The following is a 68,632-nucleotide window of genomic DNA, read 5'->3' as shown; positions in this document are numbered from 1 at the left end:
ATAATGAAGCCATCATTTTTAAAGGCCCTCTAGAAGAAAATGTTGTTGAGGATGGAACCCTCTTCACTTCCCTAGCTGCTCCTAGGCATGCAGCAATAGATAAGGAGGTGATTCACTCAGGATTAAGGTCATCAGTGAAACAGAATCTTAACACAGAGTCAGGCAGCCCAACCCCTAAGCTCTGCTTTCTTGTAGCTAGATGAGGTTGTAGTATTAAGAAACAGAGGAAATCTAAGTAAAAAAAATGCCAATTTGTTCTCTTCTTCATCTAGACTCACTAGCTAACATAAATGAAGTACAGTTAGTGGGCTCTTGTGAAAGAGCTTCTTTTTATAAACACTTACATTTTTTTAAGTAACTATTGATAGTGCTTGGGATTTGAAGTACCTGGTTTCTTAGAGTGTCTGTGGCTAAGGACTTGTCTTAACTTTGGAGTGAGTTTAGATTTTATATCATTTATACCCTAAGTTGATCTGGCTCAAGAGGCACTGGTTCTTGCTAGCCCAAATCACAAGAATCAAGTGTAGAGGTGAGGGTGATAATTTACTATATACGAAACACATTTTTGCTGTATGTACCAAAAAAAGAAAGAAACACGTTTGTGTCATTTCTCTTTGGAGAACCAGCTTCAATTAATCAGAAAAATCACTAGGTAAGATTGAAATAGCAGGTTTTTAAAAAAAAAAAACTTTTATTTTGGAAAGTTTAAGACAAAAGTATAGTGACATAATTAACCTAAAATCATCACAATTGAGGCTCATGGCCTCTGTATGAATGTGCATGTGTGTGTGTGTGCACGTGTTCGTGTGTCTGTCAATGTCCTTTGTACCACTTAATCTGTAAATAATTCCACATGTATCATTAAAAAAACAAAAGATTCCTTAAGTAACAGTTCATTCATATAAAATATGGGATTTTACTCACCATAGCTATTAAGCTGTAGTACTGATCTGGTAGTGTATTTCTTTTGTGGAGGCCCAGGTAGTAGAATAGACAGACTAGACATAGGCATCTTCTAGACATACGCATCTTTTTGTTAAGACACAATTTTTCTTCTAACAGATTAAGGTCCACTTATTTTTCAGTTATATTGGAGACCTTATTCTTGAGCTCATAAGAACTTAGAGGAGTTGTTCGGCTTAGACATCACCTTTTCTCTTTAGAATATTATTCACCTGCAGGCAGTCTCTATCCGGTTTCTTAAAATACAGTTGGTGTCACACAGGAGGACACCAGCCTTATTTGAAAGGTCTGCAAACACTTGTGTCACACATGCATTGAGCTGAGCTATCTCTGATTAAAGACTAGAGACGGAGAAACAGTGTTGTGGTGGAATGCTTAGTTCAACTTTGTTTTTAAAAAATACATTCTAGATAAGCTGTGTGAGTATATTTTAGACACCTATTACATGCATGAAACAAACACTTGAAATTATTGTGTATTCTGTGGGTTGGAACTTCGTTTAAGGTTGGTTTTCAAGTTTTGAGTTTCACTTTCGAAAGGACCCAGGGTGACTATATATTTTTAATTTTGTATTACAATTGTAATGCTTGCTCTTAGTTTAACTACATCAGTATGAATGCACATGGTTTGAAAACAACGGAAGTGTTTAGTGACCTGTGTCTTCCTTCTGTCCTGTCCCTTTGTTCCTTCTCTCTAGGAGCTCCTGCTGTTAACCTATTCTTCTAAGTGGTTCTTTTTTTGGGTGGGATAGGAGGTTGGGGGATATAAGAATATATGTGTAGATGTCTTTATATATGATATTCCCATATGTTCCGAAGCTTGCCTTTTCACTTTCTATATTTTAGAAAAATTTATTTTGAGACATAGGAGACAGCGGTTTTAAGTTGAACATGTGACATTTTTAAGTACATTTCAAGTAAGTCAAAGCAGAGAAATAAATGTATTTTTCATTGATGTGTCAGAATTTTTATTTTTCTGTCTTAAAAAATGCCTTTTAAGAGCAATAATTGATTTATTTTTCCCTTCAGCCATCCCAAATTGTCAACAGACTAATTTAGGAACAATAGCTTTGGAAACAATTTGGCATAACTGGATGTGTGCCATAAATCTAGGCAATGAAAACAAAATGTCATAATGGCATCCTTTGTAACAGGAAGAAAAAATTAAAAAGTGGGAAAAATACAAATGGGGGAAAAGCCTGTGAAGACGCCATTCAACATTATCTTGGATAAATAGTGCAATACATTACTACCATGGATTTCACAGAAAGTGAAACCGGATGGTTCAACAATGTTACATTAAATGCAAGTCACAGTATATTGACTGTGGTTATTTTGTGAAGGTAAACAGCATTAAATACATGGGAAAAAAAGCAAAACAAGGGAACAGTGACAGTTTCAATGTTAGCTGGTGCTGACATTGGGGGCTTGTGGGGGAGATGTGAATTGTGAGGTTGAGGAATGGGTGGTGCTCTACTGAAGCTGGAGGGGCATTTTCTTAAGCTGTATGGTTTTGTGCTTTTGTATGTATGATATTTCCTAATAAAATTTTAAAAATTGGGAAGAGATCTTGGTGTAGGGGAGTGACTCCATCATGGACTTCATGAAATTAGCCTTTGATGAAGTGTAGCAATTTTCAAAGGTACTTAGAAGAGGGTTGGTCTATGTAGCTCAGGTTAGCCTCACACAAAATCCTTATACTGCTTTAGGTGCTGGGATTATAAATATCTGCCACCATGCCTAGCCAAATTTAAGGTGTTTTTTTTTGTTTTTTTTTTTTTTTGTTTTTTTTTTGGCCAGTCCTGGGCCTTGGACTCAGGGCCTGAGCACTGTCCCTGGCTTCTTCCCGCTCAAGGCTAGCACTCTGCCACGTGAGCCACAGCGCCGCTTCTGGCCGTTTTTTCTGTATATGTGGTGCTGGGGAATCGAACCTAGGGCCTCGTGTATCCGAGGCAGGCACTCTTGCCACTAGGATATATCCCCAGCCCCCAAATTTAAGGTTTTTAATCATGGTTTCATTGTCTTCCCCCCCCCCCCCAGTCCTGGGGCTTGAACTAAAGGACTAGGTGCTGTGAGCTGCTGCTGCTCAAGGGTAGCATTCTACCTACCACTTGAGCCACAAGGCCACTTCTTGCTCTTTCTGAGTAGCTTATTGGAGATTAAGAATCTCATGGACTTGGCCTGGAGGTATGGCCTAGTGGCAAAGAGAGCTTGCTTTGTATACATGAACCTGGGTTCGATTCCCCAACACCACTTATGTAGAAAAGGCCAGAAGAGGCTCTGTGGCTCAAGTGGCAGAGTGCTAGTCTTGAGCAAAAAGAAGCCAGGGACAGTGCTCAGGCCCCGAGTCCAAGCTCAGGACGGGCAAAAGGAATGTCATGGACTTTACTGCCCCTGCTGGCTTTGAACCATGATCCTCAGATCTCAGCCTCCTGAGTAGCTAGGATTACAGGCATGAGTCCGTCGCCCAGCTTAATCATGGATTTAAAAGCTACAAAACAAGACTTTAATACATAAGTTCTTTGAGATATCTTGGTTTTATTTTGTCATGGTTTTCATTTAGGAACCACAAAGGGTGAATACCTTAATATAGGCAGCATCCAAGAAGTTTCTCTCCCCCCCACCCCCCACCAAACACACAAAGCACCTGCTGGGTCGAATCCTTCACCTTGCACAAGAGCTTGTTCCTGTTTGAAGTGTTAACCAACGTGAACACTAAAAGGATTGAAACTTGGAAAGCATATGCAGGTACATAAGGGTCACGCCATGGTTCCAGAAGCCCTGGAAACCCACTCCTTCTGGAGGTGAGACTAGGCCTCGGTGAGCCAAGAGCCTGCTTGGTTCTAAGTCGGCAGCATACTTATGAGCACTGCTGCAGGAGCTGTTTCTGATAACCCTAGTTACGCCTCTGGTAACCTTGGGCATATCTGCACAGGTCTAGCACTGAATCAGTGTACCCTCAGGGCTTTGAGCTCTATTATGCCCAGGTCCTGAGTACAAACCCCCAGTTCTTTCTTGCTCACCACACATCTAAATTCTCATTTTTCCACATATGGTTGCTAGTGTTTCCGAGTCCCTGCGTTGTTTCCTCACATTGAACATGGGGAGTGTGGTCTACCAGCTGGCCCCCCACTGGTTATAATCAGTCTCAGGCTCACAGCACTTAGTGGAGTTGGCCAGTCCTGGGCCTGAGCGCTGTCCCTGGCTTCCTTTTGCTCAAGGCTAGCACTCTGCCACTTGAGCCACAGCGCCACTTCTGGCCATTTTTTATATATGTGGTGCTGGGGAATTGAACCCAGGGCTTCATGTATACGAGGCAAGCTCTCGCCACTAGGCCATATTCCCAGCCCTTGGAGTTAGCTTTTCTTGCCCCATTTTGTCTGCTGTGTTTGAAGGGGGAGGGGGAAGTTTTGCTTTATTTTTCCAAATAGGATCTCATTTTTGCCTGGTGGGGCTACTACCCTCAGACTTTGGTCCTCTTTATGCCTCCCAGGTAGCATGCTGTCTTGAAAGCCTTATGTGATGCAGTCGCTAAGCTACATTGCTGCCATGCTCTACATAAGGGGCCCTGAGTACCAAGCAAAAGACAATCATAATCCAGTTGCAGTGGGACACAGTTTTGCTCTTGTCCTGTTGAAACATTAACGGTTTTCTCTCTGAACATTTGGTTAAGAAAGGTTCACAAGCCTCTGTTGCCCTTCCCTTGCTTTAATTCTTGGCTGTTAATAAATGTGAGGGCACAGTGGCCTTTCTTGTAGCTGGGGATACATTATCCATAACGCTTTGAGCTGCTTCTATGGTTTAGGAGCTGTGTGTGTGTGTGTGAAAAGAAATGGCAGTACGTTGGGTAACACCCAGTAAGCAAGCAGCTAATGAGTACTCGCAGCTTTTAACTAGGCGCTGGATCCAGACGTGACAACAGGCAACCTTGAATTACAGCCTTGGTAACCAAATACCAGTCCATTGTCCCATAAGTACTGCACAGCATATGTAAATAGCCAGACACTGCTGTGGACGTTGCTCGGATAAAGTGCGGGTCCTGCAGTGCAACACTACAAAGTGGATTTGGATTTGCCTTGCTAGGCACCAGTGGCTCACACCTGTAACCTCAGCTACTCAAGAGGTGGCAATCTGAGAATTATGGTTCCCTGCCTGGGGCAGGGGAGTTTATGAGACTGTCCTCCAGTTCACCCACTCCCTAAAACAAAGCCAGAGTGGAGCTGTGGCTCAAGGAGTTGAGTGCTAGCTTTGAGCAAAAAAATGGAGGGACACTGCCCAGACCCATCACCAGCACACACGCATACACACAAATTGTGTTGATGTGGATAATGTTGCTATGTTAAATCATAGTGGACTTTTTTTTCTCAGAGAAGTTGGAAATGAGGAAACAAGTCATTTTCCATAGTCTCCACTTGTTTCAATGTAATCCTCGGTTCATGTTACTTTTTAGTAGGTTTTGATAGCTCTTGTCATTGCAGTTTAATTTCAATTAAGTTATTTTCTTTGAAGTTCTGAATTCTTTATTAATCAGCTTTAGATCACCAGTAAGTTCAAATGTTTGTAAAAGAAAAAATATATTTTTGCCAGTCCTGGGCCTTGAACTCAGGACCTGACCACTGTCCTTGGCTTCCTTTTGCTCAAGGCTAGCACTCTGCCTCTTGAGCCACAGCGCCACTTCTGGCCGTTTTCTATATATGTGGTGAAATCGAACCCAGGGCTTCATGTATACAAGGCAAGCTCTCTTGCCAGTAGACCATATTCCCAACCCTGTAAGAGAAAATTTCAAAGATTGTTAACAGTATCGATTTTGAAAGTGGAGATGGTCTTAAAAACTAATAATGAGTGAACATGGATATATATATATATATATAAATATATATATATATGTATATATTATTTTTTTAAGGCATGCAGATTTCATTAGCTGAGATACAGAACAAGGGTCAATTTCAGGGCCTCATCTTCATGAATGCTAGGACAAGTGCTATACCACCGGCCCTCAGCCCAGGATTTAAATGTCTAGTAGGTACCTGCATCATGCCTGGTCACTGTACAGCTCCCCCCTCTTCCTCTCTCCCACCCCCACCTGGTCCTGAGCACTGTCCCTGAGCTGCTTTTGCTCACAGCACTCTACCACTTGAGCCACAGCGCCACTTCTGGCCATTTCTGTTTATGTGGTACTGAGGAACCGAACCCAGGGCTTCCTGCATGTTAAGACAAGCATGCTACCACTAAGCCACATTTCCAGTCCTGTATAGCAATTTTTATACCTTGTCCATTTGGGAAACTGCCACTGGGCGGGTGCAAGTCCTTGTGATTCCTATCACATCCCTGAAGAGAGGAGGACCCTACACTTGAGGGTCACTGATGTCTTCCGAGAAGGAGCAGCATGGGTTAAGCCACTGCAAACTATTTGAGGTTTGCTTTGCAACATGGTCCAGGGGCTCAGCCCTCCCCTAGATGGATGGGTATTGTCAGGTTTGACATTATCACCTGAATCTGTTGACAAGTTTGGATCTATGCTTCTTACATTCATCTGGAGAATTAAGTTTTTGTTGTTTTAATGGTGGTATTGGAGTTTGAACTCTGGGCTTTGTGGTTTTGTTCTTTTTCACTCTAAGCTAGTACTCTACCACTTGAGCCATGTCTCCATTTCTGGACTTTTGCTGGTTAATTGGTGATAAGAAATTTGGAGATTTGCCTGTGTTGGCTTCAAGCCTTGATTCTCAGATCTCAGCCTCCTGAGTAGCCAGAACTACAAGCATGAGCCACTGGCACCTGGCAAGCTTTTTTTTTTTTTTTAAGCTCATGTCCTATATATATTTATCAGATATATGACTTAAATTTTATTTCACTCTAGTGAATCACATGATTTTCTTGATGTACATATATTTGTATGTTGTGTCATTTATTATCAAGTAGTTGTACAAAAAGATTACAATATCATAAGTCAGGTTACGAGTACAATGTATTTTGGTCAATGTCACCTCTTCCATCCCTCTTCCTATCTCTTCCCTCCCATTCCTACTCTCAAGTTAGGTAGTTGTGTCATTTTCTGCACACTTTATCGTCTGGGCTTTTGTCCCCTTTTGAACTATAGAACGAGATCAGTGCTGTCGCATTGCATTGTTTCTGACTTGAATTCAGCTTCAATCTTTGTCATGGCCTCTTTTGTATGTACCTGTATGTTCTTTGCTTATTTTTAACTTTTATACTGTTTTCTTCCACGTTTCTAATAAGGATAGTCGGCAAAGCTCTATTTCCTGCAATGCCTTTCCCCAGACTTGGTTGCCCCCATGGGTAGTAATTGCTGTCATAGGGCTGAGCTCCCAAGTTTCAACTCCACACAACCCCATGCCTGTCTTTGAGTGCTCTTTGTGCCCCCCCTTTGCCCATGTAAGGCAATTGGCAGGAGAGAGAGAAAGAGACAGAGAGACGGGGGGAGGGAGGGAGGGAGGCAGGCGCCACCGAGATGCCATTCTCCTGATGTCCACCAGGGGTCACCCGATGCCATTCTGAGTTCCCTCTGAACCTGCTGTTTAATCAAGCGTGTCCCTCTGGGACCTCCCATCTCTCCCAACAGCACCTTCGGGTTTAAAGCCCCAGAGCAGCATTCCTGGTTGTCCAAGAAGCTCATCTTTGCAGCTGCAGCCTCATGTGATGTGTCCTGACTATTCGATTGGATACACGCATACTGCAGTTTTTCTCATCTATAAAATGGGAATAATAATTGAGTGTGAAGAGGTATTTCATTTTAAGTTTGGTATATGACATGCAGCAGGTGACTAATAAAAGTATATCACTTTACCAAGACATTGCATTCCACAACTTAAAGTGCCTAAAACCATCTCTACCCTATATTTTCTTGGACATTTAGTGGTGGCAGGATTTCTTGGGGATAGAACCCCTTTTGTGGACACCAGCTTTGTTTTTTGTTTTTGTTTTGTTTTTGTTGCCAGTCCTGGGGCCTGAGCACTGTCCCTGGCTTCTATTTTGCTCAAGGCTAGCACTCTGCCTCTTGAGCCACAGCGCCACTTCTGGCTTTTTCTATATATGCGGTGCTGAGGAATCGAACCCAGGGCTTCATGTATACGAGGCGAGGACTTTACCACTAGGCCATATTCCCAGCCCGTGGACACCAGCTTCACGGGCCATGAAGTTAAATATGCGAGCGTTTTCATTTTTTATAACAATTTTAAAAATATTTTTTATTATCAAACAATTACAGAGAGGTTACAGTTTCATACATTAGGCATTGGATACATTTCTTGTACTTTGTTACCTCGTCCCTCATTCCTCCCTCCTCCCTCCCCCTTATAACAGAATTTCATCTTTAGTTCTCTAGGCTGCATGGCAGAAAACATTTTCTTGAGGGTTTTGCTCTCCCCCTACTCCCTGGGGTCCCAGCTGGTAGGGCAAGGGCTGCTGATGTTGGGCTTTCTTCATTTCCTCTGTCAGCACCCATAAAAGTGGTCTCCCACCCCACAGGCATCACTGCCTGGTGTCACCACATCAGATTTATGGCTGCCAATGTCCCCCTCTGCTGGTGCCCACACTTGCCAGCACTCCCCAAGGGAGCCCACAGTCCATGCGGCCCCTCTCACTGTCTCATCCTGAGCTTCTAACCACAGAACCTTCTTTCATCCCCTTCTATGAGAAACTTGGGGGCAGGGGTGTCACAGGCCCTCTCTGTCCAGACCAGCCACACCACCTCATCTACTTCACATGTGCATATTTGCAGAGTATTCGGAAAGGTTTGCATCTCCGTGCCCCTCTCCACTCCAAGTTCTAGGGTACACCCAGAGAATGGGACTGGGGTGGGGGTTGGGCCAGGAAGATGCCTGGGCCTGCTCAGGATTTTTACTGCACCAAGTGGCTTCAGCTTTGATGCTCAATATCTAGGGCCTAGCTTCTTTTGTTTCTTCTAGAACATCCCTGCCCTGGGGACAACCTTGTTGCCATCTGTACCAGGGCAGGGTGGTATGACACACTAGGGAAAGAAGCTAGTAGTTTCAAACATCAGCCTACCACACCTTTTGCCCTGTTTTCTGAGTATAGACTGACTCACCTTGTAGCACTCCAGGGACGTTTTGTGTTCCTGGCTAAGTGTAGGGTGGAGTCAAGGCTGCTGGAAGAAGTTTCCTTCCTTCCTTCCTTCCTTCCTTCCTTCCTTCCTTCCTTCCTTCCTTCCTTCCTTCCTTCCTTCCTCCCTCCCTCCCTCCCTCCCTCCCTCCCTCCCTTCCAACTTCTCTCTTTCTCTTCCTTCTGCCTCCCTCCCTCCCTCTCTATCTCTTTCTTCTTTCTTTTCTTTTCTTTCTTATCAGTTGTGGAGCTTGAACTGGGCCTGGGTACTATCCCTGAACTCTTCAGCTCTATCACTTTGAGTCACAGGGCCACTTCTGCTTTTCTGGTAGAGATAAGAATCTCATGGACTTCCCAGCCCAGGCTGGTTTTGAACCACGATCCTCAGATCTTAGCCTCTTGAGTACCTAGGATTACAGGTGTGAGACACCAGCACCTAGCATGGAAGAAGTTACTGAGGGTTAGTATTCAGCCCCTTCTGGGAGGGTAGAAAGAGCTCCTAGTTGCATACAACAGAAAATAATTCTGATTACCTGCCACCTGAGGAGACTCTTCTGGAAGAATGATTGGGTGGTCCATTGGGCAGGAACCCAGAAGACAGAGGCAGAGACATAGGGAGGGACCAGTGAGGATGGTTGTGCTGTGGTCAGGGTCGCCCGCCCCCACTCCCTACCCCTGTTGATATCAGCTGCTTGGCCCATGACAGAGACACCCCAGAACATCTCAGTGGTCTCAGCTTCTCTGTGACCCTCTAACAGTGTCAGAGTCCTAGGTGAGATGAGCCCAGGAGAAGTGTCCATGTAATCTCTTCAGGGACCGGAGGGAAATGTATGTTGGCCTTTCCTGGGTTCCCATAGGGGACCCAGCCTCCAGCCCATGTTGGATCTGCCCCACTCCTTGCCATGTGTGTTTGGCTGCTAAGCAACCCCAAAGAACAAACAGCATCCATCTCTCTTAATTTCCCTTGAATTTACAGTTGCCAAGAGGCAGTTTCTAACCTGCTCCGTGTGGGCAGTCTGATACCTAGAGTGCTACTTGTTGATGCCGCTCTGCAAGCTGGCCAAGTACTGTGACATCATCTAAACAGACCAAACGCTTCTAGGTAATTCTACCACCATGGATAGCATCATAGCTAACATTTATGGAGTAACATGCCAGGCATTAGGCTGAGTGCTTTAAGTGGATGATTGCATTGTGTCTTACACTTAGTTTTCCATGGGTGGGGTGTGGGGGAATAGGAGAGGGTGATTGTGGCTTTCCCACATTCACACAGATCTAAAAGAGTAGAAGAGGGACTATGAACCTGTCAGGCTCTGCTCTTCCATGATCCAGCAGAGACAGACATTAAAACAATTAGCAGAACCATATATGTTATTTCAATGGGAAAGAACGGTGTGAAAAGAAACAAAAGACAATCCATAGGCAAATGTCTCAGGAAGAATTTTAGTGTTTTGCTTTTATGTGCTATTACTGGGCTTGAACTCAAGGTCTTGTGCTCTTGCTTGGCTTTTTCCACTCAAAGCTGATGCTCTACTACTCGAGCCACACCTCTACTTCTGGCTTTTGGCTGGTTCAGGAGATAAAAGTCAGATTTTTTTTTTCTGCCCTGAGCTGGCTTCAAACTATGATCCTTAGATCTCAGCCTCCTGAGTAGCTAAGATTACAGGCATGAGCCACTAGCACCTGGCTTTCAGAAAGAACTCTGAAAGGGTGACCGAATAGCAGAGATTTAGCCAGGCAAAAAGCAAAGTGGCTAAAGATGACAGCAGGTGGCAGGAAAGACTGGAATATTCCAAGAACAAAGAAAGGCCAAAGCAACGGAACCAAGAAAGCTTGGGGCATCTGGGTTGGCCCCCACAAGAGCTCAGCTCAGAAGTCTTGGCCTGTTTCACTGACTACCCATCCTCTAAGCTCTAACCTTGACAGCACCATCCTAACCCACGTGCTTCCTCTGGCCCTCCACCATGCAAGTCAGACCTCACCATGCCTCGGCTTTCCTTAAGCTCAGGGAAAAAGCTGAGTCTCCCAGTGGTCTATGAGGCCCTTCATGAGCTGGACCTCCCGTGTCTCAGCTCTTATGCATGGACCTCGGCTCCCGGTCACTTAGCTGCAGCCACTCTTGGCTGTTGTCTTTCTGTTGCCCAAGGGGCCTTTGCCCTGGCTCTTCCCCTCATGTCTGCAAGTCTCTCTTCATCCTGCTGGCTTGTGCAGGCATGTTCTCCCATGAAGACAGAAAGGCAGAAGCCCTCTGTTTGTCTCTGTCTGTGCACATCCTCCCAGCCATTGCAGGTGTGTAGCTGAGGCCAGAGTCCACATGGAAGGATGGTTTGGGGGGAGGTGTTGGTGACACCCTTGTGCACTTGACCCATGACCTGAGCGCCATCTTGCCCTCCCTTGCCATCCCTGCATCAAGTGTCAGTCATTCCATTACCGTTCTGTTTTCATCAATGCAACATTCATGGAGTGTTTGCACAGGGTAGTTTGAGTCTCTGCCATTCCTGGGGGCAGGGGAGGGGGGGTTGGAACTTTTTCTCTGCAAAGGATCAGATAGTAGCCAGCTTAGGCTCCTGTAGCCCTGCCATCTCTTCTGCAGCAGGTCCACTCTGCTAATGTAGTGTGTGGCAGCTGTCGGAAGTGTAGTTGAAAGGCTGTGACTCTACAGGGGCCAAGCCTGTCCTCTGCCTGGTTTCTTCCATCAGTGGCCTTGTGGATTTAGATATCTAGATCTCCTCTGGAAGCCACATGTTGACCGTGGTACAGGCCTGGCCTTTCTGGTCGCAGAGCAGCTAAGATGGAGGTCTCCATCTTTCACCCTCCACATTCTCCTTTTACAGAGGGAGAAATGAACTTCTACGGTGTGTAGCAACTGGGACGTATGGGTTTGTCTCCTACCTATGTTTATGTTACCTTGTTGGCACATGGAAGGCAGAAGCAAGTAGTGGCTGTCGATGTCATCATTGAGCGAAGTCTTACAAGAGAAGACAGGCACAGATAAGAATGGATGGATCTGTAAGCAACGCTAACATGAAATAAGTCTCCAAAAAATGGGCAGTCACTGTTGGAAAAGGCAAGTGTTTCTAGCAGCCAAATAGAAATCATATTGCAAAGGCCTTTAGGTTAAGGGAGTTATGGGTGTGGCTCAGCAGTACTGAGCATGTGTGTAGCAGGTATCAATCATTAGCACTGGAAAAGTTGAAAATCAAAACAATAAAAGTATGAGACACTGGTGGCTCACGCCTATAATCCTAGCTACTCAGGAAGCTGAGATCTGAGGAACATGGTTCAAAGCTAGCCTGGGCTGAAAAGTCTAGGTGAGAATCATCTCCAATTAACCACCAGAAAACTGGAAGTGGCACTGTGGCTCAAATGGTAGAGTGCTAGCCTTGAGCTGAAGAACTCAGGGACAGTGCCAAGTCCCAGAGTTCAAGCCCCACAACCGACAAAAACAACAACAAAAAACAATAAAAGTGCCAGGCTTATGCCTGTAATAATAGCTACTCAGGAGTCTAAGATCTGAAAACAATGATTTAAACCAGTTCAGACAGAAAAGTCCATAAGAACTCTTAGCCTTAATTGACCAGCAAAACAAAACAAAACAAAAAAAAAAACAACAGAAGTAGAGGTGTGGTTCAAGTGGTAGAGTGCCAGCCTGGATCAAAGAAAACTAAGCAAGAGGGCCTGAGTTCAAGACTCAGTACTAGCACAAAAAGTAATTTAAGAATTTTTTTTAAGTTGTAAACAACAAAGGTCCATGAAGGCTCAGCCTTGTGCAAGTCAGAGTGGGGGAATGTCCCTCCCCTGGACCTGGGAACCTTCATCTTTCCACCTTTACTGGAGAGGGAATGGCTTGAGAACTGAATCTGAAGAGGAACTTCCTGTGTGGTTGCTGGCATCTGGGATGGCCCAGAAGTAGGCAGCTAAGGAGATGGTTTCAGGTTTTGAGGGAGTTGTGCTGTCAAAGAAATCATAAACCAGGAGAAAAAAAATCTATGGACCCTTTGGGGTTTCAAACCATCTTCAGACCTCAAAACATCTCCCAGCAGGAGCTGTGGGCCACCTGAGCAGGCAGCAACCAGGCAGACACAGTAGTCTACACCCACTTCCAGTGTGGGGCTGACTAGAGGGACCATTGAAGGGTGAGACCCCGGGGTGGGGACGGGTCATAGAGAACAGGACAGGGTGACTTCCCTAGCGGGCACAAACCCAGGCCCTGGCCTTCCCCTCAGCCTGCCGAGACCCACGGTGCCATTGCTATGAGCAGAACTGTGTTCCTCTTCCATTTTCCTACATAAAGATGATGATGGACTGCTTTTCTTGTCTGAGCCCTCACGACACTGGATATAGGAAGTGTGTGTGTGTGTGTGTGTGTGTGTGTGTGTGTGTGTGTGTGTTAGGATTGACATAATTTTTTTCTTTGTTTCTTTTTAAAAAAAAGTAATACTATTTATTTTAACTTCAAAAACATTTCAACATTCTAAACATACAAAAAAATAACAGAACGTTGCAAATTGTGTTTAAGTACAGAAGGTTCTTGAACTTTCCATTGCTGACAATGAACAGTTCCAGTTTGTGTAAAAACAGGATTTAAAACCTACTACACTGGGGCTGGGGATATGGCCTAGTGGCAAGACTGCTTGCCTCGTATACATGAGGCCCTGGGTTCAATTCCCCAGCACCACATATACAGAAAATGGCCAGAAGTGGCGCTGTGGCTCAAGTGGCAGAGTGCTAGACTTGAGCAAAAGGAAGCCAGGGACAGTGCTCAGGCCCTGAGTTCAAGCCCCAGGACTGGCAAAAAAAAAAACAAAAACAAAAACCTACTACACTGAACTAAAAAAAAAAATACACTTCTCATGCCAGCTGACCCCTCCCCCATTTCCACAGCTAAGAATGGCAGCAAATGCTATGTCACTATATACAAAAACAAGACAACCTGAAGCTAAATGGATGCCCACTGCAGTGTCAACAGGTCCAGCCTCATAGTGCATGCCCTGAGCTATGGCCCCTCCAAAAGGCATCCACAGCCTCAACGCCAAGCAAGGAGCATCAAGAGTCTCTCTCGGTTGTTTTGTTCTTTTTACAAACTAGAGATATGTATAGCTGGTAACTCAGGATTTCTAGCCAATAACCATAGAGTTAACACCACCTTACGGATTGAAAACATAATGCTAGAAACATCTTCAAATGGTTTGTCACACCCACAGCAAAGTGCACAGAGAGGAGAACACAAGTGCCTTTTCTTTTTAAAAATGTTTGCAAATATGTACAACTTTGATACAGTTTCAGGTGCTCTGGACACGCATGGTTTACACTTCATGTAAACCACTGACAAGATTTCTAGAGCACTTTGAGAGACTACAATGATCGTGATCAATTTTTGTAATTAAACCTAATAAGAGCAATAGACACATCTCAAATAAGAGATCCGTCAGTCACGGCGCTCCCCTACTCTAAGATATTCACAAGGAGACAGATCAATTTTTTTTATTCATCCTCCTCCTCTTCCTCCTCCTCTTCCTCTTCTTCATCTTCATCTTCCACCTTTTTCCGGGCAACTTTAGTAGGGCCTTTGGCACCATCAAATTTCCCTTTAGACTTATAATCAGCAACATCCTTCTCATACTTCTCTTTCAGCTTCGCAGCCTTGGTGATGTATGGCTGTTTCTCATTGTCACTTAAGTTGTTCCGCATCTCACCCAATTTCTTGGCCACATCGCCAATAGAGATTCCAGGATTTGTAGACTTGATCTTAGGGCGAAATTCCGAGCAGAAAAGGAAAAATCCAGACGGTGGTCTTTTGGGGGCATTGGGGTCCTTCTTCTTTTTGCCTCCCTTAGCGGGTCCGTAATCCTTCATCTCCCGATCATAGCAAACTTTATCTACTTTTGCCATCTCATCAAATTTAGATTTCTGGGCTGGGGATATGGCCTAGTGGCAAGAGTGCTCGCCTTGTATACATGAAGCCCTGGGTTCGATTCCCCAGCACCACATATACAGAAAATGGCCAGAAGGGGCGCTGTGGCTCAAGTGGCAGAGTGCTAGCCTTGAGCAAAAGGAAGCCAGGGACAGTGCTCAGCCCCAGAGTCCAAGGCCCAGGACTGGCCAAAAAAAAACAAAACAAAACAAAAAAACAAAAAACAAAAAAAAACAAATTTAGATTTCTCCTTCCCAGACATTGTCTTCCATCTCTCTGTGCACTTCTTGGAAAATTCCGCAAAATTGACAGGAACCTCCGGGTTTTTTTTTCTTATGCTCTTCCCTGCATGTCTGCACGAAGAAGGCATATGCAGACATCTTGCCCTTTGGTTGTTTGGGGTCACCTATACCCATCTTGACTGTATTGTTCGCTAGTCTGGGCAGCGCAGCTCTTCTTTGTTTCTTAAATGATGAACTCAGGAAGCCTTGAGCTCTCGCTCAGCTTTTTCATTCATGACTGGCACTCTACCATTCAAACCACACCTTCAGCTCCAGCTTTTTGCTGGTTCATTGGAGATAAGAATTTTGTAGATTTGGCTCTGCCCAGGCTGGCTTCAAACCTCAATCCTCAGATCTCAGCCTCCCGAATAGCTGGGATTACAGGCGTGCCAGACAGATAACTACTATTTAGTTTGTTCATTTTTTCCAGATTGTAAGGAGCTGAAGAATGTCTGGAAAAGACGCTGGAGCCCTTAGACTGTGGTTTAGTCCCAGACAGAAGACAGGGATGGGATGGGTTTCTGCTGTCTCTGGGGGAGCAATGAATGTGTTGTGTGTGAGAAGCAATGTGGGGATCACTGAACAGTCTTCATCATGGCAGGAACTAGATAGCTGCTCATCAAAGCTAACCCCTCTCATGCAAGGGGCCCTGCTAGACAACGTCTTGAGTTCATCTTACAATAGATATGGTCATGGATAGAGTTCTGGCCAGTGGAAGATGGGGGAAGTGAAATATGTAACATAAAACCATATAGAAACTGGGGCTCACTCTTGGAATCCTAGCTACTCAGGAGGCTGAGATCTGAGGATTATGGCTCAAAGCCAGCCCAGGTAGGAAAGTATGTGAGATGTATCTCCAATTAACCACCAGGAAACCAGAAGTGGCCCTGTGGCTCAAAGTGGTTGAGCACTGGCCTTGAGCAAATAGAGCTCAAGAACAGCGCCCAGGCCCTGAGTTCAAGCACCATGACTGACAATACAAAAGGAAACATTGCGTTGAAGCTTCTGCACAATTCTCTTTGTTCTCCCCAGGGCTTGATGGCTGGATGTGGATGCTCAAGGCCTTTATTTGTGGAACACAGGCCAGTCAGATTGTATGTAAACAAATACACTTTAATGACACCGAACCTTGGGTTTTTGTCTGTTGGTAGTAGCTAGTGAAGCCTTAGCAAAGAGAGTTGAAATGGTAGGAATGGAGTAGCCAGAGCAAGGAGTCATGAAGGGTGGGGGGTGGGGGTTGGGGCAGAACCCTAGGGATATAGGCTCTTAAAGGAGGGGCTGTGTGGTGGGGCGGTGGAGAGACTCACTGGAGACTGAGAAGGTAAAGAGAATGGGCTTTGGGAAGAAAAGGAATGTCATGGGAAGACAGGAAGCACTACAGGTATTTTGGGGGGGGGAGGCAGACTTCACAAAGACTGTTTAATGAGGACAAGGGAAAGAAGACAACTTACAAATCGAAAGCTTCATTAGCTTTCTCCACTTGTCAAATGGCCTTGGCTTTTTTGTTTGTACATTTTCAAAGAGTCCTGATCCACCCATGAAATCTTTACATGGGGTAGCTGTGCAGAGCCATTGCTCATGTTTCCTGCTTCTTTCCCTTCTGTTTCCTGTGTGCAGCAGGGCCATTGGCATTCGGCGAGAACAGCCCTGGAAGCCCCCAGCGCTTGTGGCCCCGCTCCAGGTCCTTCATTATTTGATCCACTGCCGCAAGATCTTTTTTATTTTTCCTGAACTCCAGGGAAGGTTTTCCCATGAGCATGCTCAGGCCCTCCTCCATGAAGTAGCCTTTATCCCCAGCAAATCTGTGGAACGTAAACATCATGGTTTCCATGGTGTTCCATTGAGCTGAGATTGTTGGTTGGGTCTGTTGAAACTTTGGCCAGAAAGGGGCAGGGAGGATACTTGGCAAGCTGGATTAAGGGCAGTTAGGAAGGAACATAATTAAGGATCTATTTTATGTATTGGGAAGTATGGCTCAAGAAGTAGAGACTGAGGCCCTGAATTCAAATCTCAATGCTTCCATATATGTGTGCCATATATATATATTCTATTTTATATTATATAATATATCATACATTATATATTGTATTAATGAATTAATATAGATTAATATATAACTATTATATACTTATATGATAATGTGGAGCACACCTGGAAGTCAACTAGCTGGCCTTGCCTGTTTCTCAGTCTTGGGGCCACGTGTGGCTAAGATGGCGGCGCCTAACAACAACGCACAGCTGCTACAAGTGTCTTTGGTTATAATCCGGAGGCGGTTCTGTGGGCTATGACGCCCCAGCTCTTCCACCCTTGATGGACAGCTCATGCCTCCCCTTCCTGCCGATCTTAGACCTGATTGGTTCCTGTGCCTTATATTAGTGGCACGTACTTCCCCAATAACGACATCTTGCACCGACTTGACTCCCAGGCCATCTGATTGTCCTCTGGTGAGGGAGGGCTGGGTGCAGGCGGTCTGCTGACCCTTCTCCTTTCTTGGCTCATCTGGTCAGGGCGTGCCTTCCCCGTCTCTCCTGCGGGTGGGGGGAGTGTGGGGGGCTGGAGACCCTGACATGATAATATATAGAATATATAATATAACATATAGAGAAATACATATTCTCTATAATATGACATATATGACATGATATATATGCTATTTTTGAAATACTGGGTGCAGTATGGATTGGATTGGGTCTCCTTCCACCAGGGACTGCTTCCGGTGTGGAAGTCACGTCCCAGGGGTGCTGCACATCAGCACCACACAGAGCAAAGATGCAAGGTGCTGGGAACCTGGAGAGGTGCTGTGTGCCCAGAGCTTCGGTCTGGGAGGTGGTGTGGGGTCTTCATGGGGTCATGGGCCCCTTGAAAACAAGCTAAAAGTTAAGGACCCTGTCCTTACAGTGGTGCTACCAGACACACTGGGTGGGCTGCCAGCCCCAGTGCTTTCTAGAGCTCTTGATCTTTTCCTGATTGGAGATTCACACTGCCTCTTGAACCTGATGGACAGTTCTGAAGCCTGCAAGGATGCCCATCACAACAGGAGGGCACAGACATAGGCTGGAACTTGCTCTGAGTTGAGTCATACGGAAATAAGAAACCTTGATTGGAAGAGGTGTGTGTGTGTGTGTGTGTGTGTGTGTGTGTGTGTGTGTGTGTGTGTGGTGTGACTCTCCGGACTCTTCCCATGATACCACAGGAATTACTGTGGCCTGGAGCCATTGCCACCACAGATGACCCTGGGGAGGGGGAGAGGACCCCAGGGAGGCAGACTCAGCCAGAGGAGCCGCTTGAGGGCCTTGAGGCTGGGGAAAACATAGATGTGCCCGAGTACAGAGAGAAGACCGAGGTGAAGGCCCAAGCAAGTGGGCAGCTTTGAGTGGTCAGCAGGATGACAGCTGTTGAGTGGTTACACTGGAGCCGGGACCAGAACAAGAGGACTGGGAGCAGATGAGAGAGACCCTGGAGGCTCACCCTCAGCCTTCACCAGACTAAGAAGCTCCCAGAGCCCCTGACTTCCCTAGCTCAGCAACTGCACCTTTCATTCTTGGCTTTTGTTGGTCTCTTAGGCAGAACAAGGAACAGAGGTTTCAAGAAATGACTGGAGGCTCACTGGACACTACGTTGAAAACGATCAAATTATATAACTTGTGGCTGAGGATGGGGGAAAGACTGGGAGAGGACGAGGGATTGGGAAGGGGTGACATTGTCCAAGAAGAAATGTACTTGGGATGGCTGCTGGTGGCACATGCCTGTAGTGCTAGTTACTCAGGAGGCTGAGATCTAAGGATCATGGTTTGAAACCAGCCCAGGCAAGAAAGTCCGTGACATTCTTATCTTCACTTAACTGCCAACAAACTGGAAGTGAGGCTGTGGCTCAAGTGGTAGAGCACTAAGTAGCCTTGAGCAAAAAAACTCAGTGACAGCAACCAGGCTCTGAGTTCAAGCCAAAAAAAAAAAAACAAAAAAACACAACAGGACCCATTACCGTACCTATGTAACCATAACCACTCTGTATATCACCTTTATTATAATAACAATTTTTTTAAAAATCATTGGAGGAAATCAAAGACATTTTCTCTAAAACTGAATCTTTTCCTTTGTCCTACCACCAATTGGAAGGCTTAAAATACTATAACTTGCCAGGCACTGGTGGCTCATGCCTGTAATCCTAGCTACTCAGAAGGCTGAGATTTGACAATTGTGGTTTGAAGCCAGCTAGGGCAGGAAATCTGTGAGATTCCTACCTCCAATTAACTACTCAGAAAAAAGCTAGAAGTGTCGCTGTAGCTCAAGTGGTAGAGTGATAACCTTGAGCAAAAGACAATGTCAGGGACAATGTCCAGGCCCTGAGTTCAAGCCCCACAACAGACCAAAAAATCTTGGTACTTTTCTTTTTTGTTTGGTCTGTTGCATAGTTCATTTTCCACATAGTGTCTACTGAATACCATGACTGCATGGTTCACCCTTCCTCTCTAAACACACACAGGCATGCACACACACACACACACACACACACACACACACACACACACACACACACATACACACACAGCCCAAAGCAAAAACAGACACCACCACCACCACCAACAACAACAACAAATATGTTTCTATTTCCTAGAATTTGTTTCAATAAATATTCAAAGGAGCTACACCTTTGGGCTTCTTTTCTAAGAGTATTCTCCTATAGTCTGATAGTTTGTGTGTGAATGCCTACAGTTGTGTATAATAAATAAGTATGTTCCCTTGTATTTTAGCTTCCACCTATGAGAGAAAACAAAAGCTTGGCTTAGCTCACTTAATATGATTTGTTCTAAGTCCAGCCATTTCCTTACAAATGCAAATGATACAATACTATCCTTTTATTTCCCTTCTTCTTCTTCTTACCTGGGTGTTGGCCCCAGGCTTTCGTGCTCAAGGCTAATGCTCTGCCATTTGAACCACAGCTCTGTTACTGGCTTTTTGTCTGCCAGGGCTGGCTTTGAAGCACATTTCATTCTCCTGAGTAGCTAGGATTACAGGCATGAGCCACGGACAGACATCTGACATATTATTTTTTTTTTATTTTTTGTTGGACATGGGTCTTGAACGTTGGGTTGGGCCTGGGCACTGTCCCTGAGCTCTTTTTCTCAAGGCTAGTGCTCTACCACTTTGAGCTATAGTGTCAGTTCTGGTTTTCAGGTGGTTACTTGGCTATAAAGAGTCTCACGGACTTTCCTGCCCAGGCTGGCTTTGATCCTCAGATCTCAGCCTCCTGAGTAGCTAGGATTACAGGCATAAGCCACCAGCACCCAGCAATATTGTTCTTACTAATGGATGAGCACTATTTCATTGTGTGTATGTATACACATATATGTGTGTATGTGTATATGTATGTGTACACACGTACGTACATACATGCCATTTTTTGTGGTCCTGGAGCTTGTCAGGAGGCAAGTAATCTCTTATATACACTTGAGAAGCAGGCCTCAGGATCAGTTAGCTTAAGTCTGTGACTCAAGGCCTCACTGAGCTACACTCAAGGATGTTATCCAGGTGGATGGTGACTTCTAGCAGGTTCCATTCATTAGCTATTAAATGGCATGGGTGGAGGGGTGGGGGGAGATGGGGGCCTACAGGGAGGGGAATTCCATAAGCTGAGGGTGAAAGTACCAGGTGCCAAAAATGTCCAAAGAACAGCTGGGGAAGTTCTTTCATTCTTTGACCTCCGGGTCTTGACAAGCCTGCATGCGCCCCAGATGTCTAGTTTTATGAAGAATGGAACTCCATGAAGTCCATCCAGGAAGTTCGATGTTAAATGAAACACCTAGGGGCCCTCCACAGAGTCATTATGTGGCAGAGGGCATTATGGGCAGAGGTGGGGTACCCAATCTCTCCACGTCACAGACAGCACTGGGTCTTATGGCAACAGCAGACAGGATGAGGCCACTGGCGGGCACTTGGGGTTGACTGTGGCAGAAATCCCAGACAAGCCAACATAGGCAGAAAAGGGGATAACAGCAAGCAAACTAGAGCAAAGCTTGCTGTCAGGACCAATTGTATCCAGGACACAAAGCTCCCTCAGCCCCATCTCTCTCTCTTTCTCTCTCTTTCTCTACACACACACACACACACACACACACACACACACACACACACACACACCCATATTCAGGAAACCTTAGGTGCTCAGGGCTGGAAGGTAGCATGGCAGCCCCACTAGGACTGTATCGGGGAACAGGGCAGGCATGGCCCCTGGAGAAGGGAAGGGGGCCTCTGAAGGAGGAATTGGACAGGTGGATGGGAACCCCACTAAGGAACCCAGCTTTTCCTTGCCAAACTTTCTTTCAGTTGGATTAAAGTCAAACCCTGTGGGATGTGGCATGGGAATTCACGTGCCTATCCAGAGAGATGTGTCAGGTTAGGAGATAGGGGTCATGAGCTCCAGTGAGCCCACCACGTGGCATAGAGAAAGTTAGCTGTGTAAAGTCAGGAAGCACCCATACACACCCCAGAATGGTGAACCTCAAAAATATTACAGGTAGAAAAGTCGGGTGTCTCTGGACTCCACTTATGTGAAGGGTCCAGGCAAGCTTCTGCTAATGGGTTCAGGATTTTCTTTTAGGATTCTGAAAAAGGTTCTGTAACTACACATTGGTAATAAGGATATGCTTGTTGCTACTGGAGTGTATACTTTCAAGCCATTCGTTAAAATTGGAAATGTCTTAGGTTGGGTGTGGTGGCGAATGCCTGTAGTTCCTGCACTTAGGAGGCTGAGGCAAGATCTTTGAGTTGAAAGTTAGCCTGAGATGGACTATGGAGTAAGGCCCTGTGTCTAACAAACAAAACTAAAGTAAAATTTATCTTTGGCGTGTCTCGCTTCCATCATAGTAGGAACAATGGGTTTCCTCTGATGATCTTGCTGAGGCTGGGAACGTTGAATCCCACCCCACAGAATTGCTGAAGGTGGGCTTGCGACCCGCGGAGGCAGGCCTGGTGATCCAGGCAGGTTGGCAGGTGTGCCGGTGGGCTGTCAGTGGATGGGGTTTGATCAGCAAGAGCCACACCAAAGTGATAGGCATGATGTCTTGGCATGGTGACACTCAGAAATGTTCTTTCAGTCCTGAGGCCCCCTTTCTTAGCCAGTGGACATTGGTAGGTTCCTGAGGGCCAAAACCCTGTGTTGGGGGTGGGGGTGGGGCAAGGTGTATTCCTGGGGGCTACATACTTCCATGCCTCCAGAAGTCGAAGGGCGCTGGTGGGATCAGAAGGACTTTAGCCAGTACCATGCTCTGCTCTTAGACCAGGCCACCTGCTGTGCAAGAATAATAACATGAACCCTGCCTTTGTTTGTACAAGCCCAGCACTACTCGTTGTTTTCAAAAAGCATGCTCCGGTGGCTCACATCTGTAATCCTAACCACTCAGGTGGCGGAAACCTGAGGGTTATGGTTCAAAGCCAGCCTAGGTAGAAAAGTCTGAGAGACTTTCATCTTGAGTGATACAGCTAAGCAAGAACGCAAGGTTCTGAATTCAAGCCCCAGTACTACCACTAAAACAAACAAGCAAACAACAACCACAAAAGGCTCATTTAGCGCTTCAGTCATCACCAGCAACTTCAGATCAGGTTTGTGGGCCAAGGATGGGGGGGAGGGGGAGGTTTGGTCAGAGTGTGGAAGGGAGGGAGGAGGTGATCACGGGAAGAAAGAGAAAGAAGGACAGGATGGTAGGACACAGCCTGGCTCAAAGGTAGTCTGCTTGGGGTGAGAAATGTGGGGTGGAGGGAGTAACTTGAAGACTTGTTCTAGTGGAAAGTGATTCGGTGATGGGTGGGGTATTTTGGAGGGAGAAGGCAACATTGTTGGTACAAGGATCTTTTAGGGTACACAAGAAAGGGGGTGAAGGGAAAGGAGGGGAGGAAAAAGAGAGAGAAGGGAAAGCAAGGGAGGCGACATTGGCCTTAGGTAGAAGGGACCCCCTGAATTGTAACAGGGAGGGAGATGAAGAGGGTGAGACTGGATTGGAGGGTGCTGGGTTTGACTGAGTGGATGCTGAGAACATTCCTTCACTGGGGGTTTTCCATGGTGGGTTCACCACATCTTCAGAGGCACATGGCTGGACACAGGCCATCTCTCTTCCTCTTTCTCTCCCTTCTGTCTCTCCCCAGGGCAGTCAGATCTGGAGCTCTGACCCAAAGATGGGTTTGCTGGTGGGAGTCCTGGCCACCTTCTCTGCTTGCTGGTCTATCTCCTCCAGCTGTGGCTGGGTGTCCCGTCAGTTGGCCAAGGTCAGTTCCCACCTAATGACAGGGTTCCACACCGGGGAAGGACCTGGGCTTGGAAGACTGAGGTTTGATGAGTATGGCCCCATCTGATGTCCCTTGTCCCTGGCCTTCTGTGTGTGCCCCTTCCGTGGGGGCACCCAAATGAGTGGGGTTCGTCATTCTCTCGCTCTGACCCTCTGTGCTCAGACCTGAAGCTTGGTTTTTCCTTTATTGCTGAGTAGTGGTAAGGAGAACAGACACATTGCAATTTGTTTCAACTGTTGAGGGATTCTGAAGTTGCTTCTGGCTTCTGGCTATCTCAAAGGAAGTTGTTAGGGACATTCATGGACTAGTTTTGAATGGATATAGCCCTCCATTTCTCTTGAGTAAATACCCAGGAGTGGAAAGGTGGATATACACCTAACTGCTATGGTTTGGAGTTGAGGTGTCAGCTGATTGTATATTTGAATAGGGTGAAATCTTTAGGAGGTGGGACCTAGACGGAGGAAGTTAGGTAATTGGGGTTGTACCCTTGAAGGGATTTGGGGACCCTTCCTCTTTTTCCTTGCTTCCTAGCTATCCTGAGGTGAGCAGCTTTGTCTCCTCCCCCCCGCCCCCGCTGTGATGTCCTGACTCTCTCACAAGCTCAAAACAAAACAAACACAAAGCAAAAAGCATGGAGCCAACTGACCAGACTGAATGCTCAGAAATCAGGAGCCAGCATACACCTTTCCTCCTTGTATTTTGTCTCAGGTAGTTTGTTACAGTAACAAGCTGTAACAGTAACTTTTTAAGAAGTCAACTGTTTTACAAAGTAATTAAGCAATTTTGTAGTGGTACAGAAGGTACTCATGGTCTCCTGAAGCAGCATCTGATAGTAAACATTTTGTATGGGTAAGCTTTTTAATTTTCACTGCTCTAATCTGTGTGCAGTGGGATGTCACTGCAGTTTTAATTTGCATTTCCCTGATGACTAATGATTTTGAGCATTAAAAAATGTAATTGTCACTCATACATCTTCTTTGATGAAGTGTTTATTCAAAGCTTTTGCTCATTTTCCACTAGGTTCATTATTTCCTTCCTTCCTTCCTTCCTCCCTTCCTTCTTTCCTTCCTCCCTCCCTCCCTCCCTCCTTCCTTCCCTCCCTTCATCTCTCCCTCCCTCTATACTGCTCATTATCTTTCTTTTTCTTTGTGACAATACTGGGGCTTGAACTCAGGGCTTCACACTCTTAATTGGCTTTTTTGCTCAAGGCTGAGCCATACCTCTACTTCAGCATTTTGGTGGTTAATTGGTGATTAGAGTTTCATAGTTGGCTTCAAACCTCAATCCTCAGATCTTAGCCTCCTCAGTAATTAGGATTACAGGTGAGAGCCACTGGAGCCCTGCTGATCAGTTCCATCTACAGAGCAAACCAGCTAGGTGCTAGAGCCATGCCTATAATCCTAGCTGCTTGAGAGGCTGAGGTCAAGAGGATTGCCGCTCAGGGTCAACCCTAGACACGCATGAGAAAACTCTTCCCAAACTGATTGCGGAGGGCAGTGGCACTTGTCTGTCATCCTAGCTACAAAGGAGGCTGAGATTGGAAGATCAAGGCTCGTGGCCAACCAGACAGAAAAGTACACAAGGCACGCTCTCAACCGAAGAGGCCAGGCATGCTAGAATGTGTCTATCATCTGAGCTATGACATGAGGTTAAAAAAACCAAACCACCAAAAACACAATCCAAGACTAGGATATACCTAGGGAAGAAGCAAGCATCAGAGAAAAAAAGTAAAGGCTGGAGGCATGGCTCCACAGTAGAGCACCTACCTAGCAAGTATGAAGACCTCCGCCGAAAGCTCAGAAACACCTAAAAGTAAGTCCTAAATATATTAAAAACCAAGAAAAGGGTTGACCTTTGGATGCCATGTTGGTCCTACAATCTCTGCATGCAATGAAGCCTCAGAAATTGTCCCTCCATAGAGAGATGGACACAGGCAGAGCCACAATCTGTAACAGTGATGGAGCTAAGAACCAGAGCACAGGGAAGGAAGGACGAACCCAGCCGGGGGCAGCTGAAATTGAGGGAAAACCAGTCAGCTAAGCAAAAGCGAGACATCATGAAAAAGAGCCACAGAAGACTTTGCCCAGGCCTGGGGGGTTACTGGAGACACAATGCAGTGGCTCCTTACAATACCAGCTGTCTCCCAGGGCCCAGCTCTGCATCCTGATAGAGTTGCGGGGCAAGTCCCACCTGAGGATTTCTTTCTATGAGCACAGTGAGTACTGCTGGTAAGTTCCAAGTTTGCTTTTTTGTTTTTTGTGTTTTTTGTTTTGGTTTTTTTTTGCCAGTCCTGGGGCTTAAACTCAGGGCCTGAGCACTGTCCCTGGCTTCTTTTTGCTCAAGGCTAGCACTCTACCACTTGAGCCACAGAGCCACTTCTGGCTTTTTCTATATATGTGGTGCTAAGCAATCGAACCCAAGGTTTCATGTATACGCAGCGAGCACTTTAGCACTAGGCCACATTCCCAGCCCCTAAGTTCCTAGTTCAAGGTGAAGTTGTTCAGACACTCTAGACAACGCAGATGCTAACTCCTACAGAGGTGAGGGAGAGGTTGACACAGGTGGGGGTGGGGTGTTAAAGGTGATATCACAAGCAAATGTACATGTAGGGCATGTGGCTCAAGTAGTAGAGCACCTGCCCAGCGAATGTGAGGTCCTGAGTTCAAACCCCAATACTGCAAATAATTTTTTTTTTAAATATAGTAAGCAGAAGAAGCAATGTGCAGAGCAGAGGTGGCCAGAGCCCAGAAGCACAGTAATGGTGTGTGTATGCGCTATAAAATTAGCCGTTCAATCATCTGAACATTAAACAGAAGTCTGCACCCATGGTGCATGCCTGCAGTGTTAGCTACTCAGGAGGCTGAGATCTCAGGATCTCGATTTAAAGCCAGCCTGCGCAGGAAAGACTCATCTCCAGTAAACTCAAAAAAAGTGGAAGTGGCACTGTGGCTCCAGTGGTAGAGCACTAGCCTTGAGCAAAAGAAGCTCAGGGACAGCACCCAGGCCTGGAGTTCAAGCCCCAGCAAAGAAAAGACCAGCAAAAAAAAAACAAATACAAATACAAAAAAAAATCAAATAGAACCCTTTCTTCCTTTTTGATTTTTGTTGTTTCAAGTGAATATATGATTAGTAAATGACTCCTCCTCCTCCTCCTCCTCCTCCTCCTCCTTTTTTGCTGGTCCTGGGGCTTGAACTCAGGGCCTAGATGCTGTCCCTGAGCCTCTTCATGTTCAAGGCTGGCACTCTGCCACTTGAGCCACAGCACAACTTCCACCTTTTTCTGAGTAGTTTATTGGAGATAAGAGTCTCCATGGACTTTCCTGCCTGGTCTGGCTTTGAACCAGGATCCTCAGATCTCAGCCTCCTAGGATTACAAGTATGAGCTTATTATTGGATAATGAAAATTACTAGCTATAAACTTATTAGAAGAGAGAACAGGATAGGGTGAAGCTAAATGCCTGTGGTGGCATTTAATTATGGCCAGCAAGGGCCATGACAGAGTTTTAGGAAGGTACATTCATTCTGTACAGTTGCTGTAACAAAGGACCACAAATTTGCTGACTTAAAAAAAAAAAAAAAGACCAAGCCCTGGTGACTCATGTCTGTAGTCCTAGCTACTCAGGAGGCTAAGATCTGAGGATTGTGGTTCAAAGCCAGCCCAGGCAGGAAAGTCTATGAAACTGTTATTTCCAATTAAGCACCCAAAAGCCCTAAGCAGAGCCATGGTTCAAGTAGCAGAGTGCCAGCCTTGAGTGAAAAGACTTGAACTCAGTGCCCAGGTTGAGCTCAAGTTCAGTACAGGCACAAAAAAGAATTAAAAATTTAACAATATAATAAAGACCTGAATTTGTATGGGAGGAGGGTGGGTCAATAATACCAGAAGTGGCAGAAGTGTTCTGGGTTGAATTCTTTGGCCTCATTCTGAAAGACAGGAAAGCATCATGAATCCAAAAGTCATACAGCAATGGTGGGTGAGGCAAAGGCCTGTGTCTCATCCTTGTCCCTTCTCCACCACACATGTGCACACACATGCACACACACGAATGCACACGCTTACATGCATGCTCCTCCCCACCATGGGACATTTTTGAGTGCTGAAGTGAGCAGTAGGATGCTATGCCCAGCACCAGGAGGCCCAGGGCTGAAGCCCTGCCATTGCCTCTCATCCAGAGAGGAAGGTACAGGACCAGGAGGCAGAGCTCAGGAGTGTGCAGAGTTCTGCAGCCTGCAGAGCCAGCTGGAGGCCATGCCCCTGTGGGTGGGGCTCCCGCAGATCCCGCAAGGCCTGGGGAGAGTGGGGACAGCGCTCACCATCCGTTCCCCCAGCCAAGCAGGGTGGGGGGGCCCAGCTCCAGCGCGCCAGTGTTTGTCTTGGCTGAACGCTGCTCTGAGCTTTTTGAAGCTGATTCCTTCAGGACAAGGCTGGGGAGTCAGGCCATGGGATCACAGAGTTGAAGGGGCCTCGGGTGGGGAAATAGAGGTAGTCCTGTCCAGGATGCTGGAAGGCTGAGACTAGAGTCTGCCATTCTGCCCAACACTCAGCCCAAGAACCACAGAGGGGTTGGAACTCAGGCCACAACCCTTCCAGGAGGACACCCCAGAGGTGCCCAGTTCTGGGCTGCACTGGGAGCTGATAGTTCCTCCAGACACCCAGCCTCCAGCTCCCCGGGGCTCCGCCATGCAGGCACCCCTTCCCCATGCCTAGGCAGGGGTTTCCAAGGAGGCTCAGCTGACCTAACGCCATGGAAGATGCTCCATCCTACCAAGCCCACAGTCCTCAGATCTTGATTCAGGGCCACGCCCCTTCCCCCGCCCCCCAGCCCGTCGCCCACCCTCCCACAGTGCTGCTCCACACAGATGCAGAGGGTCACGTGTCCCACAGCTGAAGGCCTCCCCCTGTCCATCCGCCTCCACCATCTGCTGAGGCCCCTTAATTATTGCACACAGCCCGGTGCAGCCTCACTGGGAGGGGAGAGTTCACACAGCCCTGTAATGGAACCCAGGCCCCAGGCCATTCTGGCAGGGGGTCCCCAGCTGAGTAATGAGCCTCTGGCTTTATTGAATTCAGCTATGAGCTGACCGGAGGAGCTAGACTGCCTAGCTGAGTACGGCGTGGAGGACAGCTTCTTTACTGTCTCCTTGTAACCCTGGTCCTGCTCCCCACAAAAAGAGCAAGGATTGAGCAGGAGGACCCCGGGAGTGGAGGGTGGGGGTGGGGAACCTTCCTTACCTAGATGGGAGACAGTGTGGCTATGTCAGTCTGGGGCCCAAAAGGGGGGGACCAGAGCCGGCTGCTGGCCTGACTTTGCTGTAGAAAGGAGTCCTACAGCTCCCACCCCCACTCCTCTGAAACCTGCTGACTTGCCCCCATCTTTCTGTCCCCAGCCCGGAGCCGGGCCTCATAGAGGGAGGGCCTTGGCTAGAGAGGTTAGCTTGCAGAAAGGCCAGGCCTTTCTCAGGGAAGTGCAGGGAGCTGCCTCTTCGCCTTTGCTTGCTCCGTCCTCAGCCAGTGTCACACATAGGCAGCAGCAAACCCAGCCCAGCCTCCCATCTTCTGTGTCCTCCCCCTCCACCCCTGCGCCCCAGCCCTGCACAGACTTCTAATCCAGCCTTCCCTTATCATCCATTGATCTTATTGGCATGATCTTATTTGTTGGTTTGCAGTGCTGAGGGTCAAACCCAAGGCCTTTGGTGCATGCTAAGCAAGTGTTGGACTATCGAGTCACACCCCCATCCCTTAGTTCCACTGGCCCTCAACTCACTATCTCGCCCCCGCTGCTCTCAAACTCAAGATTCTTATGTCTCAGGCTCCAGAAACTGGGATTACAGGGGTGAGCCACCATGCTTAGTTCATGAGGGTGTTATTGTTTTGTCTGCTGGCTTTCTTGTCCAGCCTGTGTTTATGGACAGACTTGTGGATTTCTTTGTACTTATAGAAAGCTTAGAAGATGCTTGGGGGGGGGGGTGGTGGAAAGAAATAAGATAGGAAAAGAGAGAACAGACACAACAAGAGGAAGAGATTTCGTTCGTTGGGGTCCTGTGGCATTTGCAAAGGGTCTCATCGGGTCTCCCCACAGCTTGTGCAGTGAAACCTGGGGGAGGGCTGGCTAATTTGGGAAATGGGATCAGCTGTATTGTCCTGTCAAGACCCCAGGGATCCAGGCGTGAAGCGTGATCCTGTGGTCAAGGGTGACCCAGAGTTCACTGTCTAGGGGTGACCTCCTGCCAGCCCACCCTAGAGGGTATGATGGGTGTGGTCAGTGAACAGAGATAGCTAGGTCAGTCGGGCTCTCTTGCTCACCTCTCATGCGGTTCCTCACATCCTTAGGGTGATGGACAAGGCCAGCTGCTCAGTGCAGCCTCAGGCCAGGGCTCTGCCCAGCAGCAGCTCAGCTCCAGCTCCATTCCTGGTGGCCTGCAGAGGGAACTGGTGGATTGGAAGACTGGTCAGTAATCCTCGCTACTCAGGAGGCTGAGTTCTGAGGATCGCAGTTGAAAGCCAGCTGGGGCAAGGAAGTGTGTGAGACTCTTTTTTTTTTTTTCAAATTGTGTGAGACTCTTATTCCCAATGAACTGCCCAAAAAACAGGAAAAAGCCACAAGTGGAACTGTGGCTTAAGTGGTAGAGCACCAGCCTTAAGTGAAAAAGCCAAGGGACAGTGCCCAGGCCCAGAGTTCAAGCTCCAGTACTGGGGTGCATGAGGCCCTGGGAAGGAGGCCTTTAAAAGCAAGTCTGTAGGAGGAGTGGGCAGTATGGAGAGGATTTCCCTTTCATCTCCCCCCTCTTCCCCACCCCTCCTCATGGGCTCAGCCTCCTCTCTCTGCTTGTTTGTCCGCGTGTAATGAGGCTGTGACAATTTCTCTAAGTGCCGCTTAGAAATGTGTCACTGCCCATTTCCCTTTGTGGTATCACAGGAGGCCGCACAAGCCGCATGTGAGCGAGGGTGGCTCCGAGCAGCTGGAACATGGTTTATGAAATGACAGGGAATTCAAAGCAGCCGGCATCGCCCGCTGTCTGGCTTCATTACTGGGGCTGGCCTCCGAGGGAGGTTTATTCCAATAATTTAGAGGATTAAGATCTGACACCCTTCATTAGCAACTTGACATAAACAGAAAAGACAGATCTTGCTGAATGAGCCAAATGACAAGAGGGGGACCGGCTCAGAGGGGAAGCAGCCAGCACCCACCAACTAGGACGAGTCTGTGGAGGAAGATCGTGCGGCCTTTTACAGTCCAATTAGATGGGGAACTGGGCCCTAGCCTCAGTTTCTCCATCCATGAATGGACAAAGCTACTGAGGAGCTTAGAGACACCCTCTTCCTCCAAATTAGGCTCCTGAGATCTGCAGCTCGCTCGGCCTGCTTCTCACATTCTGTGTGACTTGTCCTTGAACAGACTCCCTCTCTCTCTTGTGGGGCTCTGACACCCCTCCCCTGCACCAAGGGACTAACACGCACATGTCCAACTTGCTGACTGTTCCATGGCATTTAAGATACAGATCATTTCCTGTCAAATGGGGGAGAAATTACCCTTGGTCCCTGGCAGTTCCTGCCTCCTCTCCCAGGTCCCCCACAAATACAACCCTTGACATTCACAACTTTTTTGCCCATGTTGCAGAAACAAGACTTGAGGCTATGCCTTGATGACATTTCTGTTTTTGTTTTTGTTTGTGTGCTGGTGCTGGTACTTGAACTCGGGGCCTGGGCGCTGCCCCTGAGCTTTTGTGCTCAAGGCTCTACCACTTGACTCCACACACACACACACACACGTGTGTGTGTGTGTGTGTGTGTGTGTGGTTAATTGGAGATAAGGGTCTCAAGCACTTTCCTGCCTGGGCTAGCAGGTCAACCTCCTGAGTAGCTAGGATCATAGGCGTGAGCCACTGGTGCCTGATCTTGACAGCATTTCTACTAGATCTACTAGATGGATGGAGGAGCAATGGTGTCCAAAGGCTGTTGCCCACACCCAGCAAGCTTATAAACTTGCCTCCTACATAAAGCTGTGTGACACGGGCAAACTGTGTAACTCTTCTGTGAATCTTTCCCTTAAAGCTAAAATTTGCTATGAGGATTGAGATGATGTGTTCTGAGAGCCTAGCCACGGATATGATTAATTCTGTGACAGGTGACCCTGTCAGTGGCTTGTGTTCACCCACCAGAACATTCTGTCTATGGTGGAGCAGGGGGACACATGAGACAGCACCCATCCAGTGCCTGGTCCCTAGAAAGGGCTTACCGAGCAGGCCCACGGCGGCCATGAGCGAAGGCAGCTTTGCTGGGTGGCACAATCTGGGGACACAGTTGCCGAGTAGGTGTTCTTGGAGCCGACAAGTGTGTTGGGGTGAGGGGGGGGGGCAAGGAATGTGACAGGTCCCACAGGCAGGGAGCTGGAGCCCGAGCCGATCTGGTATGTGTCTGGAATGATTTGGGGCGGGGGTGGGGGATCACCCACATTTGGAGCGTAGGACATAAATGGCCCGGGACACTGATCTGGAGGAGTTGTCCGTGAGCACACCCCCCTCTCAACAGGGGGACCCGGTGCTGGGGTGGGAGTCGGCTTACACGCGCTGCTGGGCCCGCCCTGGAATGGCCGTGAACTTGTTGTTTTTCCACGTCATTTGCTCTCCGATGTACTAGGGAGCTGGGCGACGCTAACCCGGAAGCTCAGGTCCCTCTTCGTAACAAGCGATTGTGTGTTCTTCAGAGGTGGCTGAAGGGGAGGAGGGGGCCCAGCCCCAGGGAGGAGGGGGAAAAGGAAACAAACCCTGCTTTGCAGTGCAAGTGAGCGTGCGTGTCTTGAAGCCAGCTCTCCTCCAAAGTCCGGGCCATTTCTGGCCCTCGAAGGGGTTAAAGGCCTCCTGGAGTCAAAAACAAGCAGGTGTCCCACCGTGCCAGATACGCTGCCTAAACTACTTCCAGCTTTTTTTTTTTCCCTCCCCTCTGCCCCCCCCCACACTTCTGCAATAAGTCTGTGATCGGCCACGGGACAGAGGCGCCAGCAGCCTGCCTGTCACAGGCAGCAGGTTCGCTCTCTCCCACTCTGGTGGCGCGCCCAGGATATAAATCCAGGCTCAAGGGGGTGGGGGGGGGGCCCTGCTGCGGCCCCTTTTCCCTGCACACCCAAGAGCGGAGTTGCCTTCCAAAGACCTTTCTTTTATCTGGAGCTGCGCAGCCCAGCAGGCTGGTGGAGGCAGAGACAGCGCCACTGCTGCTGCTGCTGCTGCTGCTGCCGTCCGAGCGAGAAAACCTGCTGGGGTGGAGAAGGCAGGGGTCTCCAGCCCCTGGAGAAGAAGGCCCCGGTGGGCCCCAGCCCCTGGTGTCATCCAAGGGGAGGTCTCTGGCCATCGTAGGCCACACCATGTGGGCCTTGGGGTGTCGTTGGTTCTGGTCCTCCTGGGGGCTCCTGCTGCTGCTGCTGTTGCTCTTGCTTGGGGTATCCCCACGAGGCCTGGCCCTGCCGCCCATCCGCTATTCCCATGCAGGCATCTGCCCCAACGACATGAACCCTAACCTCTGGGTGGATGCTCAGAGCACCTGCAAGCGAGAGTGTGAGGCAGACCAGGTGAGTGGGGAACCGCGAGTCCCAGGTGGACCACGTGAGTGTGTGATAAAGTGGAGGGCGATGGGTGTGGGTGGGGGGGAAGTGTGGGGAGGGCGATGACTGGAGATGAGCTGCAGGAATTCCTATGAAGGCTCCTGGGCCCTGTCTGGCTGGAGGTCACCATCCTGAAGCCTACTCATTACTGCGGAGGCCTGAATGAACAGAATGTGATGTTCAGGTCCATCAGGGTCTGGCCCTTCATCCAGCCATGCTCCATCCAGACATGCCAACACAGGGGCTTCAGCCACCTGCTCACAGGGATACCCAGAGCTGTACTCTGGCCAGTGAGGAAACTGTGCTGGCTGGTACTCTCCAGCTTCACGCCATCTCCCTCGAGTTTGGCCCTTGATTCAGAGGGCTGACAGGTAGGCTGAGAAGGAACAACGGTGAGACAGGGGTACTGGGTGACCTCAGAGGGCAGTGGGCGGGGCCCAGCCACGCAGCCTCTGAGATGCTCATTTCTCCCCACTGGCCAATGCTGGGGGAGGACAGGACCACTTTCAGGGCTTTTGTGCCCCAGCTGCTGAGGGAAGTCATCAAGGGCTATCTCTGCAGGGCAAAGGACAGGTACTTCTACCTGTTCTGGCCACAGTCACTTTCTGCTTCACCTGGTCTCTCAGGGCTGTTGCTCAGAGCTAGGCCTCCACAAGGACCCTTGGGTGCAGGCCTTCCATGGAGAGAATTTTCTGTGTCTCCTTGTGCTGGGGACAGTTCTCTGGCTACTCAGGACACATCAGGCAGTGCTGTGGACAAGAGGATAGGAGCAGGGAGGGGAGGCAGTGGCTCTCCCCATTGGCTGAGCTCATGTCACTTGTTGGAAGTCTTTCATCCCTAGTCCAGGCGGGCTGGAGAAGTCAGTCAAGGCTTGGGGACAATGGCACCTGCTGCTGATGTGTCTTAGGGGGAGAATGTACCCACGTGGGGCTGAGGATTCAGATAGCCTGCAAAACAAAGTCCTAGGGAACCGGGTGGGGGTGGGGGGATGGAGCACAGTAAACAAGTGAGGGGGCCCAGGCTCCCCACAGCCCAGTGGGGCTATTTCCCCTTCTGAGCCTGTGTGGAATGCCAGAGAGACAGAAATGAAAGGCAGAAGGACAAGAGGCTGGCCCTGGTGGGGAGTAATTCGCGAAGTTATTACCTGGAGCAGGATTAGGAGCGCTGCCCAGCCGCCCGGTAGGTACGATGTATGACTGGAAAACACCACGTGAAATCTCCCAGCATCGTTGCTCTTTTGGAGGAATTAAACTAATGCCTTATGTGGCTCCCTAGAAAGCCAGCAGGGGTTATGGACTGGAAAAAGCCTCAATGACGGTTGATTGATTGATTGATTTATTTATTTATTTAGGCCACACAAGGGGACTTTTGTCTTGTTATGTTCTTTGTGAAATGTCCCTCATGGAGCTGGGCTAATACAAGCCACAAGACCTGGTTTTCCTGGGTCTGAGACACCCTGTTGTCCTTCAGAGGAGAGGTGTGGAGAGACTTTGAACTTGAACGTCTGGCCCAGAAGCAAGCCCTGCAAGTTGGCCAGATAATCCCCACCCTAGTGTGAAGCAAGGGGGGGTGGTGACAGTTTAACTCGGCAATCCTAGGCCTCCTTTAGGTAACCATATGATGTATGATGTTAGAACCCCCCACCCCACCCCACCCCCCCACACACAGAACATGAACCTCTTTTCTACCACCTTCGTTCTCTGCAACTTGGGTGTCACTTTTCTATATCTCTGTAAAGCGGTAGTAAGAAAACATCCCCTCTGTTGAGTGGTAGTGCATGCCTGTAATCCCAGCTACACAGGAGGTAGAAGTAGGAAGGTCAAGGTGCAAGCCAGCTCTGGGCAAAAGCATGAGACCTTATCTAGAACATAAACTAAAAAAAATAAAAAAGTCTAGAGGTATGGTTCAAATGATACAGCACTTGTCTAGCAAATGCAAGGCCCTGAGTTCAAACCCCAGTATCACCACCAAAAACTAAAGAAGAAAAAGGCCCACCATACTAGCCCTGTGACCTTGGGCAGGTGTTTGATCCTTCTCTGCCTCACTATCCTACCTGTAAGAGGAGGGTAAAGGCCGTATTCTTTTTAGCCGGGGGTGGAGGAGACAGGAGTCGATCTTTCTTCCTTGTCCTGCCTCTGCTGAGAGCTTTCTTGGTGTTCTTCCAGGAGTGTGAGACCTATGAGAAGTGTTGTCCCAATGTGTGTGGGACCACGAGCTGTGTGGCAGCCCGTTACATGGATGTGAAAGGGAAGAAAGGTCCAGTGGGTATGCCCAAGGAAGCCACATGCGATCACTTCATGTGTGTGCAGCAGGGCTCTGAGTGTGACATCTGGGATGGCCAGCCGGTGTGCAAGTGCAAAGATCGCTGCGAGAAGGAGCCCAGTTTCACCTGCGCCTCGGATGGCCTCACCTACTACAACCGCTGCTACATGGACGCTGAGGCCTGCTCCAAGGGCATCACGCTGGCTGTCGTCACCTGCCGATACCACTTCACCTGGCCCAACACCAGCCCTCCACCCCCCGAGACCACCGTGCACCCTACCACAGCCTCCCCAGAGACCCCAGGGCTGGACATGGTAGCCCCGGCCCTGCTCAACCACCCTGTGCACCAGTCTGTCACCGTGGGAGAGACTGTGAGCTTCCTCTGTGATGTAGTAGGCCGGCCCCGGCCAGAACTCACTTGGGAGAAGCAGCTAGAAGATCGGGAGAATGTGGTCATGAGGCCCAACCACGTACGTGGCAATGTGGTAGTCACCAACATTGCCCAGCTGGTCATCTACAATGCCCAGCTCCAGGACGCTGGCATCTATACCTGCACGGCCCGGAATCCTGCTGGGGTTCTGAGGGCTGACTTCCCACTGTCCGTGGTCAGGGGGGCTCAGGCTTCGGCCACCTCAGAGAGCAGCCTCAATGGCACGGCCTTCCCCACAGCCGAATGCCTCAAGCCCCCTGACAGCGAGGACTGTGGCGAGGAGCAGACCCGCTGGCACTTCGATGCCCAGGCCAACAACTGCCTGACCTTCACCTTCGGCCACTGCCACCGCAACCTCAATCACTTTGAGACCTATGAGGCCTGCATGCTGGCCTGCATGAGTGGCCCGCTGGCCGTGTGCAGCCTGCCCGCCCTGCAGGGGCCATGCAAGGCCTATGCGCCACGCTGGGCCTACAACAGCCAGATGGCCCAGTGCCAATCTTTTGTCTACGGCGGCTGTGAGGGCAATGGCAACAACTTTGAGAGCCGAGAGGCCTGTGAGGAGTCCTGTCCCTTCCCTCGGGGCAATCAACGCTGCCGGGCCTGTAAGCCACGGCAGAAGCTGGTCACCAGCTTCTGTCGGAGTGACTTTGTCATCCTTGGCCGGGTCTCTGAGCTGACGGAGGAGCCGGACTCAGGCCGTGCCCTGGTGACTGTGGATGAGGTCCTAAAGGACGAGAAGATGGGCCTCAAGTTCCTGGGCCGGGAGCCCTTGGAGGTCACTCTGCTGCACGTGGACTGGGCCTGTCCCTGCCCCAATGTGACAGTGGGTGAGACGCCGCTCATCATCATGGGTGAGGTGGATGGCGGCATGGCCATGCTAAGACCTGACAGCTTTGTGGGAGCCTCCAGCACCCGGAGGGTCAGGAAGCTCCGTGAGGTCATGTACAAGAACACCTGTGACGTCCTCAAGGACTTCCCCAGCTTGCACTAGGCCGGCCTGACCTCCCTGGCCCTCTCCCACCTACCCAAACCCCAGGACCCCGTCCATAAACCAGGCAAGATCAGCTTAGATAGTCTTGGGGCCAGCAAGGAAGCACCAAGCTACATATGGGAAGAAAGCTACCAGTGGGTCTTAGAGTAACTTCCAGTCTTTGGGTTTAATACAGGGGCTGAGGGGGCCAAAAGGAGATGCCAACCAGACACATGGAAGTTGTTCCTGAAGACCACTCTGCTCAGGCCTTCTCCTCCCCCTTTGCTACCCCTCCTCCCCCCCCCCCACCGCTCAGCCACCACTCCTCCCCTAGGAGTCAGCAGATGACTGGGGCATAGACAGTTGGGTGAGTTGACTTGCAAAGCAGGTGTGTGTGAAGAGACCAAGGGCCCAGAGACTTGTCAGGACAACTTACTTCCCTACCATTGTGAGCAACACTGCTTCCTGTGAAGGGCTGTGAGCAGTGGAGAGCCACAGGCAGAGTCCAAGCCAGCTTACTGCATGTCTTGAGTGGAGGCTGCCAAGGACGGGTGCCCTCAGTCGTGTCAGCCTGTGTCTTGGCCTCCATGGCGAGTAGAATCCATGCTTCTTCTCAGTCGCATTGGCTCATGGGTTTGGCTTTGTGGGATTTAATTCAGTGGACTCTTTCTGAATAGTTCTGTGTATCAGATGTTGGGACCTGGTTCAAAGAGCCCAAACACAGAGCCCTGATCCCAGAACATGCATCACCCCTCCGCCCCCCAGCAGTCACGGCTAGCTATCCAGCTGTCAGTGTCTGTCTGATGACTGATGGATCAGTGACTGTTTTGGACAGAAAGCAAGAATATGTGTTTGGGTAGAAAGAGAAAAGGCAGGCAGGGAAGGGGTTAGTAGAGGACTGGAATAGGGGAAAGGAAGCGGCATCTAGGGAAAGTGTTGCTCGATGCTGCCATCTGGTGGTGGTCTCCAGAACCTGCAGTGACCTGGAGGGAGGCTGTAGGTGGTCCCTGGGAGGGAAGATTGGGGGTATTACAGCTGGTTGATTTTTATTTCTAGATTCCTGTGTGGGCCCAGGCACCCCACCACTAGGCAGAGGATTTGGGAGTCCCACTGTCAACTCTGCATCTGTTCCCATTCTCTCCTCATCCCTCTATGTTGACCTTGCCCCACAAAGTTAAGGATGGCTATGGAGGGGAGGGGTGTCCTTTCTTCCTCAAATATAGGGAGGAAAATACTAATTAAAAGCTCATATATCAACTGCTCTTTCGTGGTTCTCTTTGGCTACTGCGGGGAGATCGGGGGGAGTAGTGGTTGTGACACTTGCTCTTGCAACCTTTTGGCCCGTGGGACCACGTTTGGATGCTGGAGGAACACCACGAGTTCTGAGGGTGTTCAGCACAGCTCTGAGTAACACTGGAGAAATGAGAACCAGCCAGGCAAGGTGAATGGGAGGTGGAGAGTTGGAACTCTGGCCTGGATTTGCAGTCTCTGGGCTCTCCAACTTAGAACAATGGGAATGGAGGTGTCAGGTGCAGAACCCGGATCCCATCACTGATGCTTTACAAGGTAAGAATGTGAAAGAGATGAGAATAGGGCAGGGGCTGGGAATGTGGCTTAGTGGTAGAGCACTTGCCTCGTGTGCATGAAGCACTGGGTTCGCTTCCTCAGCACCACATATACAGAAAAAGCTGGAAATGGAGCTGTGGCTCAAGTGGTAGAGCCTTGGGCAAAAAGAAGCCAGGGACAGTGCTCAGGTCCTGAATTCAAGCCCCAGGACTACTGGCAGAGAGAGAGAGAGAGAGAGAGAGAGAGAGAGAGAGAGAGAGAGAGAGAGAGAGAGGCAGGAGAGGGGTCCTGCCTGGCTACAACTCCCTAGAGGACCTCAGGGTGAGGCTTGGTCCCTGCTACACTCAGGGCCTGGAACTGGGTTCTGAGAATGGGAGCAAGCAGAGCTTTCAACCTTAGGGAAGGTCATGATAGCTCCACACCCCTGGACAAGAATCCAGGACCCTGAAAGCCATGGTCCTACCCCCAACCTGTTATCCCTTCCAGTTCCCAGGAGATACCACTCCCTGCGGTTTAGCTGTGGCCATGGCCCAAAGGAGGAATCCAGGCCAGCCACATTCACCCACAGTAAGGGAACAAAAGGCAGGGAATGGGAGCACAAGGACTAGCTGTTCCTCAAGAGAGAAGTGAGGCCAGGGGAAGACACACAGTACGAAGCTGAGTTACCAAATTAGCTCCTGGGTTCTTCCATCCTGGGTCAGGTGACCTGGTGACCTGGAAGTTGAGGACTGTCACCTTAGCCTGGCTTGTGGCCTAGGGACCTCAGTCAAACCTGTTTCCAGCCCAAAGTGCTCCCAACAAATAGCAGTAGAGCCTAGTGGCCAGTGTCCACTGCCTGTACCTGTCACCTCCCCCTGCCTTATTTGTGTGCCTATGGGGCCAGGATAATTGCAGGGTTGGCACAGCAGGGGCACAACTCCCCATTCTGCTTCCCTAGTGAAGGAGAAGGTTCAGGAAGCCACCCCCACAGCATCAGGCTGGCAGAGCCAGAAACCATCCAACCCACAGAGCTGAAGACTGGCTCTGCCACTTACCTGCTCTCCAAGCCTCTGTCCTCGCCTTGTAACACAGACAGCAGCGAGGGCACTTTATGGAGGCCTGAGGTTCCACTCATTCCACAGGTAAAACTGGAAAGCCCAAATAAATTGGAGAGAGAGTGGTTTTCCGGGGGCTCTTCTCCACAAGCCCCAGGCCCCCATTCTCTCCTCACTATTCTGGGCCTGTGCTTCTGACCACAGCTTCCAAGGCTCTGTTCTGCGGGTCCCAGAGATCTGAACTGAGTACCTCACCCAGCTCAGAAAACATGGATGCTGAGAGAATAAATGGCCGAGAATTTCTGACCCACTATGTGATGTCGATTGTGATTGTGTGTGAGAGAGAGAAAAAAAAGAGAAAGAGAGAGAGAGTGCTGGGGCTTGAACTCAGGGCCTAGGCACTGTCCCTTAGCTTTTTCACTCAAGGCAGGCACTCTACCACCTGAACAACAGCTCCACTTCCTTCTTTTCAGAAGGAAAAAAATGCAGGGCTGGGGATATGGCTTAGTGGCAAGAGTGCTTGCCTCGTATACATGAGGCCCTGGGTTCAATTCCCCAGCACCACATATACAGAAAATGGCCAGAAGTGGCGCTGTGGCTCAAGTGGCAGAGCTCTAGCCTTGAGCAAAAAGAAGCCAGGGACAGTGCTCAGGCCCTAAGTCCAAGCCCCAGGACTGGCCAAAAAAAAGAAAAGAAAAGAAAAGAAAAGAAATGCAGTTAATTAGAGATAAGAGTCTCCCAGACTTTCCTGCTTGGGTTGGCTTTGAACCATGATCCTCAGATCTCAGCTTCATGAATAGCTAGGATTATCGGTATGAACCACTAGCATCTGGCAAACATCTATTTTTCTATCCTCAAAACTGTGCATCATGCTGGGCGCTGGTGGGTCACACCTATAATCCTAGCAACTCAGGAGGCTGAAATAGAAGGACTGCAGTTTGAAGCCAGCCTGGATAGAAAAGTCCATGAGACTCTTATCTCCAATAAACTACTCAAAAAAGCCAGTAGTGGCACTGCGGCTCAAGTGGTAGAGCACTTGCCTTGAGCAAAAGAAGTGCAGGGGGCTGGGGATATGGCCTAGTGGCAAGAGTGCTTGCCTCGTATACATGAAGCCCTGGGTTCGATTCCCCAGCACCACATATACAGAAAATGGCCAGAAGTGGCGCTGTGACTCAAGGGGCAGAGTGCTAGCCTTGAGCAAAAAGAACCCAGGGACAGTGCTCAGGCCCTGAGTCCAAGGCCCAGGACTGGAAAAAAAAAAAAAAAAAGAAGTGCAGGGACAGCAGCACCCAGGCCCAGAGTTCAAGTCACAGGACTGGCAAAAACCAACAACAACAACCAAACAACAACAACAAAAACACCTTTCATCTTTCATATGTGTTTCCCTAGGCCTGGGACAGTGGCATCTAGCAGGTGTGTCAGCGCTGAGTGGAGGCCTCAAGCCTAGGTGGCCAGGCAGCCTGTAGAAGTTATCTACCTCTCTCTGGGAGCTTTCGCCCCCACCAGATCCCAGGACATGGAGCTTGAGGTCTTATGCACCAAGGTGAGGGTCAGCCAGCACACTAGATGCTTACTCCTTCACTCCTTGCCTTTCTCAGGCCCATTTGGCTTTGCTTCCCTCTCCAGCCCCTCTCTTTAGTCCCTCTTTCCATTTTACCCATTCCATCTCGCCTGTCTCTGGACCAGCCTGAGGTCCCTGGGCGGAGCAGCTTGGCTACCTCACCCCCCACCCCTGTGTCCCTGGGACACTGCTCCATTGTTCCTCCACCAGCCTCCCAGGACTCTGCGCCATTGTCTGGCCAGCTGCTCTCTGGTCTGATGTCACCCCATGGGCAATGAGCTGAAGAGTAAGTGATCAGGATGGAACCTGACCAGGGAAGAGGAACGACAGTCAAACACAGCCTCGTGGTGGTATATTTCCTTTGTCTGGGAACTTCCTCTGTCCCTGAGCAAGGGCTTAAGGCATGACAGGCACCAGGCACTGTCTTTTGTCTGTAAGACTCAGCTGTGACTGCGTGAGACAGAATGCAGTTTTGTAGGTGGAAGATATAAAGCTAGAAAGGATAAGAAATATGCCCAGGAGCTCACGGCTGCCAAGTGGCGGAGCCCAGGTCTGCGTCCTGTTAGTCTGACATCAGATCTCTTAATGCTATTCTAATGGGTGAAACACACACATACACACACGCACACACATACACACACCCCTGCTGTGGAGTGGGCAGTGTGGAGTCCCATCAGGAACTCACATACCTCAGAAGGACATGCATCCGGTCAGCCAGCTGCATGGGCACCACCCAGGGCTGTTTACAACATGCCACGTGACCATCACATGCACACGCAATCATGGCCTAGATTCCTGAGCAAGCCCTCAGCCTTGTGCCTACTCATCTTTCAATTCTCAGCTCCTCAGGGGAGCCTCCTCTGTCCCCAGGCTGCCTCAGCCTCTTCTCTCCCTGTGTGTCCACTGATCCACAGAATAGCAGCCCTGGGATGCCATGGGTAAAGCCCACAGAGGGCATGGAGAGTTTGCTAGGTCGACAATGGATCCTGGAACTGACAGCCATGATGCATTGCTGTGCCAGAGGCCCCATGAGCAGAGGCTTCTTCAAGGGTCTTCCCTATGTCCCCAGCTCTAAACCTCTCCCTCCTCTACTTCCTCCCACTTCCCTTGAAAAGAGTCTGAAGTCTCCATCTTCCTCTAGGGAATGTGTGATTAATGCAGGCAGGATAGGTGGCAGGGTTCCTGGGTCCTATTCTTGGCTGTGCCCTCATTCTGGAATGTGCCCTGAGGTCAAGTGACACTGCTCTCTTGGGCTGTGTCAGGAGGAAGAAAGAAACAAGCTGGTATCTCCTAAGGGAAGGTGGGCAGACAAGGGAGCAAACTTAACCTCCCCTCCCTCTGAAAGCTCCTGAGGAAGCCCCCCCCCCCCACCAGCACTTCTACTTCAAGGTCAAGTGATAGCTCTAGGATGGCTCTGGGACACGCAGCCTTGATATCCAGGTCTCCAGCAACATTGGCCCCTCCTGGAGCCCACTCAGATGAAGGGACAACAAAGACTCAATGTCAGCATTCCCCCAAGCCCCCCTCTGTGGTGGTGTGTTCCCCTGAGCACAGGCACAACAGAGATGTCTTCTGATGTAGGGACGCGCCTGATGCTGCCTATAATCCAGGAGAGGGCAGGGGTGTACACCCAGGCCACTGGGCCACAAGAAGCACTGTGACAGAAGGAAGGATCAAATAGTCGAGTTCTAGCAACTCTACCTCAACCTGTTTACCTATGTCATCCAATTTAACCCTCCCTAACCTCTGTAAGCAAGGTGGTATTTTTTACTCTTTTTCCGTGTGGTAGATGTACCTTAGACTGCAGTTGTTCAAAGGACAAAGATAATAATGCGTTCTCACTCAGTGTGGTATAGCCATGTAGGGTGCTCTACACATACTAGTGGAATGGATGGTGGAGCCCTGTGAGCTTGTGGTGGAAAAGAAGCCCAGACAGGTGTCATCTCTCCTGTTTTATAGCTGCCCAATCGGAGGCTCTAAAACATTTGATAGGAGCTTCCCGAGGTCATAGGGTTAATAAATGGGAGCACCAAGACTCAAACCTGGGTGTCTGACTTTAGAGTCTCAAGTCTTTTCCAGGTATGTGTATACTCTAGGATGGAACATATATTTTCATCATTTCGGCTATAGGCTGAATGGCAGCTTCCATCCCTAGCCACGTGTGTGTGTGTGTGTGTGTGTGTGTGTGTGTGTGTGTTCAGTGGAGATAAGATTCTCAGATTTATCTGTCCTGGCTGGCTTTGAGCCATGATCCCCATCCCCAGTTCTCACCCTCCTATGTAGGTTTATAGATGTGAGCCACCAGGCACCAGACCCTATCTACCATGTCTCACTGGTCCCCAGCCTCTGGGAGAAGGAAGGCCTGACAGAATGAATATAAAGCCACACTCTCTAAAGCAGACAGTATGGAGTACACGTCAAGGAATTCAAATGAAATAAAGATAAAGTTCAATGCCTCATCTGCACAAGCCACAGCTTGAGTACCGCGTTTCACACAGATTCAGAATGTTACAAAGGAGTCACACAGAGTTCTTGCTTTTTGTCAGAAGGTTGTATAGGGACGGAGGCATCTTTAATGGTCTTTAAGCTCCTTATCTGCTGAAAACTCCAGAAAGGTCATAGTTAGCCACTCACACACCTGGGGTCTCACTGTCCTATTGTTCAGAGTCCCTAAGAAGGTGAGAAAATGAACACACAGATAAAGATGAGATGATCAAAGCTTTAAGCTAAATATGGCAGCCAGGTTGCTGGGAGGAAGGAAGGGAATTGTAGGAACTAGAGGCTGGGCCTTCTTTGGCCCAGTACAGTGGCCTGTGACAGCTGCTGTCTCTAAAAACTGGGCTAGGTCGACTCTGGGCTCCTTTGCCACAGCTGTGCAAACACCTCTGCTGCACTGTAATCTTGTATCTTGCATGCACCTGCTGACTAAAGGCCTAACAACTGCTTTGTTGCTTGTCATCCGGGCTGTAATCTTATTGCCTAAGGCTTTTGTTTTGCTTGGTCACAGGGCTTGACCACAGGGCCTAGGCACTGTCCCTGAGCTCTTTTGCCCAAGGCTAGTGCTCTACCACTTTGAGCCACAGCTCCACTTCTGGTTTTCTGGGGTTTCAGTGGAGATAAGAGTCTCATGGACTTTCTTGACTAGGTTGGCCTTGCACCACAATCCTGAGATATCAGCCTCCTGAGCATCTAGGATTACAGGTGTGAGTCACCAGCACCCAGAGACTAAGGCTTTTAAGAGAGGGACTGGCCAGACAGACACTGGTGGCTCATACCTGTTATTCTAGCTACTTAGGAGGCTGAGATTTGAGGATCTCGGTTTGAAACCAGGTAGAGCAGAACAGAATGTGAGAGTCTTATCTCTAATGAACCACAAGTCAGAAGCAGAGCTGTGGTTATATGCTGGAGTTCTAGCTTTAAAAGAAAAAGCTAAAAGACAGCACCCAGGCCCTGAGTTCAAGCCCTAGTAATGGCACCAAAACAAACCAAAAAACCCAAAGATCAGATAGTATAGGCTTTAGGTTCCCCAGATCCCATGGTGAGAGGCAGTGAAAACAAAAGTCAAAGTCATGGAAGAGCATGAGCTCCTGGGACAGCTGGCCTGGGGTCAGGACTGGCCACAGGATGGGCACAAGTGGCCTGTGTGCCTCAGGAGCTTCCTCTGCAAGATGGATAATAATGGTACCCACAGTACCCTCCGGAAGGAGGCAGTCCCTGGCCGGTTGCCCCAGTTGCTTAGGGATAATTGCTGTTGCTGGTTTCAGTCTATGGCTGGGATGAGAACCAGGAAATAAGAGTGGATCCTTCTGCTCACTGCTGGCTTTGGAGAGCAAATTCCTTTGTAGGCAGAGAAGAGTCCAGGAGGAAGGCGGTGGAGAAGAGAAGGGAGATGCAGCGAGAGGGAAGAAGAAAGAGGAGGAGAGAAAAAGAGAGATGCACACCCGCCATATTATCCCTAACTCTCATGCTTGCTGGGTTGGTGGCCCAGCAAACAGAGAAAGTATAGAAATGTGGGTAAAGATGGGAACCTCTGGGACCTGCAAGGAGGTCCTGAGATTATTTCTTCACCTTCATTCCCAGCTTACCATAGAACTCAGCTCTCCCCATCAAAATGTAGCACACAATAGGAGGAGCCCCAGGGCTCTAGTGGAATCAATAGAAGACATCATGTCTCCAGTCATCACAACTAATAAGAAGAGAAGCTTGTGTGAACAGATAAGCAGAATCCAGATCCTATGATGCGACTTACACATATGGTGACTCCTGTCCCCAGCCTCCCAAAAGGTGAGTCCCACCAGGTGCTGGTGGCTCACGCCTATCATCCTAGCTACTCAGGAGACAGATATGAGGATTGCCATCAAAGCCAGCCTGGGCAGAAAAGTCCCCATGAGACTCTTACCTCCAATTAACTGCCAGAAAACCAGAAGTGGAGCTGTGGTGAAAAGTGGTCAAAGTGATAGAGTGCTTGCTAGCTTTGAGCAAAAGAGCTCAGGAATAGTGCCCAGGCCCTGAGTTCAAGCCCCACAAACACACACACACACACACACACACACACACACACACACACACACACACACACGGTGGATCCCTTTTCCCCGTGGGATGCCCTAATGGCAGGGTTGACCACTTCCATTCTAAGAGCTAACACCCCCGTGTTTTTAATATGTGCCCCCGTGCATTACTTCATTAAATAGCTACAGGCCTGCGAGGCAAGGGTTATTCACCTCCATGTGATAGTCTCATTTCAGAATCATGAAACAGACTCAAGGAGGTGGAAGAATTTGCCAAGGTCCTTTACCTACCAAGGAGCCAAACCCAGGTGGTTGGTTCCCTGTGAGTCAAGAGCTTGTGTACCTAGTCACATGACTAATTTCTGACAGCATAGATTCAGCAATAATCAAGTATGGCCTGATACTGGTGGCTCACATGTATAAGCCTAGCTACTCAGGAGGCTGAGATGTGAGGATCACAGTTCAAAGCCAGCTCTGTCAGGAAAGTCTGCGGGACTCTTTCTCCAATGGACCGGCAAAAAGCTGAAAGTAGAGGTGTGGATCAAGTGGTAGAACTCTAGCCTTGAGTGAAAGGGGTTAAGAGACAGCCCTCAGGCCCTGAAAACAAGCTCCAGTACCAGCCAAAAAATTTTTTTTAAAAAAAGGGGTGTGTGGAGAGGGAGTCAAGTATGATTTTCTCTCTTTTGCTTCCTCCATTCTCCTTGATTATCCATAGAAGTCTTGTCTCCTAGGACCCTTACAAAATAGCAGGAACAAAGTTAGCTGACCCTTCCTCTCTGTTATGAGAGGGATCATGCCTAATGCCTTATGTATTTTTAAGTTCATCACGCCAATGCTAATAAGTACAATTTTCAACCCTCCTTTACAGAGCTGAATAGGTTTAACTGACAGGGCACAGCTGTTAAAGGGTAAGCTTAGGGGTTTGGTTCAAAGTTCTCTTTGCCCAGGAACAGCAGGAGTTGTTCACGGAGGCCTGTGGAAGCCATTGCTCTGCCATAGAGCCCTTATCCTTGGTTGTTGGCAGTTATCACAGGGTCTGCTGGAGTGAGACCTGGGTTATGCTGCTGAGTTGGGACCCTAGGCAGGACCCTTGACATTTTCTGAACTGTCTCGGGAAGAGCTGGCCAGGGTGTGGCTGTATTTTCAGTAGGTGACAGTGTCAGCCATGGAGGAAACTAGACCCTTGGGAAGGGCAGCATTGTCCAGAGGAAATAAACAAAGACAGAAGTTATTTGGAAATAAAAAAAAAGAAGTTATTTGGAACTAATTTCTGGATGTGCTTTATACAGAGCTTTCCTTTGTAGTCTCTTGATTGTGTGTGTGTGTGTGTGTGTGTGTGAGAGAGAGAGAGAGAGAGAGAGAGAGAGAGAGAGAGAGAGAGAGAGAGAGAGAGAGAGAGAGAGAGAGTGAGAGAGAGAGCGCCCAGGCTAGGCCAAAATTCTTTATCTTCCCTACATCAAGAATGATGAAATCATAGGTGTGAACTACCATGCTCTGTCAAAACCTCATTCTTAGATTTGTGCTCAAACTGGCAAGTCTTTCAGGCATCCAAATAACCTAAGTGGCAAAAGGAACAATTGAACTCCACAAAGTCTGGTTGTCTTTGCCAAGGCAGGGTGTGGTGATGTAGGTGGCAAACCGGAGTGGCCTGAGGTGTCTGAGTTTGTGCAATGAACACATAGTTTCCACACAGCAGCTTCTGGAAGGGTTGGTACCTACTGTCAACTCTAACATCACAAAACCAAACAGAGGCTTTGTCACTAGAAGGTAGGAAAACAAATGAGAAATGAGATGACCCCTAGAGGGAGCTTCTAGCCTGAGGAGGCTAAATTAAACTGAAAATTGTGTTGAAAGACAGGACATAGAGTCACTCCTGGCTTAATCCCCCCTTCACTACAGCTGCTTCTGCTCTTGGACTTCTAAACCAACTCTTGCATAATTTTTATACAAAGCTTGGAGTGTTGGGGGAAAAAGTAAGTTAAAATGTCCAAGTTGCTGGGTGCAGTGGCTCATACCTGTAATCCTAGCTACTCCAGAGGCTGCAATCTAAGGATCACAGTTCAAAGCTAGTCTGGACAGAAAAAGTCCATAAAACTCTTATCTCCAGGGGCTGGAAATGTAGCTTAGTGGTAGAATGCTTGCCTAGCATGCATGAAGCCCTGGATCAATTCCTCAGTACCACATACACAGAAAAAGCCAGAGGTGGTGCTATGGCTCAAGAGGAAGAGTGAGCAAAAAGAAGCCAGGGACAGTGCTCAGGCCCTGAATCCCAAGCCCCAGGACTGGCAAAAAAACAAAGCAAAACAAAACAAAAAAAAAAAAACAACCCAAACCCCCAAACTCTTATCTCCAATTAACTACCTCAAAGTGGCTCAAAGTGGTAGAATACTAGTCTTGAACAAGAGAAGCTCAGGGACTGTGTGTAGGCCCTGAGTTCAAGCCCTACAACTGACAAAAAAAAAAAAGTTAAAAATGAGCAAAGACATCATGACCAAGGTCACGATGAAGACTGAAGTTGAATTTAAGTCAGAAAAAATGACAAGGAACACAACTGCTCTCTTGCTCAATAGTTCTAAAGGGAACCAAAGCCCAGAAGATAAAGTGTGCAGAAGATGACACAATTACATAACTTGAGGGAAGGGATGTTGGGGGGTGGTGGTGGGGGAATTCGGAGAATGATGGACAGGTGACATTGACCGAGATGCAAAACAACAAGTCCAAATTCACCTTGCAGGAATCATGGATTAGCAGCAGGGGCTTTGGTTCTGCTTCCCTTTGCCTTTCTCTCATGGGCTAGCAGCTCACATCCTCCTACCACACATAGATGAGAGGAACGAGTGTCTCTCAGATGGCTGACCCTTCCCAGAGCTGGGCATTCAGGGCCCAGGCTTCCCCAAGAACCTCAGTGAATTGATGAACTGTTTTAGTGACTCCTTTACTCAGCTTAGTCTAGGCTACCTAGACAAGGCCACGCTATGGTTCTTGTGCTTCTACATGACGATAGTGTGGTGGCTACTTGGGCTTGCTTGTGTGTTATCCTCTATTAGGCTGCAGCTCCTTGGGAGGTTCCAAATGTGTATATATATGCATCACCACCAGCTCCTAACCAACAGGTGTTTGATGAAGTGTTGAGGGGATGAACACAGTAACTGCTTAATCACATCTCACCTGAGTAAGAAGTTAGGCACAAGAATGGAATTCTAGCCCAGAGAGGCCTCTTGAATCAACATAACCCGAGTAAATAAAGCCAGGACCAAACATCTCAGTAGGCAAGGTACCTATAGTTCTTTCTCAAAGACAGACCATCCAAGCTGGTAGCTCATAAATGTAATCCTAGCTATTCAGGAGGCTGAGATCTCAGAATTGCAATTCTAAGCCAGCACAGGCAGAAAAGTCTGTGACACTCATATCTCCAATTAACCACTAGAAAATCTGAAGCTGTGGCTCAACTGGTAAAGTGCTGACCTTGAGCACAAAAGTTTAGGGACAGTGTCCAGGCCCCGAGTTCAAGCCCTAGTCTGGGCATAGCACAGGCATGAGCCACCAGCACCAGGCCTAGCTCCTTTTTTGCCTTGGCTTCCAGGACAAAGATCAGATCTTTACCTCCATATCTCTAGTCCTTAGGAACCCAAAAAGTTCTTCAAACTTTTTGTATTCAGATAACAAACAAGAGCCTCTTCCTCCTGAGTCACAAAAATAAACAATTCAAACACTTCTTCCACTTCTTCCCATCTTTCCTAATAGAAAGATGCAATTTCCCCAGGTAAAAGCCTTTATAGCTGTGTGAAAACTGTGTTGTTCTCAAAGTCTGGTTAAAGAGCCTCTGGTGACACCTTAGTTTTTAGAAAGACTGCCCAGGGACGGCAGCTTTCTAAGCATGGTATTGAGATAGTTCAGCATTGAAGCAGGATGCGAGGAGGAAGGAGTCGTAGAAAGGCAAGTGGGTTACAAAGCAAGGAATGTGCTTTGGTGGGGAGTGAACATTGCAGGCAAGCTGGCATATGAGTGGAAAAAGAACAGGCACATTCATGGGCAGACAGAGCCCAACTTCTACTGTGACCAGAAATAAATTGATGGCTGGTAGAAGGATGGGGAGGAAAAGTCATCTGACCAAACTTCCTGCACTTAGGGAAAAACAGAAAAAGGGACTTTGCCTAGGAACTATTGAACCTGTGTCACAAGGTATCTGGACCCTGTCCTAAAATGAACAATATTTGCATGGTCCTCTGATTCAATTTGTGGGGTATGTGTGTGTGTGTGTGTGTGTGTGTGTGTGTGTGTGTGTGTGTGTGTGTGTTAGTACTGGGACTTGAAGGCTGGTATTTTACTACTTGGGCCACAACTCCACTTCTGGCTTTTTTGCCGGCTAATTGGAGATGAGCATCTCATGGGCTTTTCTGCCCAGGCTGGCTTTGAACTTTGATCCTCAGATCTCAGCCTCCCAAGTGAGTAGCTAAGGTTACAGGCCTGAGCCACCAGAGCCCAATCTGATTCAACTTCTTAAGTCATATGAGAGGATATTGCTGGTGTCTCTTCCATTGGCATCCGGAAGCCATAGGTTTTCACTTATTTTCTAGAACCGAGGATGACATGGTGGGATATGTCCATCTTGTCATACTTCCTGGCCTAAATGAATCAGGAAATAGTTCTAAATCGGAATCTGGCTTTAGGAGGACACATAACCCAGCCTTCATACTTAGTGGTGCAGCATCTTCCCTTCTCTCAACAGCCCTGAGGAAGGAAGAGAAAAAAGACTTCAAGAACTACAGAAGGACATGTAGAGATCCAGTGTTTAAAAATAGCTTCAACTTGATGGTTTGGAAAGAAAGTTTAGGTTGGATTTTAATATTCAGTGTAAAACAACAAAAATAAAACATGAAAAGAAGAGTCTAGCTCATTTTGTCAATGTGCTTTTTCCACAATTATTTTGGAAACCCTTGAGGGGTATTGCTGATAGAAGGGATGCGACCTATGGTATATGCCAAGGTTTGTCTAAAAATACTTTACACCTGTTCCCTGATCTCACACTGGTCATATTTTGCCAGTGAAGTAAGTACTCATAAGGCTAGACGGAATGTGTTTTTCCTTCCAAGGCCTCAATGTTTTTCCCTTCTGCAAAGCTATACGGCTAGCACCATTACCCAGGTGTCATGGCCACCTCCCAGCTACTTTCTGACTCCTCCCAGGCCTCGCCAGTGTTGTTGCAATAAGAACTGCCACCAGACTCTTCACACTGTAATTTAGCAAATGTGTCTGACCCATCCCAAGAAGGAGTCAGCTAGTTACGGAGGGCCTAAATCAACTTGCCCATCTACGAGAAACAACACTGGTTCCTCAGTACCTGAGAACTAAAAACTTGGTCATCTCCCTCCCCGCCTCCCCTCTCTCTAGTGCTGGTACTAGGGCTTGAAGTCAGAGCCTGGGCTCTGTCCCTTAGCTTCTTTGTTCAAGGCTGGTGCTCTACCACTTAAGCCACAGCTGTACATCTGGCCTTTTTGTAGTTAATTAGAGATGAGAGTCTCACAGACTTTTCTGCTCAGGCTGGCTTTGAACCTTGATTCTTAGATCTCAGCCTCCTGGGTAGCTAGGATTATAGGTGGGGAGACACCCACTGGCACTTGGCTTAAAGTATTAATATCATTGTCCCTCCTTGCAGAGCCATCTGGGCCAAACAACTTAATGTGATTAAAGAACTGGACATATAATTCCAAATAGCTTCCAGACCAGAGCTGCTTTCTTGTACAGTTTACCCAACTGTGAAATAATCTCAAATTTTAAAATAGAAAGCAAGTTTCCTAAAGTATAAAATCTTCCATAATCCCAGCATAATCCCAGAGGCTGAGGCAGGATAATTGTGAGTTTGAATCCAGTGTGAACTGCATAGCAAGACCTTGTCTCAAAAAAATAGGAAATAAGGCTGGGATGTAGCTCAGTGACCAAGTGCTTGCCTCACAAGTGTAATATTTTGGGTCCGATCCCCAGTACTGACCCCCCAAAAAGGAAAGAAAAAGTGGGAAATAGGCCAGGCAGTGTGATTCATGCCTATAATCCTGGCCTCTCAGGAAGTAGATATCTGTATGATAGGGTTCAAGGCCAGCCCTGGCATAAAAGTTAAGTCTCCATCTTAACCAAGAAGCTACATGGGAAATGTGAATTGGAAAACCTCAGTCCACACCAGCCTAAGCAAGTGTATGAAATGAGAGAGGAGAGAGAGATAGACAGATAGACAGACAGACAGAGACAGACAGACAGAGTTAGAGACAGAGAAAAGGACTGGGGACTTGGCCTACATTGTAGGCAGAATGCCTGACTAGCAAGTGAGAGGTCCTGAGTTCAAACCTTAGTACCATCAAAATAGTAGTAAACTATATATTGTATATAATATAAATTATTTATAAATATATAGTATGCATGGAAATATCAGTTGAATCACTTTGAACAATATATGCTGAAAAAGCATATATGTGTATACATATTGTTGTGCCAAGTTGCAAGACCACCCCCAAGAAGACCACCGAGATTCAGACACTCCGAAATGCAAAAGCAAGGCAAGGGTTTATTTAACGAGCTGCCAACTCGGGCCTCGTCCTACCCACCGACACAGCGGAGGTTAGGAGGAAGCCCCGAGCTGTGATTACACAGGGCTTATAAAGGCAAAGAACAAGGTTACAACAATCAGCTGTGCAAGCAAGATTAGAACACAGGTACAAATCTAATTGGCTCAGGGTTCGATTCTAAAATGGGGTTCACGTGGTGGGGCCTGACTTCAAAGTCTGGCACCTCATTTCCCCCTTTTTCTTTTTGGTACCTTGGGAGCCAATCATGGCTCCATTCTGTCCATTTCAATGGCTTGCATGTCTAGGGGATGATATAGAGGTAAGGCATGGGCCAGTAGGGCCAAAAGTAGTATCCGAAAATAACTCTGGTCCCTCGGTTTTAAAGGGGGGCTGATGGGTGAAGATCATCCATTTTCTGTAACTTCTTCAGGCTGACTCAGGGGCGTAGACCTTACCTAGCCAGGAACCTATAACCTTAGTCTCAGTCTTGAGGCGAAGGCAAAGCGGCTGAGTTGGGTGCTTGGAGACCTCCCATGTTCCACCACGGTAGTTGTCATCCAGGGCAAAGGGGTCAGCTGGCCTGGCGTGGAAGCAATGAACCCAAGTGGCGATGCCGTCCAGGGTCCCCTCCACCGTGGTTAATCTGTTGATTGGGGGCATTGGCAAGCTGACAGGCCTTTAACAGATCTCAATAAGGACACAACACAATCTCAGGTCTACAAGCTTTCTTTCCTAAACAGATGTATCAACTTAAAATTCTTACTGCCAGTCAGGGCTTTGAGTCAATGTGGGGGGTGAGATTTTAATCTATCCTCTCATTTGACAAACTTACCCTTACTAACCACTATCACAGATGACTGGCAAGTTCCTGCCCAGTAGACAGACATGGGCATTGGAAAGGCATGCTTATGAACTATTCTTCTAGGACTTCCCGGCTTTAACTTTTGAAAGGCCAACAGTAGTGACTCTAGGATCTGACACCATCTCTGCCATCCAAGCAGTGGCTTACTGCCTCTGGATGCTCCATCACTTTTGTCCCAGGAGGAGTGACTTTCGACTTGGACTCAGGGCCTGAGTGCTGTCCCTCAGCTCTCCAGCTCAAGACTAGCACCGTACCACTTTTGAGCTCCACACCACTCCGTTCCCAGCACTCTGCTGGCTGATTACAGACAAGTCTCTCACAGGGACCTTTCTTTGCCCGGGCTGGCTTCGAACCGCAGATTCAGATCAATGAGTCTTATAAGGGGCCACTTTACTCCAATTATAAGCAACAAGGTGGTCCACACAGAAGTAGTTTTTAAGCATGCTCTCTTACCTGGAACTTATTAAGGGTCAGTATTAGATCTTGACAAACTTGTAGGAATCACCTGTGCTTCTCTGTGGGCCTGCTGGAAACTGTTACAAAAAAACCTACAAAGAAGCTGGAATGGCAATTAAACATTTTGGTAGCCATAATTCTCCTTTTCTCATTTTGCAATAATTATTTAGGACAATTTTACTTCCAAATTTCTTCCAAAAGGCTACAAAAACAAAACAATTAATACAAAAGGAGGAAAACACACAGGCCTAAGAAAAGTTACGAGTTGGAGATCTCCCAAGCTGGCCCACAACCTCCTACAAGGGTGCAGAAGGAATGGACCCGAGTTGGCCCACAACCTCCTGTAAGAAGGAGTGGACCCGAGTTGGCCCACAACCTCCTGCAAGGGTGCAGAAGGAGTGGACCCGAGTTACGAGTTGGAGATCTCCCAAGTTGGCCCACAACCTCCTGCCAGGGTACGGGAGGAGTGGACCCAAGTTGGCCCACAACCTCCTGCCAGATAAGCAGAAGGAGCAGACCCAAGTACAAGGTGGGCGGGTTGAGTCTCGTTTAGGAGGCCCTCCTGGTCAGTTCTGGCCAAAAACCAAACTGACTCGCGCCCTATAAGTATAAGCAAAAGCAAAACAGACAGACAAATTACAGGACAAGACAAATGAACAGCGCTGTTTTCTTACCTTCGGAGTCTGGGATCTCAGGGTCTCTGGGGCTATCCCGGACGAAACCCCAAATGTTGTGCCAAGTTGCAAGACCACCCCCAAGAAGACCACCGAGATTCAGACACTCCGAAATGCAAAAGCAAGGCAAGGGTTTATTTAACGAGCTGCCAACTCGGGCCTCGTCCTACCCACCGACACAGCGGAGGTTAGGAGGAAGCCCCCAGCTGTGATTACACAGGGCTTATAAAGGCAAAGAACAAGGTTACAACAATCAGCTGTGCAAGCAAGATTAGAACACAGGTACAAATCTAATTGGCTCAGGGTTCGATTCTAAAATGGGGTTCACGTGGTGGGGCCTGACTTCAAAGTCTGGCACCTCAATATATATATAAAATCTTAAAACTCAAATATTGAGAAATTATAGAGGTTTTCTACTTATAAGTCAAATTCCATTATTAACAAGAATCTCACCCAAGCCTAAACCTCCTAAAGCCCATCTTAGGACTCAACTATATTTTGTTCAAGCAAATTTTAACTAACCCTCAAATCTAAATTGTATAATAAGAATTAATTCATATGGAAACTAAAGAAATTCTTCAGGGTCATTTTAAAAATGAGTATGTCAGTTTGAACACATGCAAAACTAATAGCAACAATAAAGGGCATGTAAGTTCATAATTTATGCTTCTAAAATGTAATTACTTTTTATTTTAAATAAAAATATATTTTTAGTGTTTTTAGGAAAGACTTTCAGAACAAGTTTAAATGAGAAGTCATTTGGTTTTAAAATAATAGGAAAAGACCATTTGTCACATGTTTTACAAGGTTTCGCCTTAAGGAACTTTTCAAAGTAATGTAAAAGAAATCATAGGGCTGGGAATGTGGCTTAGTGGTAGAGTGCTTACCTAGCATGCATGAAGCCCTGGGTTTGATTCCTTAATACCACATAAACAGAAAAAGCCAGAGTGGCGCTGTGGATTGAGCAAAAATCAGCTCAAGGACAGTGCCCAGGAAAAAAAATATCCTAGAGCTGGGCACTAGAGGCTGATGCCTGTTATCTTACCTACTCTGGAGGCTGAGTTCTGAGGATCTTAGTTCAAAGCCAGCCAGGGAAAAAATGTTCTGAGACTCTTATCTCCAATTAAGTACCAAAAAAAGCTAGAAGTGATGCTGTGGCTCAAGTGGTAGAGCTCTAGCTTTGAGCAAAGAAAGTTCAAGGACAGCACCTAGGCTCTCAGTTCAAGTCCCAGTACTGGCACACACAAAAAAAGAAAAAAGAAAAGAAATCATAGAGCCAGGTATTGTGGCTCACCTGTAATCTCCATCACTCAAGAGGACTTTGAGTTCAAGGCCAGCCTAGGAAAGACCCTATCTTTAGGTATTAGGACTATATTGTTGAAGGTTACTTGGTGAATCAATTCTTGAGCTTTAATGTTTATCAATAAGTTCAGATAAGCAATGTATATAAAAACAGGATGGAATGTGAAACCTCTGAAGCCAGGAGGCAAAATTAACTCTTCCTCCTTAAAACAAAAAACAAACAAAAGAACAGGCTGGAGAGTGAAAGGGACTCAGTGGTTAATTTTATTTAGAAGTAATATGGCAACTAAATCTACATTTTTAGTTCCAGGGAGTCCTCCAGTGGTCTAAAATTAGAGAAGTAATTTATGACTGAATTAAGAAAACCATCAAAATTATAGACTGATATAACTTAAAGATTTCTAAAAACATTTCCAGATAGTTTAGCTTATGGCTAATGGAAATTAATTTCAAGTAGCTCTCTCATACTATGACTTGCTGGGCACTGGTGGGTCATTACTGTAATCCTAGCTACTCAAGGAGGCTGAAACCTGAGGATTGTGGTTCAAAGCCAGCCCAGGCAGGAAAGTCTATGAGACTCTATCTCCAATTAACCACCTAAAAACCAGAAATGGAGTTGTGGCTCAAAGTGGTAGAGTTGCTAGCCTTGAGCACAAAAGTTCAGGGGCAATACCCAGGCCCCATGACCTACCCTCCTACATCCCCCAAAAAATCATGACTTCTGAGTAACCTCAAAAGGTCCATGTGTTAAAAGGCTGCATCACCTATTGGGAGGTGCTGCGGGCCTTTAAGAAGTGGGTAGGGCTCATTGGTAGGTACTTAAGTCCTTGAGGTTGTGGGTGAAAGAAATCAAGTCTCTCTTTTTCCTCTGGTGAATCCTTTGCTCCCACAGTAATCTCCTCATTGCCATCTAGTGCCCCACCCGAGGTGTAAAAGTCAATCTTGGACTAGAACCTCTAGGATTTAGTGAGCAAAACAAACCTTTTCTCTTAGGTAAGTTAATTGCCCCAGGGACTTTATTTTAGTAGTATAAAACTAATATACACAATCAATATATTGTCTCTTACTAGAGCTTCTCTCTAAACTGTTGTAGAAATTCTTTTAAGTTGTGCTGGGCACTGGTGGCTCACACCTGTATTCCTAGCTATTCAGGAGGCTGAGATCTGAGGATTACAGTTCAAAGCCAGCCCAGGCGGGAAAGTCCATGAGGTTCTTGTCTCCAGTTAACCACCAGAAAACCAGAAGTGGAGCTGTGGCTCAAAGTGGTAGGGTACTAGCCTTGAGCAAAAGAGCTCAGGGACAGCACTCGGGCCCTGAGTTCAAGCTCCAAGACTGACTGTGTGCTCACACACAGATCTGAGATCCTTTAAACACGGTATTTAAAAAATATACTACAACAATTAAAGACCTCTGACCCTCAAGTGACCTCTGGGATCAATTTACTCCATAATGGCAATTGCACATATTTGTCATTTTGCTCCTTTCTTTTGAGATAGGGTTTCACTTTTTAGAACCACTCTGGCCTCAAACTTACCATCCTCCTACTACAGCCTACCTCTAGTGCTGGAATTAAAGGTGTACACCACTATGCCTCACTACATACTTGTTTACTAAACAAGACTTTTCTCCTCTCTCCTCACACTAGGGTAGGGTTGGGAGGCATGCATTCCAGCCCAGCAAGGATATAATCAGCCTCTTTATCTAGGGGTTCTGGATCCATAGATTAACTATCCTGCTACTCAAACATATTTGAAAATAAACCTCCTGCACTCGAATGTGTACAAACTCTTCCTCTCCTTATTCCTGCAAGAATTCAGTATAACCATTGTACCGGGTGTTGTAAATCTACAGAGGATGTAGCATGCAGGAAAATGTGCACAGGTGATATGCAAAGACTACACCATTTTATGTTAGGGAGCTGAGCACCCTCAGGCTTTGCTATGGGCAGAGGGGATGCAGACAGCCCCGCCCCCAGGCTCCTTAGGGACTGTGCTGTAGTTGATGTACAGTGCTTCTGCTATTGATGCTTGAAAACAGGTGGTTTCCAGCCAGCCCTTTAAGTCAACTTGCTCTGTGACAGCGACTTCTTTTTAAAATAGCCTTAAGTCCTGAAGGTTTGTTGAGATTAAATCTCTCCGTTAAGGGCCTGCATGTGAATGAAATGAACAGAAATACATGTCACCTTCGATATGTCTATCTGTAAAGAGACATGTTGACTGAGGTCTACATTTGCTTTCTAACATAGGTGGCAGCTACTCAAGATTTCACCCTGCATTTGGTTTAGCAAGGCAAGGTGAAGGTGGTGTAATAGGTTAAATTGCAAGCTATTTCATTTGTCTCCCCCTATAAGGCTTGTGTTGGATACTGGGGCAGGCCACTCAAGAGGCTGCTAAGGTTTAGTAACCAAAGCCAAAAAGGTCTATGAAAATCACCCCTCAAACTGTCAACTAAAAATAGTGTTCATGCAAAGGACCAAAACCTGAGAGGAGAGAAAAAGATTTAGGAGTAAAACATAAGCTTTTCTTTAGACCTGCTAGACAAAAGCACCTTGTGTTAGCAATTTCCATTCCAAATGAGCAAAACAGGCATGAAAAAAGAGCCTTTGTTCAATTTTTAAAAAAAGTCCTCAAGAATACCAAACTCAAACTCATGAGTTTTCATGAAATCAGGAGGAAATTTTGAGTTGCTAGTTCCCAAATGACAAATCAACAAGACATTCCCCTAATATCTCAAACACTGGTATATTAAGCTCAGAATTTGGAATCCGTAAATGTTACTACTCAACTCCATCTACTGTTTACATGCCATCTTATTCTGGTTTCCAGAACAAGGATGTTTCACACAGACTCTCATTTATGGGCAGTGTTTTTCCAAGTGATGCTTATAGCCTTTACCATCTGTAGCAACGAGAGCTCTTTCAACCTTTCCCCAAGACCCAAATCACCCTTCAATCCTGATGATCAGCAAAGCTCAGAATTGGCAAGTGTTGGCAGACCCAATCTCAACTGGGCCCATGGTTCCGATACTTCTTCATAGCCTCATTCTGTCCAGCGAGGGACAAAAGCCTCACCATGGAGCTAACAGAGCAGCTCAGCTCTCTTATTCCCAGTGCTTGTTTCCTTAAAACTTCTCACTGCTCTACACTGCATCAGTGAGTAACAAAAGGCTTTTGTAAACTGGTGTCCAAAAACCTCATTCGAGACCAAATTTATTTCACTGGTAACTCAGGCAGTGCTGGTTTCTTACTTTAACAGTACAAGAATTATTTGTTATTTCTAGTCCAAGACAATTTTCCCACCAATGCTCTGTCAACACTGTATCAATGGACATTTAAATAGTGAAATGACTTGTTCTACTTAAAGGTGTCTCTTAGGTTCATCAGCTTAAAAAAAAACAACAACCCCACAACATCCATCAAGACCCTGCACTAATCTACAAGACCCCAAACCAGTACATTGGGTATCACTGGCTGAAAAAAAAAAAAAAATTGGGGGGGGGGGGGAAATGAACACAAATCCTAACATCTACTGGCCCATCCAAATGTGAATGGGTCTTGATCATCATTTCTCCAGCTATGTACACGGGACCTTCAAGTGTAAAGATTGGTAACACAAGGTGGCTAGAATCAGTCCACTATATGCGTATGTATGGAGATGTTATTACTATGTATAACCTAGTATGTTCTATTTTTCTTTCATTTTTATTAACTAGTTGTACAAAGGGTTTATATCCCAATTTAAAAACAAAGGACTAGGACACAAAGACTTAGCTTATGTCATTTGCTTTGTCTAAGCAAGTTTCTGAGCCATTCACTTCCCAATTAAAAACAGAAAAATGATCCTATGTTGTCTCAAGCTCCATACTCCATTTCAAGTAAACGCTCTCAGATTACTCCAGTGCATGTCACTGCCTCCCGCGCCCTCCTGGCTGTCGACATGACATTGGTAGCAAATAGGGTTAACTGGCCTTAACACACCTGCCTGCTCGCCAAGGGGAACAGACACGGACTGCTGAGGCTGGTGTAAAGCTGCCCATCCAGGCCATACACTACTCTGGTGCACAGTGAGGCCATGGTTTTCTATTATTCTTTGGTGAGTCACTGAGTCAAACCTTCCTCCCATATCAGCATTTACAACTAGACACCAGTCAGGATCTCTAGCACATGCTTAAAAGCAAAGAACACACGCTAAGGCACTTTTAATTTTAAAGAATTTTAATACAAACTTAATATAAACTATTTCAGTCCCTCTTAACATGTAAGACACTGACTCAAAATACTTTTATACCGTTTTTTTTCAAGTATTGCACAATATAGGTACAAAATTAATATTTACGATTACATTTTCTTCCATAATATATAGCAAAAATCTTTAAACCTTTAACAGAAAATACATTTTTTTTGAAAAAGCAAATATTCGTACATTTTAATTCCACCACTAAAGGAATATCCTGTACACAATTTTCAGAATAGCTGATGTCTTTAAGATGGATATTTTACAATTTCAGTAAAAAAAATACAACATGAAGCTGCTGCTGTCACAGATCACTGTAGTAAAAAGATATAAATGCAATACCATGTCGTAGAAACAATATATATATATCCTCTGATATTTTACAAACTTTGTACTAAATTAAATTATACAATTAGAAAAGACCAATAAACCCACTTATTAGTGCCAATTTTTTATAAAAAAAAAATCAGCCATGTCCTTGCTAAATCTTAAATACTGTAAGAGGCCATATCTGAGAGTATACTTGAAAATATACAGTCAGTGTAAAATAACTTTGTGCTTGGTTGGCAAAGGAAAAACGATGCGTGTTTTTATTTTTGTAACCAAGCTTGAATGTATCCTTACTATAAGCTTAAAAAAAAAATCTCAAGGAGGTGAAAAAAAAATTCCCCCTTGGGCCTGTGCATTTTTAATTTGTACGATACATTTTCTGTCTCTCTTTTTAGTTAGCCATCACGGGCTGGAATTGCTGGTTAGAATACTGCATGTTATTTAAGCTAAAATTCAAGCCATCTACAAAAGACTTGTCATTGAGGCCTCCATAGGCTGCAAACACATCAAAGGCATTACTGTACTGGAGAGGACTGAGGTTAAGGGGGCTGTCACCTGGGAACATTCCATTGGTACTACTACCTTGACCCTGCATATTAGGAAAAATAAATTCCTTGGCATTAGGAGAAAGGGCAGAGGTTTTCTGCTGCTGGGGCGGCTGCTGGGGCGGAGGGGGGGGCGGTGGGGGCTGGGCTGGCTGCTGCTGTTGCTGTGGGGGCTGCTGGCTGCCCAGGCCCAGCCCGTAGAGAGAGTGCACTGAGGAAGAGATGGCTTTCTGCTTCAGGAGGTCGTTCACATTCAGACCCAGGTTGATGGGAGAAGTACGTGCAACCTTGTTGCTCCGGCCACTGTTCTTCATTTTGGTAGAGCCGAACTTGGTGGCAGCAAAAGTGGCAGTGGTAAAGGTTAAAGGCTGGGTGGAGCGGGGCATGAAGGTCGGGCTCACAGCAGCAGAGTGACCGAAGGGAGGCGATGGAGAGCTGGATGCCGATGAGGCGGGGTCACTTATGGGCATGAAAACCTGGGCCTCGGGGTTAAAGCTGTTTTTGATCTCCTTATCCAACTCACATCCATTTTCATTATTATCATCCACATAGAGCACCTTCACTGGTCCCTTTTCACCAATTTGGTAGGAAACCTCAAATGGGTCGATCCAAACACTAAGATCCTGTGGCAGATTGCCACGAACATCATCAATGTCCAAGCCACTCTCTTTGGATGCCTGCTCGATCACCGGGTCCACTTTCTCCCCTACGTGTATGCATCGAAACCCTGAGCCTTTGTATGGCTTTTCAGGATACCAGTGCCCTTCGTACTTCTTCTTCAGAAGTCTTTCAAGCTCTTCACCAAAAATGTTGACTCGTCTCCTGGGAAGCTTATTGTACAAATATGAAATAATAAAATTGAGTGCTACTTGGATTTCAAGCTGCATAGCTGCTATGCCACAAAGTTAGGTTTTTTTCAACTCCTCCACCAAAAAAAAAAAAAAAGTTCAATTTGTGGCAGAGAATCAAATTCTCATTCAAAGTGCTGGTATTAGTAGATTATCCTTCACCTTGAGTGGTCTTGTTCCTTTAAGAAAAACAAAACAAAACAAAAGCAAACACGTCCAAATAAGATCAATGGAATGTCTCATTGGCTGTTTAAAATTTAGTCCTAGAATAATTTCACTTTTGAGAATGCCTAGTAGGTTAGAAAGCCTGGAAAAGAGAATCAGTACAAAATAATGGGACAGACAATAGTAAGCTCTTTATTGAGGTTCAAAAATCTCATGAAAGGATACTTTTTAAGAACTGTATTATGTTATGTATAGAACTTTTAAATCTGCTCTACGTTAAACATTTAGATATTTTTGCAAGTTAGGAAAATTATGTTGGATTTTCAGAGCACACGATACTAAGATGGAAAGTGGCAAAAGAACTGTCACCCTCGTAACGGAGCCAAATTATTAGAAATAGTTGTGATCCTAAACATCCTAAACATACAAATAATTGCCCTTCTTCTCCTCGAATGGGACATGCCTTTTCAGCAGCCAGTATAACAAAATCAACAGCCACTTTAAAAAAAAATAATACAACTCTGATTATTGCGTTTGAAAGGCAATGTTTCCTTCTTCCACTGGGTTTTAAAGAGCCCCCTCCTCCCCACCCCCACGCCCGGAGAACAGCTCGGGAGCTAGGGACTGGTACGATTAGGTCGACCTTTAAACGTTTGCTGGATCAGCACTGGGTGGGGATAAGAAAAGATCAAGGGCAAACAGACAGAAGATCTTTCCAAAGGAGATCTGTTTGTACACTGAGGTTTGATGATAAAAGAACATTAAAAAAAAAAAAAAGGCCGGCGTTGAACCGTCTGTTCTATTTTCCAAATTCGTGGTGACAAAGGGAAAAGAATTCCAGTTTACCCTCGCCCTCCCCCCCCCCCCCACTATAAAACACTTTCCAAGCAAAAAGATTAAAAGAGAGAGAGAGAAAGCCTGGGTGCCGGGCAATGTGCAGCTGAGGAAGCTCAATTGCTTTAAGGTGCAGCCGGGCCCGATCCAGGCTGGGGAGGTTTTGAAAGCGACGCCTCGAGCCCGGAGCGCGAAGAATTACATAAACAGCCAGTTGGGTCTCATTAGATTTCTGCTCACAGCCCCGGGAGCCCGAGCGCTTTACGACGCCGGCAGCGGCGGGAGGAGGAGGACGACAAGCGGGAGGAGGAAGAGTACGAGCTGCTGCGGGAGGAGGAGCGCGGCCACGGGAAGCCGAGAGGCGGCCAGTCTTTCCGCCCCCCACCCCCCACTGTGGGCCCCGGGCACCGGGCACCGGGCAGGTCCGGGCGCCGGCCCGAGCCGGGTCAGCCGCTCCCCTCCCCCGCCGTAACCCGACCCGCCGCTCCCCGCCCCCAGCCCGCAGCTCCTGGGACCTGGCCAGCGCCCGGGGAGCCCCGGTCCCCTGGCACCATGTTTCCAGCCTCGGTGGCCACCGGCTCCCAAGGACGCCCTCCCCCCGCCCCGCCCCGCCCAGTGTTGCCCACTTCCCTCACCTCCCTCCACCCCACCCCCGCGAGGTCGTCCGCCCCCCCCCCCCCCGCCTCGCCGGGCACCCCAACCTCCGATCCTCATCAGCTGGCCCAGCGTAGCCCGTCGCCGATCATCCGCCGGGCAGGGCCCTGAACCGCTGTCCCCGAGGGTCCGAGCACCTCCACCTCCTCCCCGGCCGGGTCGTCCCCGAGCGCCACCCTTCCTCCAACCCCGGGCTCGACGACGCTGCAGCCCCTCCCTCGGAGCCGCCGCCCGCCCGGCCGCCCGCCGCCCCGCGATACTTACGGGCTGCTTCGTGGCTGCGTCCGCCACAGACCCTCGGTGGGGTGGGGGAAAAGGGGCGGCGGGGCGGGGGGCGCAGGAGGGCCGACCGTGGCGAGCAGGCAGAGTGCAAGACGGGGCGCGCCGCCGCCGGGCGGGGGGCAGAGGCCTTCGGACGGGCCGCGGAGAGCTCGCCGCTTCTGGTTCGGGGTGGCGGGGACGGAGGTCAGGCGAGCGCGCTCACTGGTCCACCTTCAGCCCGGTGCCCCGGCCCAGCGTCCCCGTACCGTGCCCACTCCTTGCCGGGCCAGAGCTTCGCTCCTTCTGCCGCGGCGCGCGCCCCGCCTCTCGTTTTATATCCTCCTCCCTGCCCCCCATCCTCTCCGTGGGGGTGCACGCGCCCGTCCGCGTCACACAGCTCGGGGCGGTGTAGCCATTCCCCGCCCTCCCGGCCCCGCACCCCGGGTCTTCGCTGGCTGGCTCCGCCCCCTGCCCTGCCCCCCGACGCCATTGGCTAAGTCCCCGCCTGCCCACGGCCAGAAGGCCCCCGGGGAAGGCCACACCCCCAGGGTGCGAGATGACCAATGAGCCGACGATTTGGAGAGACTGTGGGCGGGATGAAGAGAAAATGTGAAATGCGATTGGAGAAGAGATGTGCCAGGCGGGTGAAAGGGGTGGGGCTGGACAGCTGACGCTCGGTCTAAGCCCAGATTGTAGGGGTGAAGGGGTTGGCGAGGGAGGGAGAGGAAGGGGGAAGGGGAGCGGAGCGGAGCGGAGCCGAGCGAGTGGCGGACCGAGAGAGGCCCAAAGCTCGGAGAGCGTGGGGAAAGTGCGCAGAAAATGCCCTTACCCGAGTGTGACTGGGGACGAAGAGAATCCCACTCTAGGACGAGCTACCAAGTCGGGTCTCAAGCCCACCCCGGGGGGGGGGGGGACCTAGAGTAGGAGCGAACTGGGGACTGGGACTCGTGCTCCCGATTGATTGAATATTAATACCCTTAGGGCCTAGGCCAACTGCCACCCAGAACTCAAAGCCGCCGTGCAGGGCTGGGGGTGGGGAAGTAAGGCCACCCAGCCGCACCTCCCGCCCAGGTGACAGTTTAACTGTCCATCAGACCTCCCCGGGCCACCCAGCCCGCCGCTCGGAGGTGGGGGTGACTAGGAGACCCTAAGAAGAATCACAATTTCGTCCCAAATATCCCAGTCGAGGCCTCCGTGCCCAGGGTGTGGCGAAACGATGCCATACTGCTGATCTGAATATATAAATACGTCGCTGCGTATATTTACACGCGTCTCAAGGGATGGCTAACACAGGTGTACAAAATAAACACGGTGCCTTCCCGCGGTGCGTGTAAGATCGTCTACGGCTGAACTATGTGCGGGTGTCTGGGGAGAGGGGAGAAGAAGGCACCAGGGAGGGGTGCGGGGGGGGGGGGCAGCGAGCTCCCGGCTCACAACCTGCGGCGGAGAAATACACCGAGCTACACTGGGCGTGGAATGGGGCGTTCCTCCCGGCTAAAAATATTACTCACAGGTAGCAACGACGCCTGATTGGTTGCGCTGGCTCTTAGCAACCAGGCGATTGGCTGTCTGGTATCCAGGAGACGGACGTCAAACTGGGACTGGGGAAAGGGGAGAGAAAATCTAGGGGGAGCCGAGGGGAGGGGGGGCTGGTGAAAGAGAAGCAATGAATGAAACGCCCATTGCCTGGCCTTCCCCTTCCCTGTCCTCTGCACTCCCGAGCGCCGCTTGGAAAAACACCCGTTGGGGCGCTGCTGTCACCCCCACCCCACCCCACCCCCAAACTTGCCAGTCTTGAATTTTCAACCTGCTATCGGGAAGGTGTGCGGACTAGCTGTGATCCTTGGGCACAAACCCGCCTTAGATATGAGGCCTGTATAGGTGTTTCGTCTGAATGCAAAATCTGGAGGTGGCCTTCCACATCCGACCGATCTTCTGTCCTCCTTCCTTCTCTTTTCGAAGGAATTGCATTGAGAAAGACTATTTCTAAAGTCTCCATGCCTGTGCCAAGGAAAGATGGGTTTGGGAAAAAGGGTGGAGGGTGGGGTCTTGTCAGGTGACCCATTTCATATTTTCTTGCAAAGATTCCTAAAACTCTGGGCGGCGATTTTGTTTTGTTTTAAGAACATAGACCTTTTACTTGCTGACTCTTGAAATGCTATTTTGTGTTTTGGTATTTGGGTGTTTAAATTGCAAACCGAGAAGAGAGAGATTGGTCTTGGGAAAATGTGGCAAGCATTTGAAATTATGATGTCTGTTTCTTTTCACCAAAATATTTTATACTGGCAATTATTCATTTAATATTTTCTTCAGGATTTTTTCTCAATTGTATGTTTTTGGCTTTCTGTAAAGAACAATGGTTCTATTTGTAATGAAAATGAGTTGTTTTTAATTTTATAATTAGTTGAGTACAGAAATGGCAAGGAACTAGGTAAGATATTTTGGGAATTGCTTTCCAAAGTGAAACATTTGATTGTTCATGCGCCCAGCAGCTAATTTCTTACCATTTAAGCAAATACCATTATTGTAGTAAACACTTAGAATTGAAGAACCATGTGTTGGGACATGTGTCTTGATTTGTAGTTTTGAAAATATATCACTATAATTAGGGGACTATTAGGCTTGGCTGAGATTAAAATGTCTAACTAAAAATAGGTGATTCATAATTCTGCTCATTTTATCTATACTTTTCATGAATTCTGTAATGGAAAAGCACAACTTTTCTTTCTAAATGTCCCTAGTTATAATCCCAGATATAAAAATCCTAAAACAGTCATCTACTAGGTACTGGTTAAATAGCAGTAACAGTAAACTTAATCACTTTCTTTTTGCATTTTTTTCCTTTCAATTCCAAGGAATTGAACTCAGGGCCTCATGCATGCTAGGCAAGCACTCTACCACTAAGCCTTCTTCTTTGTAATGCCTTCTTTATGCATTTCTGAGACAGGGTCTAGCTATTTAGCCCCAGGATGATCTTGAATTTATAATCTTCCTGCATCAGCCTCTGGACTGCTGGGATTAGAGGTGTATACCACCATACCCAGTTAGTAAATACAACTTCTAATCCGAAATTTGTATATAAAAATGTATGAGTTGATCCCAGCCCTTGAAAGGCTGAGGCAGGAAGATTGAAAGTTCTAGGCCAGCTTGGGCTATAAGTAGCATAAGTAGCAAGACCCTATTTCAGAAAACAACAACAACATTTCTTAAATGAGTGTTACTGCCCAGATCTCAGGGATAAAGCCAAATATAACTATGAATACACACACACATTGAAGTCCTATGCTATTTGGCAGGGGGGGAGGGGGGAAGGAATGTGTTGGTAAATTAGGAGTTTCACTTCAGTTTCTACCAATTTTTAGTTTTATCACCTATAAAAATAAGAATTGTAGGGCTGGGAATGTGGCCTAGTGGCAAGAGTGCTCGCCTCGTATACATGAAGCCCTGGGTTCGATTCCCTAGCACTACATATATAGAAAATGGCCAGAAGTGGCGCTGTGGCTCAGGTGGCAGAGTGCTAGCCTTGAGTAGGAAGAAGCCAGGGACAGTGCTCAGGCCCTGAGTTCAAGGCCCAGGACTGGCAAAAAACAAAACAAAACAACAAAAATAAGAATTGTATTAAATTTTCTCTAATATCTCTTTTTAAAAAAATTCCACTGGGGGTGGGAATATGGCCTAGTGGTAAAAGTGTTCACCTCGCATACATGAAGCCCTGGGTGCGATTCCTCAGCACCACATATATAGAAAAAGCCGGAAGTGGCGCTGTGGCTCAAGTGGTAGAGTGCTAGCCTTGAGCAAAAAGAAGCCAGGGACAGTGCTCTGGCCCTGAGTTCAAGCCCCAGGATTGGCAAAAAAAAAAAAAAAGCCACATCTGTTAATATTAGTTTTCTTGATAATGGCCATTCTAACTAGGGTGAGGTGGAATCTCAATGTTGTTTTGATTTACATTTCTTTTATGCCCAGAGATGTTGAACATTTCTTCATGTGTCTATCAGCCATTCTTATTTCTTCTTCAGAGAAGACTCCCTTTAAGTCTTTAGCCCACTTATTAATGGAATTGTTGTTTCTTTGAGGATTTGTTCTGGGTAAGTTTAATTTTTTGAGCTCTAAGTATATTTTAGATATGAGGTCCTTGTCTGTTGTATAGCTAGTAAAGCCCTCCCAGTCTGTGGGCTGATGTTGGCAGGGATGAGGCCAAAAGAGAACTCTACTGTTGATGGGAATGTAAACTTGTTCAACCACTCTGGAAAGCAGAGGTTCCTCAAAAGACTACACATAGAGCTCCCCTATGACCCACCAATACCATTCCTGGGCATTTACCCAAATGACCACAATCAAAACCACACTAAAGCTACCAGCACAACCATGTTCAATGCAGCATTATTTACCATAGCTAAGACACGGAACCAACCTAGATGCCCCTCAGTACATGAATGGATCAAGAAAATATGGTGTATATACACACAACAGAATTCTGTGCTTCTATCAGAAAGAATGACATTGCCCCATTTGTAAGGAAATAGAAAAGCTTGGAAAAAATTATATAAAGTGAAGCAAGCCAGACCCCAAGAAACACAAGCCACATGGTTTCTCTCATTTTGAATAACTAGAATATGTCTATGATGTTCTTAGCAGAAGATCACAATAGCTCAATAGCTAGGTGCACATAACCATATAAAATGAAGCTTAACAAAATGAACTCCTAGAAATGGAAACAAGAGGTTTTTAATAATGTACTCTTTGCAGTTCTTTATTTTTCCCCTTTGGTTTATGCCCTGTTGTCACTGTTTTTTTTTTTATTTCTACACCCTTTGACTTGTATACAAGTTAATCTAATTTGCAGAAGGGAAAGAGAAACAGAAACAGAGGTACTAAGGGCGAATCAATGCAACAGGGATACTCACTAGACACTGTTGAAAATGAACTTTACAACTTGGGGGAGAGGAGAATGGGGGAAGCAGGAGAAAATAGGGAAGGGATGACACTGTTTAAAAAAGAAATTTAAGGGGCTGGGAATATGGCCTAGTGATAAAGTTCTCGCCTTGTATACATGAAGCCCTAGGTTCGATTCCTTAGCACCACATATATAGAAAAAGCCAGAAGTGGTGCTGTGGCTCAAGTGGTAGAGTGCTAGCCTTGAGCAAAAAGAAGCCAAGGACAGTGCTCAGGCCCTGAGTCCACACCCCAGGACTGGCAACAAAAACAGAACAAAACAAACAAAAGAAATGTAAGCCAGGCACCAGTGGCTCACACCTATAATCCTAGCTACTCAGGAGTCTGAGATCTGAGGATCACAGTTCAAAGCCAGCCTGGGCAGGAGGCTGGACAGGATAAAGTCTGTGAGACTTTATCTCCAATTAACCACCAGAAAACCAGAAGTGGCACTGTGGCTCAAAGTGGTAGAGCACTAGCTTTAAGCTGAAGAGCTCAGGGACAGTGCCCAGGCCCAGAGTTCAAGCCCAT

At 47.7% G+C, this 68,632-nt stretch overlaps 3 protein-coding genes across 3 annotated transcripts; 1 reads left to right on the top strand and 2 right to left on the bottom strand.

The window, feature by feature from the left end:
• Positions 1-14,368: 14,368 nt before the first annotated feature.
• LOC125365709 (high mobility group protein B3-like) lies at positions 14,369-15,384 on the bottom strand. Its single transcript, XM_048365946.1, is given in 3 exon segments — positions 14,369-14,952; positions 15,204-15,289; positions 15,291-15,384. Coding segments are annotated over 3 exon segments (594 nt in total). The 5' UTR covers positions 15,375-15,384; the 3' UTR covers positions 14,369-14,528.
• A 17,491-nt stretch (positions 15,385-32,875) lies between these two features.
• Wfikkn2 (WAP, follistatin/kazal, immunoglobulin, kunitz and netrin domain containing 2) lies at positions 32,876-37,051 on the top strand. Its single transcript, XM_048365783.1, has 2 exons — positions 32,876-33,079; positions 35,278-37,051. The coding sequence occupies exons 1-2, from the start codon at positions 32,876-32,878 to the stop codon at positions 36,796-36,798; spliced, it is 1,725 nt and encodes a 574-aa protein (XP_048221740.1). The 3' UTR covers positions 36,799-37,051.
• A 22,444-nt stretch (positions 37,052-59,495) lies between these two features.
• On the bottom strand, positions 59,496-63,474 carry Tob1 (transducer of ERBB2, 1). Its single transcript, XM_048365977.1, has 2 exons — positions 63,173-63,474; positions 59,496-61,434 (listed from the first exon to the last, which is right to left on the bottom strand). Exon 2 carries the CDS (start codon positions 61,292-61,294, stop codon positions 60,254-60,256), a length of 1,041 nt encoding a protein of 346 aa, XP_048221934.1. The 5' UTR covers positions 61,295-61,434; positions 63,173-63,474; the 3' UTR covers positions 59,496-60,253.
• Positions 63,475-68,632: the final 5,158 nt, after the last annotated feature.

Source organism: Perognathus longimembris, chromosome 17 (assembly GCF_023159225.1).
Source record: "Perognathus longimembris pacificus isolate PPM17 chromosome 17, ASM2315922v1, whole genome shotgun sequence".
NCBI lineage: Eukaryota > Metazoa > Chordata > Mammalia > Rodentia > Heteromyidae > Perognathus > Perognathus longimembris.
Note: the sequence above shows the minus strand (reverse complement) of the source record. Positions and strands in the feature narration are given on the sequence as shown.

What these genes read in the sequence shown, in the direction of transcription:
- Wfikkn2 (XM_048365783.1), top strand. Translation starts at nt 32,876, where the DNA reads ATGTGGGCCTTGGGGTGTCGTTGGTTCTGGTCCTCCTGGGGGCTCCTG. An exon ending in GAGAGTGTGAGGCAGACCAG is followed by an intron (nt 33,080 to 35,277) that starts GTGAGTGGGGAA and finishes GTGTTCTTCCAG; the next exon opens with GAGTGTGAGACCTATGAGAA.
- Tob1 (XM_048365977.1), bottom strand. Translation starts at nt 61,294, where the DNA reads ATGCAGCTTGAAATCCAAGTAGCACTCAATTTTATTATTTCATATTTG.